Raw genomic sequence first — 72,089 nt, 5'->3', positions numbered from 1 at the left:
TGCTGGGCATTCCCCAGGCCCTGTCTTCCCCCGTACCTTACTCAAGACAACCACCACCAACCGGGCTACAGCAAGGCCCAGTCTCCTTGAATGAGGAGAGAATCAACAACAACAACAACAACAACAAAATATTATTAATATTGGCTGACACCAAAAACTTTACATGAATCACAAAAACCTTACCAGGCCTGCGAATTAACGCCTTATGCTATACAGTACAAGAAAAAATGTAATAACACTTATACTCAAATTATACAGCAGCTAGACGGTTGGAGACTTCCTGAGCACTCACAAAGATAATACACTACACAGGGGAGGACAGAGATGTGAACCAAATGAGGAGTAGATCTAAGTGGCAACTAATGCAGAGACTGAGCTCATTATATAGGGGCCGGCAGAGCTTGATTCAACTTGCAAGAAGGACGCGCAAATGAGGGCACAGAGGACGAAGAGTTGACACTCCTGCTCTGAACAACAGAAAGAACGACTTACTCTACTATAAGGGGGAGAAGGGGGAAGTGAGGTAGAACACGCAAGCCTGGTCACCATGGAAGCCACGAGGCGAATCGTGATCAAACATGCAGCATACTGTACGTTAGAATTATACAAAGGATGATGAAATCATAGGCTATGTAACACCTCCCCACAAAGAAAAGAAATTTACAAAGGAAATTTCTTATTACTCTAAAACAATCTGTCTAAAGTCTAGATAAGCAATCTGCAATAACATTTTCTTTCCCCTTGACATGTTGTATGTCTAATGAATACTCCTGAAGAAGTAGACTCCATCTTGTCAATCTCTGATTTTTATCTTTAAACTTACTAAGGAATTTCAGTGGGTTATGATCGGTATAAATGACTATGGGGTCAAAACCAGAACACAAATAAAATGAAAAATGCTGTAAACCAAAAAACAAGGCCAAAAGCTCTTTCTCAATAGTGGAGTAGTTCTTTTGAGGTGGAGTGAATTTCTTACTGTAATAAGATACAGGGTGTTCAATACCCTGATCATCCTCTTGCAGCAAAACAGCCCCAGCCCCTGTATCACTTGCGTCAACAGCCATCTTAAAAAGGCTTAGCAAAATTTGGAGTAGCGAGCACTGGCTGACTTAATAGGATAGCTATAAGTTTACTAAAAGAGGATTCACAGTTATCGGTCCAGACAAATTTAACTCCGTTTTTCAGTAGGTCTGTAAGTGGTGATACAAGAATTGAGAAGTTAAGAACAAATCTCCTGTAATAATCTACCATTCCCAAAAATCTTTGTAGCTCTTTCCTACTTTTAGGTCTGGGAAGATCACTTATAACCTGAACCTTAGCTCCTGGTGGTGCAACGTGTCCATCACCAATTACGTACCTAAGGTACTGAACTTTAGCTTGACCAAACTCACACTTTGATAAATTAGCTACAAGATTAGTCTGAACCAAACGCTCAAAAAATTTACAGACATGGCATAGGTGATCTTTCCAGTTGTCACTGAAGATTAATACATCATCAGTATAAACAACACACCCTGCCAAACCCTCTGTTACAACATTCATGAGCTTCTGAAAAGTGGCTGGTGCATTCTTCATACCATATGGCATTACAGAACATGCGAAAGTCTTTCCTAGTGTTACAAAACATGAGATCTCGCTAGCACATTCAGTCATAGGTACTTGCCAGTATCACTTTAACAAATCAAACTTACTTATGTACCTAGCCTTTCCAATCTTGTCTATGCAATCTTCCACACGAGGGAGAGGGTAAGTGTCTGTTTTGGTTATCTGATTAACACGTCTGTAGTCGATGCAAAGCCGCTGTGACCCACCTGGCTTAGGGACTAGAGTGACAGGAGAACTCCACTCGCTCTGACAGGGCTCAATCATCTTGTGGTCCAACAGGTAGCCAAGCTCCTTCTGGATGAGAGGAACTTTCACTGGGTTCACACGGTAAGGAGGCAGTTTAATTGGCATTGTGTCTCCAACATCGACATCATGCATCAACACAGTGGTTTTTCCTGGAGTGGCACGGAACACTTGCGGGTACTCCTGCAGTAATGCCGAAAACTCCTGCCTTTCCTCAGGAGCTAGATGAGAAAGCTTAGTCTGGAGATCATTCATGATATCAGGATTCTTCTCCAAACTATCACTCAGGCTCATGCTGCGTGGGAGAACTTCACTTGCTGACTCGGGTGGAACAGCTAAAGTGCAGACTGGGTTATTTTCGTCCCGCCTGTGATATAACTTTAGCATGTTGATGTGACACAGTTGCTTGTTCGTTCTACGATCTGGTGTGGCGATGACATAGTTGATATCACTGAGTTTCTTCTCCACGAAATAAGGACCACTAAACTTGGCTTGAAGAGGTTGCCCATGCACCGGTAGCAGAATCAGAACCTGATCTCCTGGCTGAAAGTGGCGTAACCTGGACTTCTTATCATACCAAGTCTTCATCTTCTCCTGAGCAGCTCCTAAATTCTCTCTCGCCAGCTATAAAGCAGTGGACAGCCGTTCTTTGAACTTCATCACATACTCCAGCAGGTTGACGTCATCTTCCTCCGACAGCCAGCATTCCTTGAGTAGCTTAAGGGGTCCTCTTACTTCATGGCCAAACAGTGGTTCAAAGGGTGAGAAACCCAGTGATTCATTTGGAGATTCTCTTGCGGCAAATACAACGAATGGAAGACCTTTATCCCAGTCTTTCTGATGTTCCAAACAGTATTTCCTGAGAATCGATTTGAGTGTTTGATGATATCTCTCCAACGCTCCTTGGGTCTGGGGATGGTAAGCTGAAGACGTGATCTGGGTGATGCCCAACTCTTTCAGAGACTGCTTGAAAACATTGGACATGAAATTACTTCCCCGGTCAGACTGTACCTCCTTGGGCAGACCAAACTTGGTGAAGAACTCCAGCATTTCCTTAACCACGTTCTTTGCTGAGATATTTCTAAGTGGAATGGCTTCAGGATAACGAGTAGCCATATCAATCAGGGTCAACACATAAGAAAACCTGAAGAAGTCTTAGGAAGAGGGTCCACAATATCCACCAACACACGGGTGAATGGCGCCTCAAAAGGAGGAATGGGAACTAGAGGTGCAACCTTTTCGGTCTGATCACACTTCCCCACAACTTGACAGGTGTGACAAGACTTACAATACCAGGAAACATCTCTGAAGATACCTGGCCAGTAGAAGTGTTTCAAAATGCGTGCCACAGTCTTCCTCACTCCAAGGTGTCCTGCCAAACTGGAATCATGAGCCACTCTAATGATATCCTGCCTACAAACACGAGGGATGACAACTTGATGTACAACCTCCCATTCACAGTCGGCTGATGCTGTTGGGGGTCTCCACTTTCTCATAAGTACTGCTGACTTTATATAATAACAAGTAGAAGCACCAGCTGACTCTTCCTCACTGCAAGCAGAGTTAGCTAGACCTTTCAACTCTGGGTCAGCAATCTGCAACTCAACCAACTCTTGATGAGACAAATTATCAACACTACGGGGCACTGCCTCATCTGGTGAGTGGTCCAAATGAGCAAGAAAAGTGTCAGCTAGGATAACATCATCATCATCATTATCCTCTAAATCACCAGTAACTTTAGACTTAGCCCTAGTGACAGCACATGCAGAGAACACATCAGGGACATCACAATCCTGGGACGCAGTCACTGGTTCACTAGACAACTGATGAGCTGGACACACTTGACTTCCACCAATATCATTTCCAAGTAAGAAAGTTACACCTGACATTGGGAGTGTCTCAACCAACCCAACCATAACGGAACCATTATCAAAACCAGACTCTAAATTCACTCTGCACAGAGGGACAGAGAAGTAATTATTCCCTACACCTTGTAAGATTACAGTTTCATCAGAGGAATTAACATTAGAGCCTAGAACACTGGTCAGCATAAGGGATTGGCAAGCACCTGTATCACGATATATTTAACTGATTTCCTTTCATTATTGTCCAGAGGACTGACAAAACCATCAGACAGGAAATTAGCACGTGAACTCTTGAGAGTGTCACCCACGTTACTGCTCAAAAGAGGAGCTTCATCATGAGAATTTAATTTACCCCTCAAAGCAGGTTCAGTTAACTCGGTTAAAGAATTCTGGGAACTCTCAAGAGTGGACACTAGACCAATTGACTGAATATTTAAAGACTCCTTTTTGTTCACATCACGCTGTCTCCTGAAACATTTCTCCGTAGTATGACCAAGCTTACTACAATAAGTACATTTACTTTTCTGAAATCTAGAGGTGGAGCTGGTATTTACTTCCTGAGAAACATCATCTTTATTCTTTTTCCTGTTACCTGTACTCTGAGTAGAGGCAACGTACTTACTCTCAGCTTTCCCTTTTTCTTTAGAATATCTCTTGTGAGTGAGAACATATTCATCAGCTAAAACTGCAGCATCAGACAAATTATCTATTCTTTTCTTATCAAGATATAGGCTTACATCACTATTAATACACCTTTTGAAGTCCTCCAGCAAAATCATCTGCTTAAATTTATCAAAATCAGAATTTACATTCTTAGAATTTAACCACTGCTCTAACAGATCTTTGATTTTTGCATACTCAACATGGGATTGCTTATCTTGCTTATAAGTTGTCCTAAATTTTACTCTATAGGCTTCAGGAACAAGCTCATAGACCTTAAGAATCAAGCTCTTAACTACATCATAATTATCAGATTGATTCTGAGGCAAAGATGCATAAGTTACTTGGGCTTCACCGGTGAGAACACTCTGTAGGAGTACTGGCCAATACTTTTTGGGCCAATTAAAACCTGTAGCTACCCTCTCAAACAACTGAAAATACTTTGTTAAATCAGATTCATTAAAAGGAGGGACAAGTTTAACATTTTTAGCCACATCAAAATCATCAGAGCTAGATGATCCAGTTCCACTTTGTTTCATGCGATACTCATGGTCTGCCTGAATCCTAGCAATTTCAATTTGTGCCTGTGCCTCCTGAATACGAGCCTGAGACTCAGCCTCCTTAGCACGAGCCTCCTGCAGGGCTAGCTGTAACTTAGCTATTTTAATCTGCGTTTGCTCATCTGAAGGAGTTACATTAAACAAGCTTTTATTAATCATGTCAACAATTAGATCTTTAGAATGATGAGAGCGAACAGCAATTCCCAATTGTTGAGCAACACGCTTAAGTTCATTCTTTGTTCTGTTTTCTACATCACACACTCTTTGCACATTTGACAAAAAATCTTTGGCTTCATCAAGCGTAGTAATAGTAGACATCATGAAGAAATCACAGTCACAAAATATCAAGCAATATCCTTATGATAATATCCTGAATATCCTGATAAGAGGTCGCCAAATTTATGTTATGGAACAGAGAGAGATAATGAACACTTCAAGTGAGAATACTAAAATCACTACTGTCCCGCAACGTTCCAGGTTCAAAACAAAAGACTTAGGTAAAATTACAAGTTAAAGTTTAATACACAAACTAACAACTAAACATTCAGGACTCATAAGGATAATGTAATGGCAAAAACAGATTAAATATATGGTTAACTGCAATAGCCTCTATTAACACGAATTTAGCAAGAACAAATTTATCTAAGTCAGCCCTGATAAATGAGAGAACCGAATAATGCTCAGTTAAAGTGAGATATAATATTATTACAGATACAAAATATTATTAATATTGGCTGACACCAAAAACTTTACATGAATCACAAAAACCTTACCAGGCCTGCGAATTAACGCCTTATGCTATACAGTACAAGAAAAAATGTAATAACACTTATACTCAAATTATACAGCAGCTAGACGGTTGGAGACTTCCTGAGCACTCACAAAGATAATACACTACACAGGGGAGGACAGAGATGTGAACCAAATGAGGAGTAGATCTAAGTGGCAACTAATGCAGAGATTGAGCTCATTATATAGGGGCCGGCAGAGCTTGATTCAACTTGCAAGAAGGACGCGCAAATGAGGGCACAGAGGATGAAGAGTTGACAATCCTGCTCTGAACAACAGAAAGAACGACTTACTCTACTATAAGGGGAGAAGGGGGGAGTGAGGTAGAACACACAAGCCTGGTCACTATGGAAGCCACGAGGCGAATCGTGATCAAACATGCAGCATACTGTACGTTAGAATTATACAAACGATGATGAAATCATAGGCTATGTAACAATATATATGACAATTCCTTATGGCAGTGGTGTACAATAGTACCTGAGCCCGTATTTTCGTCCCTGAAGGAGGCTCCTAAGCACCTCTTCCTTAGTGGAGTATTTTTGGATATGCAAGGTCAATATCCTTCTGTACGTTTTTTTATATAGAATTTGACAATATCAGAAAGATTTATGTAACACAGAGGAGAACAGCAAGGTGTAATATGCAGAATAAATTACTTAGGAAAAGGTGTTAGGGAGCTTCCTTGACCAACAGAAATATGGGTCCTGGTCATATCCCCTCCATTCTGCCTCATACCCACACCCAGTCATGCCTGCCATAGCAACAATCATCATCATCATCACCCTAACTCACTGATTAAAAATATGATTCCACACACCCCCCATTCATATCATTTTGTACACACAACCGGGACTACATTTTCCCTATTGGTAATTTTATCTCGGCATCAATTCTTATATCACTGTTGTGGTGCAGTGTTTAACAGGTTTCCCTAATGATCTACCTATACTCTACTTATGACATCCAAAACCAAAAGCGTGGCAGATGTCTAACCCGCCGCGTTCCATCGGCGTATATATACATCCGAATGTTTTGTCACTGTGAGTCCTGTTTACATATATAAACGCACGGCAATTGCAAGGTCCGTCATTCACACATTTTTAAAATTTTGCACGTGATTTTTGGTACGTATACACGGGACACCTTCCTTTACCAGATGCCAGGCAGGGACAATGCATTACCCCGCGTGACTTCTCCCCTCCCCGGCACGCCATTGTCTTGGCAACTCACCTGTTACCAGTGACCTAGTCAGTAAAGACATGTCACGCCACGGTACATAATTCAAGGCCAGAGTGATTCCCCAATCGATGACAATGTGGAGGACAAAGTTTACGTAGCATCAAGGGAAAAAACAGTCAGAAATGATAATCAGGTAGTGTCGCCAAAAAAAGGTGTGGTATGTTGACGTGTTGGTGAGTGAAACAACACTTATATCACCTATATTACTGTGTGAAAACCAATATTCTCTTGTACTACATCTAAATTCACATCAAATAAATAAATAAATACCTTTTATGAGTGGTTTGGAATAGTTACCCCTCCCTTAGAACACGTTTTCTCTGGAGCCAAACCCATAGAAAACACAGCCAGGTTAGGGTATTGTCATCTGTATCAGACTGAGAATTTTCAACAGAATAAGAAAATGTTTTGAAAGGTGAAAAGGATGCAAGAGGGAGAGTCTTGGAAGGAAGAGTGAGTAAAAGCAGAGGATGGAAGGATGTTAACTGAGATGGATGTAGTAAGGAAGAGATGGGCACAGTATTCTGAGAGATTGTTAAATGTAAAGGAGGAAAGGGTGGCTGAGATTGTGGCCGATGGAAGGGTGCAAGGAATAAATGTGTTGGGAGAGTTGAATGATTCTTTGATCATGAAGAAGTGGAGGAGACAGTAAAGGAGATGAAAAAAGGGAAAGTAGGAGGTATGGATGGGTGTGCTGTGGAATGCCTGAAGGGTGGTGGAGCAACTATTGTTGACTGGTTAGCAAGATTGTTGAATGTGTGCTTTGTGAAAGGTATAGTGCCAACTGACTGGCCAAGTCTGTTGAGTATTGTAGGTAAGGTGTATGGTAGAGTGTTAATTATGAAAGTTAGAGACGGTACAGAGGGAGTGATTGGTAATGAGCAGTGTGGCTTTAGGAGAGGGAGGGGATGCGTTGATCAGGTGTTTGCTGTGAGACAAGTGTGTGAAAAGTTTTTAGTGAAAGGCAAGGATGTTTTGGGCATTCATGGATATAGAGAAAGTGTATGATAGAGCTGACAGGGAAGCGTTGTGGACTGTTTTAAGATTGTATGGACTTGATGGTAGGTTACTAAAAGGGGTGAAAAGTTTTTTATGTAAATAGCAGAGCGTGTGTAAAAGTGAGAAATACAGTGAGTGATTGGTTTCTCTTGAGAGTGGGGCTGCAGCAGAGATGCGTGCAGTCGCCTTGCTTGTTTAACCCGCCGCGTGCCAGCTATTTTTAGCCCTAGTGCCGCCCATGTTTCGACCTTTTTTTTTTGGCTAAAATTATAGATTTTGATGTGGAAACAATGAACTTTGCCATTATAATGCTCATCGAGGCTTGGATATTAGTTTTATTGAGTCCTGCATACTCGTGTACAGGTATAGCCACTCTCTCACGGTCACTACGTATGTGAAAGAAAGCCGTTTTCTGTGTAAGGTATACTCAGGTATTTATGCTGGGAAGGTATAGCAATGTTCAGTACACTTTTTTGATTACTTATTACTTCAGCATCTATCACAATTTGCGTGTCTTTCTCATTGTGAATGCATTATCTTACACTTACTTGAAGGTAGGTTCAACCAGACTTCATTATGTACAGTCCTGGCACTTACAAGAAGGTATTTACAACTTGACTTCACTATTATAGACCTTACACTTACAAGAAAATATTTACAACTTACACTTACATGAAAATATTTACAAAATACTTTCACTATGTACAGCACTGGGTGAGGTACACAGGCAGAGTGAGGCTGAGCGAGCGTGAGGGGGGGGGGAGTGAGTGTATGGCCTTGACAGCCTGGGGGAAGGTAGAGGAACAGTTATCTTACATGCCTGCCAATTTTTACCCGTAAATGTTGAAAATTGCGGTCACAGTGAAGTTTTTTATTTTAAACCATATTAAAACGGCACTGACACTGGCTGCGGAATTATGTCAGACCATTTTAACACGACACTGGCACGCGGCGGGTTAATATTTATATGGATGGTGTTGTAAGGGAGGTGCATGCAAGAGTTTTAGGTGGTCTGAGTCTGGTGAATGTTGATGGTAGAGAGTGGAATCTGAAGCAGCAGCTGTTTGCAGATGATACTACTGGTGGCTGATTCAGAGGAGAGATTGAGACAGTTGGTAAAGGAATTTGGAAGGGTGTGTGAAAGGAAGAAATTGAAAGGAAATGAGAATAAGAGTAAAGTGATGAAGTGTACGAGGTCGGAAGATAGGAGGATGAATATAGTTCTGTATGGTGAGTTGCTATAGTAGGTAGAGTGTTTTGAGTATTTAGGATCACATGTTGCTGTGGATGGAAGAATAGATGCAGGAGTGAAGTTTAGAATGAATGAAGTAGGAAAGGTGCTGGAAGGAATGAAAAAAGTGTTTAGATGTCGTTTGCTTAGAATGGATGTAAAGAGAAGGCTGTATGAGGGTGTTGTGGTACCGACTGCATTACATGGGGCTGAGACATGGAATATGGGTGTAGCAGAGAGGAAAAATTTAAATGTAATGGAGATGAGGTGTCTGAGGAGTATGTGTGGAGTGACACACATGGATCAAGTAAGAAATGATGAAGTGCGAAGGAGAACTGGAGTGTTTCGGAAGATGGCTGATCGAGTTGAGCAGAGGGTGTTGCGATGGTTTGGGCATATGGAGAGATGGATAATGAGTGATTAGTGAAAAAGATAACTAGGTCTGATGTGAGAGGTGTAAGGCTGAGTGGGAGACCACGAATAGGATGGATGGACAGGGTGAAGAGAGCGTTGGATGCGAGAGGGATGTCTGTTGAGCAAGGAAGATTGGCTGTGTGTGACAGAAATAAATGAGAAATTGTGAATGAATAAATGATGACGCAGCCCTGAGGGGATATTCTCCCGCATTTGGTCTGATGAGCTAATCAGGTTGGGTGCGGGTAAGGGGATGGGTCTATTATGATGTGGCAGGGGTAAACCAGCTCTGCTGTTGGGCCCTGCTGCGGATGTCACTGATTGCACTGTGCAGTTGACCCTCATGCGGTGTGGTGCAGTGAAGATCTGTCCCTTCTCCCCTTTGGGGCAAAGATGCGAATGAATGTGTTTGAGTGGATGAGTAAATTGGGAGTGTGTCGTCCTGTCTCGGCTACCTCCCTTTCCTTGGGGGAAGCAGCCTAGGTATGTAGATAGATCAACATTTTAAACTTCAGGTGGGCGATTTCTCTATGAATTTTCGATGTTTCTTATAAAAAGCGAAGGTTTTAGCCCTCCCCCCCAAAAAAAAGAAAAGAAAAATCGAAAATCTGCCGGGATTGGGGAAGGTCATTGGTTAAAAATCTGCCAGGATGGGACGAGTTAAGATATTTGCTGATAGTACATCCTTCACTGTGTGTGTGTGTGTGTGTGTGTGTGTGTGTGTGTGTGTGTGTGTGTGTGTGTGTGTGTTCTAATATTAACTTTAAACAAGTTACTTGCAGGTTTAAACTATTTCCATGACTAGATGGTTTAAATTTTTGCCTAATTAGTGGAAGTATTGAATTATAAGAAATCTTAGGTTATATTCGATCTCACACAGAAAAAACGGATCAGACTGATGGTTCATTGAAGACTCTACTTGTGTCTGCTAATGTTGTGTAACATCCATTTCACGCCAGTAGATTATAACTAGAGCCAAAAGACAGTTATAACCAGGTCTTTGTCAACAGCCAAGAGTTTTCGTATGTAGGTGCTATGTCATCTGGAAAGTGACTTGTCAAGGCTGCTCCACACAGGATGCGGTATCAGAGGTGTAACTGATAAATACTTTTAATCTTGATAATGAAGGGTCGAATGCCTTTGAATTACAGGTAGGTATTATTTGAGTTTCACATGTTTTGTTGTTGCATGTACAGTAGTGCTGTTTCAGAAATTCACTGGCATGCCATAGAAGCACATTTGATGTTTCAAATACACTGTGATGTTTGAAAGTCCCACTTGCAAAAAGTGTAGTGGACTATACAGGTAGCGTTAGCCAGTCTCTTGAGCCCCGCCCCCTACTAATGCCCCGACCTCTTCCAGCTCTACTCATTGCTGATTGGCTGAGATAATTATTTTTCTTATTGATAGAATACTGAGCCTTACCACGAAATAGTATCGTATTATTTACTTTTACTTTGAATTCAACGTTGGGTCTGGTTAGTACTTGGATGGGTGACCGCCTGGGAACATCAGATGCTGTTGGCATCCCTACATGTCAAGTGGGGTTGGTGGAGGATTAGTGTCCCTCCCTGTAAAACAATTAACTCTAAGCCATTGGCCACCCCGTCTGGGATACATGGCGTCTGGCAATGAATGAATGAAAACTTTGAATTCATTTTTGTATGACAAAGGAAGCACTAAAATTTGCTAACCGAATCAAAATCAATTTGAAAAGAGCCAACCCGCCTCCTCCCGCAACTGCAGCTGAGTTTTGGCGCCAAGGAAGTTCGGAGTTTGGCAATAATACATCTCAGATGTGCCGCTGTTACTATTACACATATTAAGTCATCTATCTGTCATGTCTAGTGAGTTACCACAGTATCATAACCATTTTGTAATTTTCCTTATTTCCTTCATTAATTTCTATAAAATTAGAGGGACTGAATACAGAAGTAGGAAAACGAAATGTCACTGGCTTTGCTTACTCAGTACAGTAGCTTACATAAATTGTATTCCACCTGTCGCATCATAATACTGTCCTCAGGCTATAGCAAAACGATTACAGTATATATATTTGTATTTTCCTATAATGGTCACATGGGCATCATCCAAGGGGGGGGAAGGAGGGAAATGTCCTCCCCACTGTTCAATCAGGGAAGGACAGTAGTAATAAGAGATAAATCAGGATAATATCAGAAATTTAATGTTGCTAACTTGATTTACAGCCAAGTTTGCTTTTCCTCAGTATTTATATTGAGAGAGAGAGAACATGGGTGTTGTCTCCCTAACAAAAGTTTTTAAGTCATGTAGGGTAATAATTATTTATTCCAACAATACTGTGTAAGAAATTTGATTCTATACATGTGAGGTCATTGAAATCTTATACAGGGAAAAGGGTTGTGTGTGTGTGTGTGTGTGTGTGTGTGTGTGTGTGTGTGTGTGTGTATGTGTGTACCAAATATAAGGAAAATAGTCAAAACATTAAGTTCTTGATAGAATGTATACCTTTTTATTTTCATAGAGGGAACTTTCGTTACTTTACAAACCTTTCAGGCTGATGACGTTCCTTGGTACTTTTTCCCAACATCCTTTACTACAAAACATATTTCCTAGTGAAATAGAAAAGATATAATTGCAGTTAAGGGGTTAAGTAAAAGTTTTGTTGCTTCAATTAGCGACAGCGCCTGACATCTTTACCAAAAGCAGGCACGGCAAGACTTGCTTCCATCACCTCCCAGAACTCCTACTCGGGCCAATGGTGAGTGTACGGGGCCAAGGGGGCGGGGCACAAGAGACTGGTTAACGCTACCCGTATAGCAATACCTAAGTGGTGGCATGAGCGTGAGTGAGGCAACATGCAGTAATGTAATCTTTCGGCTATAGAGCTCATACTAAACAATCCGATGCCAGCGAGCAGAAAAGCCTTTGGACAACAAATATTATATATATATATATATATATATATATATATATATATATATATATATATATATATATATATATATATTGTTACATAGCCTATGATTTCATCATCCTTTGTGTAATTCTAACGTACAGTGTGCTGCCTGTTTGATCACGAGCGTGTTCTACCTCACTCCCCCCCTTCTACCGTTATAGTAGAGTAAGTCGTTCTTTCTGTTGTTCAGAGCAGGATTGTCAACTCTTTGTCCCCTATAGCTTCATTTGCGCGTCCTTCTTACAAGTTGTATCAAGCTCTGCCAGCCTCTATATAATGAGCTCAGTCTCTACATTAATTGCCACTTAGATCTACTCCTCATTTTGTTCACATCTCTGTCCTCCCCTGTACAGTTATTATTGTGAGTGCTCAGGAAGTCTCCAACCATCTAGCAGCTGTGTAATTTGAGTATAAGTGTTATTGCATTTTGTTCTTGTACTGTATAGCATAAGTTGTTAATTTGTAGGCCTAGTGAGGTTTTTGTAATTCATGTAAAGTTCTTATTGTTAGCCATTGTTCATAATAGTTTGTATCTGTAATAATTTATCTTGCATTAACTGAGCATTACCCAGTGTATTTTCATTTTATCAGGGCTGACTTAGGTAAATTTACTCTTGCTAATTTCGTGTTAATAGAGGCTATTGCAGTTAACCATATATTTAACCCGTTTTTTGCCATTACATTATCCTTATGAGTCCTGAATGTTTTGTTGTTAGTTTGAGCATTAAACTTTAACTTGTAATTTTACCTAACTCTTTTGTTTTGAACCTGGAACTTTACGGGACAGTAGTGATTTTTAGCATTCTCACTTAAAGTGTACATTATCTTTCTCTGTTCCGTAACATAAATTTGGCGACCTCTTATCAGGATATTCAGGATATTATCATTATTATCATAAGGATATTGCTTGATATTTTGTGACTGTGATTTACTCATGATGTCTACTATTACTACGCTTGATGAAGCCAAAGATTTTTTGTTAAATGTGCAAACAGTGTGTGATGTAGAAAACAGAACAAAGAATGAACTTAAGTTTGTTGCTCAACAATTGGGAATTGCTGTTCGCTCTCATTATTCTAAAGATCAAATTGTTGACATGATTAATGAAAGCTTGTTTAATGTAACTCCTCCAAATGAGCAAACGCAGATTGAATTAGCTAAGTTACAGCTAGCCCTGCAGGAGGCTCGTGTGAAGGAAGCTGAATTTCAAGCACGTGCTAAGGAGGCTGAGTATCAGGCTAAGTAGGCGGATTCTCATGCTAAGGAGGCTGAGTTTCAGGCTCGTGCTAAGGAGGCTGAGGCACAAGTTGAAATTGCTAGGATTCAGGCAGACCATGAGTATCGCATGAAACAATGTGGAACTGGATCATCTAGCTCTGATGATTTTGATGTGGCTAATAATGTTAAACTTGTCCCTCCTTTTAATGAATCTGATTTAACAAAGTATTTTCAGTTGTTTGAGAGGGTAGCTACAGGTTTTAATTGGCCCAAAAAGTATTGGCCAGTACTCCTTCAAACTGTTCTCACGGGTAAAGCTCAAGTAACTTATGCATCTTTGCCTCAGGATCAATCTGATAATTATGATGTAGTTAAGAGCTTGATTCTTAAGGCCTATGAGCTTGTTCCTGAAGCCTATAGAGTAAAATTTAGGACAACTTACAAGCAAGATAAGCAATCCCATGTTGAGTATGCAAAAATCAAAGAAGATCTGTTAGAGCAGTGGTTAAATTCTAAGAATGTGGATTCTGATTTCGGTAAATTTAAGCAGATGATTTTGCTGGAGGACTTCAAGAGGTGTATTTATAAAGATGTAAGCCTATATCTTGATGAGAGAAGAATAGATAATTTGTCTGATGCTGCAGTTTTAGCTGATGAATATGTTCTCACTCACAAGAGATATTCTAAAGAAAAAGGGAAAGCTGAGAGTAAGTACGTTGCCTCTACTCAGAGTACAGGTAACAGGAAAGAGAATAAAGATGATGTTTCTCAGGAAGTAAATACCAGCTCCACCTCTAGATTTCAGAAAAGTAAATGTACTTATTGTAGTAAGCTTGGTCATACTACGGAGAAATGTTTCAGGAGACAGCGTGATGTGAACAAAAAGGAGTCTTTAAATATTCAGTCAATTGGTATAGTGTCCACCCTTGAGAGTTCCCAGATTTCTTTAACTGAGTTAACTGAACCTGCTTTGAGGGGTAACTTAAATTCTCATGATGGAGCTCCTCTTTTGAGCAGTAACGTGGGTGACACTCTCAAGAGTTCATGTGCTAATTTCCTGTCTGATGGTTTTGTCAGTCCTCTGGACAGTAATGACAGGAAATCAGTTAAAATATATCGTGATACAGGTGCTTGCCAATCCCTTATGCTGACCAGTGTTCTAGGCTCTAATGTTAATTCCTCTGATGAAACTGTAATCTTACAAGGTGTAGGGAATAATTACTTCTCTGTCCCTCTGTGCAGAGTGAATTTAGAGTCTGGTTTTGTTAATGGTTCCGTTATGGTTGGGTTGGTTGAGACACTCCCAATGTCAGGTGTAACTTTCTTACTTGGAAATGATATTGGTGGAAGTCAAGTGTGTCCAGCTCCTCAGTTGTCTAGTGAGCCAGTGGCTGCGACCCGGGATTGTGATGTCCCTGATGTGTTCCCTGCATGTGCTGTCACTAGGGCTAAGTCTAAAGTTACTGGTGATTTAGAGGATAATGATGATGATGATGTTATCCTAGCTGACACTTTTCTTGCTAATTTGGACCACTCACCAGATGAGGCAGTACCCCGTAGTGTTGATAATTTGTCTCGTCAAGAGTTGGTTGAGTTGCAGGTTGCTGACCCTGAGTTGAAAGGTCTAGCTAACTCTGCTTGCAGTGAGGAAGAGTCAGCTGGTGCTTCTACTTGTTATTATATAAAGTCAGGAGTACTTATGAGGAAGTGGAGACCCCCAACAGCATCAGCCGACTGTGAATGGGAGGTTGTACATCAAGTTGTCATCCCTCGTGTTTGTAGGCAGGATATCATTAGAGTGGCTCATGATTCCAGTTTGGCAGGACACCTTGGAGTGAGGAAGACTGGGGCACGCATTTTGAAACACTTCTACTGGCCAGGTATCTTCAGGGATGTTTCCTGGTATTGTAAGTCTTGTCACACCTGTCAAGTTGTGGGGAAGTGTAATCAGACCGAAAAGGTTGCACCTCTAGTTCCCATTCCTCCTTTTGAGGCGCCATTCACCCGTGTGTTGGTGGATATTGTGGGCCCTCTTCCTAAGACTTCTTCAGGATTTTCTTATGTGTTGACCCTGATTGATATGGCTACTCGTTATCCTGAAGCCATTCCTCTTAGAAATATCTCAGCAAAGAACGTGGTTAAGGAAATGCTAGGGTTCTTCACCAAGTTTGGTCTGCCCAAGGAGGTACAGTCAGACCGGGGAAGTAATATCATGTCAAATGTTTTCAAGCAGTCTCTGAAAGAGTTGGGCATCACCCAGATCACGTCTTCAGCTTACCATCCCCAGACCCAAGGAGCGTTGGAGAGATATCATCAAACACTCAAATCAATGCTCAAGAAATACCGTTTGGAACATCAGAAAGACTGGGATAAAGGTCTTCCATTCATTGTGTTTGACGCAAGAGAATCTCCAAATGAATCACTGGGCTTCTCACCCTTTGAACTACTGTTTGGCCATGAAGTAAGAGGACCCCTTAAGTTACTCAAGGAATGCTGGCTGTCGGAGGAAGATGACGTCAACCTGCTGGAGTATGTAATGAAGTTCAAAGAACAGCTGTCCACTGCTTTACAGCTGGCGAGAGAGAATTTAAGAGCTGCTCAGGAGATGAAGACTTGGTATGATAAGAAGTCTAGGTTACACCACTTTCAGCCAGGAGATCAGGTTTTGATTCTGCTACCGGTCCATGGGCAACCTCTTCAAGCCAAGTTTAGTGGTCCTTATTTCGTGGAGAAGAAACTCAGTGATGTCAACTATGTCATCGCCACACCAGATCGTAGAAAGAACAAACAACTTTGTCACATCAACATGCTAAAGTTATATCACAGGCGGGACGAAAATAATCCAGTCTGCACTGTAGCTGTTCCACCCGAGTCTGCAAGTGAAGTTCTCCCATGCAGCATGAGCCTGAGTGATAGTTTGGGGAAGAATCCTGATATGATGAATGATCTCCAGACTAAGCTTTCTCATCTACCTCCCGAGGAAAGGCAGGAGTTTTCGGCATTGCTGCAGGAGTACCCGCAAGTGTTCCGTGCCACTCCAGGAAGAACCACTGTGTTGATGCATGATGTCGATGTTGGAGATGCAAAGCCAATTAAACTGCTTCCTTACTGTGTGAACCCAGTGAAAGTTCCTCTCATCCAGAAGGAGCTTGGCTACCTGTTGGACCACAAGATGATTGAGCCCTGTCAGAGCGAGTGGAGTTCTCCTGTCACTCAGGTCCCTAAGCCAGGTGGGTCACAGCAGCTTTGCATCGACTACAAACGTGTTAATCAGATAACCAAAACAGACACTTACCATCTCCCTCGCGTGGAAGATTGCATAGACAAGATCGGAAAGGCTAGGTACATAAGTAAGTTTGATTTGTTAAAGGGATACTGGCAAGTACCTATGACTGAACGTGCTAGGGAGATCTCATGTTTTGTAACACTAGGAAAGACATTTGCATGTTCTGTAATGCCATATGGTATGAAGAATGCACCAGCCACATTTCAGAAGCTCATGAATGTTGTAACAGAGGGTTTGGCAGGGTGTGTTGTTTATATTGATGATGTATTAATCTTCAGTGACAACTGGAAAGATCACCTATGCCATGTCAGTAAATTTCTTGAGCGTTTGGTTCAGGCTAATCTTGTAGCTAATTTATCAAAGTGTGAGTTTGGTCAAGCTAAAGTTCAGTACCTTGGGTACGTAATTGGTGATGGACATGTTGCACCACCAGGAGCTAAAGTTCAGGTTATAAGTGATCTTCCCAGACCTAAAAGTAGGAAAGAGCTACAAAGATTTTTGGGAATGGTAGGTTATTACAGGAGATTTGTTCTTAACTTTTCAATTCTTGTATCACCACTTACAGACCTACTGAAAAAGGGAGTTAAATTTGTCTGGACCGATAACTGTGAATCCTCTTTCAACAAACTTAAAGCTATCCTATTAAGTCAGCCAGTGCTCGCTACTCCAAATTTTGCTAAGCCTTTTAAGATGGCTGTTGACCCAAGTGAAACAGGAGCTGGGGCTGTTTTGCTGGAAGAGGATGATCAGGGTATTGAACACCCTGTATCTTATTACAGTAAGAAGTTCACTCCACCTCAAAAGAACTACTCAGCTATTGAGAAAGAGCTTTTGGCCTTGATTTTGGGTTTACAGCATTTTTCATTTTATTTGTGTTCTGGTTTTGACCCCATAGTCATTTATACCGATCATAACCCACTGAAATTCCTTAGTAAATTTAAAGATAAAAATCAGAGATTGACAAGATGGAGTCTACTTCTTCAGGAGCATTCATTAGACATACAACATGTCAAGGGGAAAGAAAATGTTATTGCAGATTGCTTATCTAGGCTTTAGACAGATTGTTTTAGAGTAATAAGAAATTTCCTTTGTAAATTTCTTTTTTCTTTGTGGGGAGGTGTTACGTAGCCTATGATTTCATCATCCTTTGTGTAATTTTAACGTACAGTGTGCTGCCTGTTTGATCACGAGCGTATTCTACCTCACTCCCCCCCTTCTACCGTTATAGTAGAGTAAGCCGTTCTTTCTGTTGTTCAGAGCAGGATTGTCAACTCTTTGTCCCCTATAGCTTCATTTGCGCGTCCTTCTTACAAGTTGTATCAAGCTCTGCCAGCCTCTATATAATGAGCTCAGTCTCTACATTAATTGCCACTTAGATCTACTCATTTTGTTCACATCTCTGTCCTCCCCTGTACAGTTATTATTGTGAGTGCTCAGGAAGTCTCCAACGATCTAGCAGCTGTGTAATTTGAGTATAAGTGTTATTGCATTTTGTTCTTGTACTGCATAGCATAAGTTGTTAATTTGTAGGCCTAGTGAGGTTTTTGTAATTCATGTAAGGTTCTTATTGTTAGCCATTGTTCATAATAGTTTGTATCTGTAATAATTTATCTTGCATTAACTGAGCTTTACCCAGTGTATTTCATTTTATCAGGGCTGACTTAGGTAAATTTACTCTTGCTAATTTCGTGTTAATAGAGGCTATTGCAGTTAACCATATATTTAACCCGTTTTTTGCCATTACATTATCCTTATGAGTCCTGAATGTTTAGTTGTTAGTTTGTGCATTAAACTTTAACTTGTAATTTTACCTAACTCTTTTGTTTTGAACCTGGAACTTTACGGGACAGTAGTGATTTTTAGTATTCTCACTTAAAGTGTACATGATCTTTCTCTGTTCCGTAACAATATATATATATATATATATATATATATATATATATATATATATATATATATATATATATATATATATATCAGCAGCAGCAGCCATTGAGGTCCACTGCAGAACCGGCCGGCCTATCCCTACCGAAGCAGGGACGAAAGCTAATGTATCTCTACCCAGTGGCTTAGGCTGTCTGGTAGAGACTGTATGTAGGGTGAGAAGTGCTTGTGAGTGTAATTCTACTGTTGCAGTGGCTTTGGATGTGTATGCAGTCTGTGAACCAAGTGTAATCGGCCCGCCTTAAGCCGACTGGGTGCAAGCATACTATTATTCAACACTGATTTCAACCACAGCACCCCTTGTGTCCGCCAAAGCAGTCAGCTCAGTGAACGCTTCCCAAAGTTCTTATAGCTCTGGCGGAAGGCGAACCCGCGTCCACCAGCGTGCAAGACGCACACTCTACCACTGTTCCACAGAGGCTATATATATATATATATATATATATATATATATATATATATATATATATATATATATATATATATATGTATATATATATTTATACAGTATATATATTTGAATGGAATTTGGATTTATGCCAGGTATCCCCGAAGGGCTAAGGCGTTTCCCCTGGGTAGAGGACTTTGGATTGGAGCGTGTAGCATTTTATGACTGGATGCCCTTCCTGATGTCTACCAATGACACTTGGGTGGATTCGATCCTCCGCCCCTTCAGTCAGAGCAGAGCGCTCTAACCCACTGGATATATATATATATATATATATATATATATATATATATATATATATATATATATATATATATATATATATATATATATATTAGGGCTGGTTGATTTTCCAATTTTTTTGAAATCGCAATGTAAGTACCCAGTAGTTATATTTGGTTTAAAAGTATGAAAAAAAAAAAAAAATACGGTATTTGGATGAGGGCCTGCTTGCGGATTTCCAATTAAAGTTTATCACCATTTTATCCAATTTTCTTCATATGCTGTAGGTAAACTATTAATTTCTGTAGATGTATTAGACATTTATAATAATTATAGATGTATCAACTCAAGAGTAAAGCGTGGTTAATGTAGTGTTTTAAGTGTAAAATAATAAAAAGTTGTTGAGAAATGAGTTTATCTGCTTTTTTCAGATATTGTAACTACAAAACTTTCTACTTTTAAAACGTTATACATCCAGAAAGAACGATTACATTTTCTCACACAATAAACCATGGATATAAACTACCATAGGACTGAGAATAATGTCCTTTTGACAAACGCAGGACGCATCTTCCTGCTCAGTACTTTCTCAAGGATAGATCTCTGACGGGTTTCAAACCCATACACGATATGGGAAGCCTCTGTCACTAATTTTACACTCCTTTCAACACTCTGAGAATGAGACGGCAGGTCTGGAATATCTGGCTTGGTGTTAGTGTCCATGAACGACTTGATTTCCTCACCAGAAAGGTGTTATGCTGTAGGTGGTTCCATAACAGCAGGGTCAGTGAGGTCAATGAGCCAATGCCAGTGTTCTGCATCCCAGTTCACCAGAGGAATTTTCTTTTCCACTTCATGGTTGCTCTCCATCCTGCAAATAAAAACTGTAATCAAATACTGTTGTTTTAGTGATCAACATGCAGTGTTACGCAGTCATTAACATTCATATTTTTCATTTTTTGAGAAATTACCTAGATAAAAATTATGCAAACGTTACCTGTGTCTGATAGTGAGTATCGTCTGAAGCCCGAGACTCCTGATCCAGTCATCATCTTTCACCATGGCACAGAGGAAGTTTTCAGGTAGGAGGCAGAAAACATTACCCTGAATGTTTTGCTTTACAATGCGTTTCACATCATCAAATTGAATAAGCTTCAGTCGGTTGATGGCAGAGAAGAGGATGCGAGGTGAATCATGCAGCTTAGAGGATGTCTTTATCTCAAACCACGCGGAAGCATAAACGTGAACGATGTGATGGACCAACTTTTTCAAATTCATGTTTGGGCTGTTGTCTCTTGTGTAAAGACAAAGAAGTCGTATGGCAAGAATTAACCATCTTGAATGGTTGAGTGGACCAATCTTCCAGGCCGCCCATCTGTCATCCTACTCTTCCTAATCCGATGCCTTTGCAATACTCATATAGAAGCCTCTGACCATGACTGGGATCTTTTAGTACTTTGTCTGGAATGTGTCCTTCAATAATTGGAGTTTCTACAGCCTCAAACTGTACTTGAGGTTCATCATGAATATCTTCTGAGCACCTTTGCCCAAGGGGCCCACTAAAGTTTCTTGGGCCTGTTGTAACTTCATCCAATTTTTTGAAAAGAGCTGTTAGTGGAAGTTCAGTCTGATGAAGGGTGCAACCAACAGTGTGCAGATTCCTCTCAAAAATTTCTTCCAGTTTTACCACTAACTCACTCTTCCAGCCAGTGTTAGTTGCAGTATTATCAAGAAGAATGGCACGAATACTTTCAAGGCTATCATATTCTTGCAGAACACTGATATGTCTCCTGAGCAAGAACGTTACCAGTAGCACCAATAACTGGTATTGTTCTGTGGGTCAAGTAGCCATCTTCATAGGTGAAGGTGGGGTGATGTTCTACAGCAACACACTTTCGGAGGACAGTTTCCCCTTCAGGTGCGTCTGTTTCTTTGTAAGTCAAGGTGTTTTCATCTACTTTTCCATCCACACCAATACAAACGAGCTGTGCCTTTGCCTCTGACTCCACAGCATCACTAATTACTCTTACTTTCGCTTTAACCCTGTCTAATTTACACTTATCAGTTAGGATGTGATTGATGTCAACTTCATGTCTCAGTAGGTGTTTGATATCATGGAGCAAGGCTTTCCCGAGGGCTGCACCCAGATTTGATGAACATTCAGCTCTGACAATCTCGATAGCATATCCGGGAAACTTCAGAAGGTTGTAGTCTCCTGAAAGCCTCTTGCTGGGCTGCCATTCATCTTCTCTTTCCTGAAAATAGGAGGATAATAATTACAAGAGTTTGTTTAACGTATTGTTTTTATGTAGGTGTTTAATACACATTTACTTATATAATTTGATAACTGTAAATAAAAGAAAACTAACCTCAGAACTAGATGAATTACTTGTAAGTCCAGGCAACTCTGTGGGCTATATGGAAGATCCAGCTACCTCAATATCCTCCTGAGGTGAAATATGTTGCTGTCTCTGTTTGGCCTTCCTCTCTTTTTTGGTAGCAGCTGTGTCCACTGAAGACAACTGGAATGCACCCGTAGGACCTGATTTTGATCGCTGATCTCGAAGATACGCTCTTTCTTCAAGTGGCACCTTTGCAGCTGGAGGACAGACACAGATGATGTGTTCTTGTGCACATTTATCCTTCTTGCAGTATACTCCTGAATCACTGCAAGACACAATATCCGGAGAACAGGAACAGGCAGATATATCAAAGAGTTTGTCCAATTTGCCACCCAAGTTTCTCTTGACGGCCGCTTTAGCATGCTTGCGATTAATGTCTTTCACACTCATGAGTAGGTCTTTAACTTTTCTTTCAATGGATTTGTCATTAATTAAAGGCAACCTCGGATTCACTGAAGACCAAATGGATTTTAAGTCTTTGCTAACTCGTTGCACCATGGCCCAAAAACCTGCATCAGGGTTAGCATAATGAAGGTAATAATAGTACTGAATCAGTTGCCTGTAAAATGCTCGGATCAGTCAATAATAAATCACAAGGACCACCTCCATACTTTTCTTCGCTTTTCTTTCGTGTCAGGGGCCTTGTTTTCACTTTCGGCATTTTTCAAAACAGAAAACTTGAAACTGAATAAAAAATGTTCTGTTGGAACATGAGATATGAATAAAAGACATGAATACCATGACAAAACATGAACAACTGACATGAAATGATTACATTTTCAGCAGAGAAATTAAAATACTTAAATCTAAATCCGCATACACTTATTTCATCAAAATGCATTGCTTTGTGATTTTCACATATCATACATGAAACAACAACTACTGGATGTTTATTCACTTTCTGGTGCCAACTTCGATGAACCCTAATATATATATATATATATATATATATATATATATATATATATACAAGGCTTTCTGCTGGTTGTGACTGATGATGCAAAGAGCTGATGAAAGTCTAATTAATATTCTCTTTCCGTGTTTCTTAATAAAAAAAAAAAAAAAAAGACAGTCTCTTCCAGTCCCCAGCTTGCAGACCAAGTATTAATTACCCCCATGTGAGAATTATCTTGGCTCCATCCAACTTGCTGGGGCAGCTATCACTCATTTCTTAGAGACGAGATGCTGAGGCGCCTAGATTACTGAGCAAAGACATCATTATAGTTACTTACGATAAATGTTCTGCATGGGGAGGCGGAAATGACTGAAGGTGAAGGAATGAAGAACAGTATACGCCTACCTCATGCCAGTATACGCCTACCTCATGCCAGTATACGCCTACCTCATGCCAGTATACGCCTACCTCATGCCAGTATACGCCTACCTCATGCCAGTATACGCCTACCTCATGCCAGTATACGCCTACCTCATGCCAGTATACGCCTACCTCATGCCAGTATACGCCTACCTCATGCCAGTATACGCCTACCTCATGCCAGTATACGCCTACCTCATGCCAGTATACGCCTACCTCATGCCAGTATACGCCTACCTCATGCCAGTATACGCCTACCTCATGCCAGTATACGCCTACCTCATGCCAGTATACGCCTACCTCATGCCAGTATACGCCTACCTCATGCCAGTATACGCCTACCTCATGCCAGTATACGCCTACCTCATGCCAGTATACGCCTACCTCATGCCAGTATACGCCTACCTCATGCCAGTATACGCCTACCTCATGCCAGTATACGCCTACCTCATGCCAGTATACGCCTACCTCATGCCAGTATACGCCTACCTCATGCCAGTATACGCCTACCTCATGCCAGTATACGCCTACCTCATGCCAGTATACGCCTACCTCATGCCAGTATACGCCTACCTCATGCCAGTATACGCCTACCTCATGCCAGTATACGCCTACCTCATGCCAGTATACGCCTACCTCATGCCAGTATACGCCTACCTCATGCCAGTATACGCCTACCTCATGCCAGTATACGCCTACCTCATGCCAGTATACGCCTACCTCATGCCAGTATACGCCTACCTCATGCCAGTATACGCCTACCTCATGCCAGTATACGCCTACCTCATGCCAGGGAAAGAAAAGGATTCGCCTAGCAAGTACAGTATTTCTGCTGTCTGAATTATTGACTGTCAGAAAATATACAGCAAGTCTATATATGATACGAAAATGAATGTAGGCCTTTAACTTCACTCAAATCAAACATGTTCTTTGTACTAACGTTGAGAGGGAAGGGTACATTCCTCAAAGAGACTGATTTGAGCATGTGTTATTCTATTAACATTTACACATGCGCAAATCGGGAGAACAACAAGTAATGAGTATTCATTATAGCATTTAATATGGTTTATAATGTCGACTTAACGGATATTTTGACACACCGTTTAGTAGGATCTTAGTAATTCACCAAAAATACCGGACAGGCGGCTGGCAAGGGAGTTACAGTCGCTTTCATGCTTCACCACTACTCCACCCACTACACACGCACGCACGCAGCCCAGGTAATAAGCACCTAAAAACATGAAGTAAAGTCTGATCGCGTATCCTCAATGTCTCTTGGTATTACTGCAGCAGCCTCGTCTGAGCACTTGTTTAGTTTTTTATTTGCCTCTATAATTTAATAATGAGTCGATGTCCTGTATCGTTGATGTAGCTGGGCTGCGAGAGGCATAATAACTGTCATGCCTTAATTACACACATTATGGTTCAGATAGCCTAATGAAGCAGTGTTTTATGTGTCACTATATCAGCATAAACAGTTGTTATTAAGCGACATGATTTAAACTGTCATAAGCGGAAGACAATTATTGCCGCCGAAGGTGACCAGCATCAGATGGGTGGCGGATGGCATGAATAAGTGGCAATGGAACAGTATAATCATTGTGCCGACCTTGGTTCCTGCAACACACACACACACACACACACACACACACACACACACATGGCACGACACGACACGACACGCAGAAGAAAATGTGGAGGAAAATGAGGTGAGAGAAGGCGAGGAAGAAGATTAGCTCCTCCAGGAAACTTAATTCAGGGAATAGTTTCTTATTTTCGAAAAATTACTTTCATCCTAATGATGTAGCTTGTCTATTATGGTAAATATTCCTCGTTTATAAATTATCTCATGGTATGTTGTTTGAGTACCACACACTTTCCCTTGCCTTCTTATAGCTATCATTATCTTTCCTTTTATTATTGCATTATTATACTCTTACTATCAGTGCTGAAAGTTACAGGTAGCTGTGATACTAGTACTGGTAATGTCGTTATCTGATAATGGACATAAAATTTCATTTTCAGCCACTTTCTAACTAAAATGTCATGTGCTTTCATCTGTAATCGCAAAGTGGGATGCAAACCTCAAATTTTTCATAATGATTTTAGAAGTAGATGAGGAGGATATACGTATAGCTTCCTATATAGTTGTTGGCTGCGTTCAGTAATGTGAGATACAGGCTGACCATACATAAGAACAACAGGTGTTCCGTAAACTACCTTCAGTAATTAAGAGCTGGCGTTCCACTATGTGATTTAAAGTTTAAACATACGAACATAATTATGAAATACGAATGGAAACAATGAATTCCCCATGCTGGTTGTTATTACTCTCTCTCTCTCTCTCTCTCTCTCTCTCTCTCTCTCTCTCTCATATCAATCATTCATATCAATATACTTTACCAAAGCAATGGTCTCAATTTTGCTTCATTTGCACTCCTGAGAGAAATTTCGTTGCGTCTCTGATAGGATCTACCACTAATAATAATAATAATAATAATAACAACAACAATAATACCATAACCCTTTGACTTCATGGAGTTTCCCTCACCTGGCGGTATTGAATGGAAAGATGGAGGGATTGTGAACACTTGGGTTGGTATTCTCGTGCGGTTAGGAAGCTTACTAACACCTCTTCCTTACCAGTTTATTACTTATTCTGCTCCGTTACTATAATCGTGTGTGTTGTGCAATCTGTGTCCACATTAAAAAGATATATGATGCAAAAGAAATAAAAAAAAGAGGATATTAATAGGTAGTCTGAAACATAAAACGCCAAGGAAGCGGTGCCAGGGATCCTACCGACGAGAATACAGGCCTTGGTTTCGAATATGCGGGTAAAATTTCATACAGAAGAGCGATCATAAGCACAGATGAAGAACAGTTAGATAAGTAAATAGAATGTTACTTTCCACCACGTAACATAAACCAAAAATTTCATTGTAATCTATTCCCTCTCAAGACACTTTATGAACCGGAAAAGATCGTTCCACTGCAGTTTCACTGAAGGTAAGTTTGTGTTTACGTCCCAATGAATAGGCAGGAAAGATCACCATCAGGCAAGAGTTACGCTGGTGTATGGAGGCGGGAGGAGAGTGTGTGTTGGGAGCAATGAGGTGGTTGGGTTTGAAATGCATATAAAGACAAGAGGGAGGGAGAGAGGGAACAGGGAATAGTGGAGGTCTTTTCTAAGCTCATTACCACGAATGTTAAGCTGAATTCAGTCATCTGGCAGTATCAATAGTAAGATGAAAGAGTAACAACGGTAAAACGAAAGTCATTAGACAAGGAAATATTGGAAGGATCTGCAACTGCTTGAAAGTGCTGTGTGATCTTAGGATGTAATAATGAATAACCACTTCACAACAAGGGATTTATCCTAACAAGAATAAAATCTTAAGCGGCAAGAACAATGAAGTGAAAGTAGCGCCAACATCTTGCTTGTGAAAACTGACATGTGAGCGAAGAAAAAAAAATCACAGTCCGTGTTTGTCATCACCTCCATGACCCGGTAGCATTAAGGAAGTTACGTAATGTATATGTCTTACTGTATAGCTAGTTATATGATGTAGTTGTTGGAATGCACTGTATAACCATAAGGAAATTTGTTGTGGCTAGGTTAGGGTTGTTGGAAGCTCACTAGATTCTCTTTCTCTCTCTCTCTCTCTCTGCTGTGATGTGGTGGTAGTGTCATATGATATGGTGTTACTGTCGTATGATGTGGTGTCAGTCTTATCATGTAGTGTCAGTCTTATGAGCTGATGTCAATGCCAGGAAGTGGTGATAGTGTCATAGGAAGTGGTGTTACTGTCAGATGCAGGTGGTTACGTAAACAATTTTCACCGTGTTGTGTGTGTAATTTCCTGAACGTCCAATAACCTCCTTCATAACAACATAATGGCATCGTCTTAGGGCTAATATATCCTCTTCACTACGAGACGCCTTTCCAGTGGTGAACAGGATTGCCTGACCTTAGCAAGAACAGAATTAATATACCCTTTCATCTGTGCACATAATGGGGATAAGTAGATAAAATTCAGTTTGTGTGTGTGTGTGTGTGTGTGTGTGTGTGTGTGTGTGTGTGTGTGTGTGTGTGTGTGTGTGTGTGTGTGTGTGTGTGTGTGTGTGTGTGTGGCGATAGATGGGAGTGTGCGTGGAGATAAATGGGAGTGTGTGTGGAGGAACTGGAAGTATGTACAGAGGACAGGTAGTGTGTGGAAGAATTGGGAGAGTGTGGAGTGAGGGAGGGTGTGTAATGTATAGAGGAAGAGTGTATATGTAAGGAGGAAGATAGCAAAGGCGTGTACAGTAGGAGACAGAGAGTGTGTGTGTGTGTAAAGAGGGAGAGAAGAATGTACGTGTGGAGGAAGGGAGGATGGAACGCGTAGGCGCACTAAAGGAGCCCAGATTTGAAGGAACAGTGTGTGAAAAGTTGAAAAAAGGAGTGGTTTTGAAGAGGTAGTGTGTGGAGGAGCACTGAGAGTATATGATGGAGCAAAGAGCGTGGATGAAGAGGCAGGAGAAATTTGTCTGGAGGAAGGCTGGAAATGACTAACAGAGTAGAGAGCAACAAAATGTTTGCAGCATATCTGCGTATATACTTGGCCCGTCTGCTGCTGATGGGTCCTTACTACACTGCCTGTGCGAAAAGTGAAGGCTGCTGAAGTATGTTTACCAACCGCGATAGTGAAGCTGGTATTGTTTTCAATTTGTGTGTGTGTGTGTGTGTATGTGTGTGTGTGTGTGTGTGTGTGTATGTGTGTGTGTGTGTTGTGTGTGTGTGTGTGTGTGTGTGTTAGCACGATAACTTCGCAGTAGCTCTAGATATCATCACAAAATTTTACAGGTATGAAATAGGCATGACAGTTCCTATGAGTTCGAAATTGTTTAATGTAGGTCAAGGTCAAGGTCATATTCGAAGTCGCGATAGATATGTATCGACTCGGGGCTGGTGTGATATCCCCCTTGGGGGGACCTCAATTTTTTTTTTTTTTTAATATTTTGTAATTTTGAATGACGGACACAAGGTGTTCATAATATACCATTTGCCGAAACTGCTGAGAGCAAATACATGGGGCGGGTTAAATGAAGATTAATCACTGATTATTTGAAGTGGCCGTAAATAAATGAAGAATACTTATGATATTTGACAGCATATGCATGCTTGAGGGACATTTTAATTAATTCATATCAACAGATAAAATTGGTATAAATATAATCTGCTTCATTACGTTTGATATGAAAAATAACTGCTGAGTATACAAATTTTATTTGTTCTGGTATATATTTTACACAAACATTTATATATTATATACTGGGATAAGCAAAATATTATAATTCTTTGAAATGTCAGTTTTTGTTTTATCTTGCCACTTTTGGTTTTAACTTCAGTCAAAGAAATGGTACCCATCTTACGTGTAACGAAGGACGTTCTTGTGTGGATGGTTTTTCTGTCAGGTGAAGCCAAGAATTGTGAATGCATGAATGTTGAATGAATAGATGCATGAACTATTTCAGTGGGTAATCTGTTGATACTACTCTTACTTTTAGGCTTCTCAATTCGTATTTGTTAATACTACTCCTCTCTAGTTACAAGAAGCGGCGAAGACGACGACGACGATGACGATGATGACAGTGATGATGACATTAACATTAAATTTTACTCCCTTGTTTATCCTATATAAACAGGTATTTCCTTCATTGGTCACATGTTTTTTTCCCACATAAACCTAATTCATCATTACCACTAAACGCTACCAAAATAAAAATAAGTCTTTTAAAAGTATCATACATAAAACTCAATTTCCATTTCATAATATCCAGACCATTATTCAACTAGATATGACAGGCAAACTTATAGCAGAAATAATCAGGCTACCTTTGAAGTTTATTTTCTGTAGGTTAGCAAGGTAACACAAGCAGTAAAATCAGTATCATCAGATATATCAAAGCAGTTTTAAAATAACCTGCAGTTTTCATGTAGTAGGAGGTGAAACACCTGACATTAGGGACTCTCACCCCTTGCCGCTGTACGTAATCAAAGTCGAATAAGATATTCAATAATATACGCTCATCATTATATCATATATATGTATCAGTTCTAAACAGATCAAGTGCAAAGAAATATAGTGCAAAAAAACATTGACAACACACTTTAGCCAACTTTTACAAATACTGAAATTGGGCATTTCATGGTATTTTCTCGCTTAGTCTTAGATTGGTCAGAAGTAGAACTGGACTTCGTATTCTCGTCGGTTAAGAAAGTTCCCTAGCACCTTTTCGTAAGAGATTTACTTTGTTTTATACACCTTACTGTCCATTTCGCTGTGCTTTGTTGTGCTGTGTTGTGTAGGTATGGTGTGGTGTGTTGGTGTGGTGTATTGGTGTGTTGTGTTGTGCTGTGTTATGCTGTGTTGGTAGTACGCGTCACATTACTTTATTAATATCGCTGCTGTGTGTTTCTGTACTGCGTTCCCGATGCTGGGATATGTTACTTTATTGCGTTATGTTGCCGTACTGTGTTGTGCGGCTAGTGTTGTGATGCTGATGCTGTGATATGTCGTTTTGCTAGCAGGCTACTGTGTTGTGCTATGTTACTGGTGCCGTGTTGTGTTGAACTGTGCTGTATTACGTTGCTGGTGCTGGTTGCCGTTGGTGCTGTGCTCTGTTACTGGCACTGTGTTGTGTTGGTGGTGCTAGGTAACGCTACTGGTGTTGCTGGTGTTGTGCTGTATTATTGGTGCCGTTTTGTGCTGGTGGTGCTATGATATCTTACTGGTGGTGGGTGCTGGTGGTGCCGTGTTATGTTATTGGTGTTGTGTTGCTGGCATTTTGTTGTACTTTGTGTTGTTGTTGAGTTCCATTAATACCCTTTCTAGTGTCCAAAATAGCCTAGTGCCAACGATGCATGCGTTGGTCGCAGCAATGCCATTCCCATTCTGGCACCAACAGTGCATACCACACACAGACGGTATTACGTGTTCTGCTGCTGTCAGTGTGTGTTTTAGAGGTGGATATACACTACATCGATACGTGTTCTCATGCCAACGGTGGCTGTCGTAATACTGCCAACAGTGCTTGTTCAAATGCTAACTATGTGTGCTGCAGTTCATGAGTGCAGTATGTATTTTTGCCATTGATATACACACCAGTGTCGTTTGTGCATCTTCTAAAACCTTAGTCCACAAACAATGGACAGACGCATGTTCTAAATTCTGGTGTAATATAACCACAGCCACCCCCACCATACTATGTGACGACCACTGCATCATTGTTCACACACTTTTAATTAGCCACACTTTCCTCCGTTGATCCGGGATAAGGTTGAAGGTCAGCTGAGTGGAGGTGGTGGTGGAAGAAATGCTGGGTGGTGATGTTGAGTGGAGGTTCAAGAGTGACAGATTGAAGGTTCAGGTGAGGCAGAGTGGAGTGTGGAGAACTGGGAGTTTATATTAATACATTTATTTAATTATTTTAGTCCAACTCTGGGCATAAGCATAACAAACAACTCGTTCCCTAAGGCCCAGCAGTCCTCCTACGTACCACACACCTTCACATGTCATCACTTCGACGCTAACACCAGCTGTCTGTATTGAATACATGCTCGGGTTGTCTCATACAAGAATGGTGCACTGGTATTGGCTGGGATATTTTTAAATGTCGGTGGGTATTATGGCAAAGTTACAGGTATTCTAAAGGTAATTCAAATCCTTAAACTGTTCCCTGCCCCAGCCTGGAATCGAACGCAACATTCATCAAGAAAGCAAACCACCTCTCTTACAACTCACTGGAGGAAAGACAAGGTAAAGAAGGATAGGTAGGGTAGAACTGAAAGAGGGGGACCAGGGAGCTAGGGAGACAGTTTGGTGAAGGAGAGGCATGATGAGTGAGAAAAGGGAAGTGGAAGAGGAAGAGGGATGTGAAGCAAAACGAGAGGGGGGGTGGAGGGGGGGGAGGTTGCTGAAAGGCAGGATGGTGAAGGAGAAAAAGTGGAGAGGCAGGAGTATAATGTAGAAGCTTGAGGCGAGGTGGTGGATGGAAGGCAGGATGGTGAAGGAGAGAAGGTGGGGAGGCTGGGGTGTGGTGGAGATGCCGAAGATGAGGAAGAGGAAGGGTGGAGGTGGTGGAGAGAGAACTGAAATAGGACAGAGGAAACTGAGCAACGCAGATCAAACAACTGTTAATGAAAAGTGACATATACTTCCACTATTTAAGTATTGGTAAGCTAATTGCGGTAATGCAAACAGTGTTCTTATTATACTCAGCTAAAGTTTCAGACTATATACAGAATGCAGGAAAATAAGACCTTTCCTCTACAAGTATATTATTGTTATACTCTTGTCTCTTCTAAGATCACGAGTGGAGAAGGTCAAACACCTAAAAATGTGACTTGAAAGGTGCATGTGTAGGTGAGAGAGACGATATTAGTACAAATGATAGAATATTCGTGGATAGCTTATAACAGGAAGCACAAGTGATTCAGGTGTCACAGGTGTAGGTGTGACAGCGTCCAGTGATGTGGAAATATTGCAACGCCTTGATCTGTATTATATGAAGTGAGGCAGGCGGTGAACAGGAGCACGTCTGGCTCATTATTCAAATCAGTAATTCCCAAACCATACTGCGAAATTGGCGACCTGTGTGTGTGTGTGTGTGTGTGTGTGTGTGTGTGTGTGTGTTTTCAAAAAATCTCGAACTCTAAGTGCGAAGCCATTCTGTGTATTGTATACTGGTTGTTGCCAGAATATATTTTGTCGCCCCCCCCCCCAAAAAAAAAGGGAGTAAAGGTGCATGAATATTTTTGAGACTTTGCAACCGTGTTCTTTCTTACACATGACGATATTACTCAAAGATTAATATCCTGTAATGACATTTTCAGTTGGATGTGATTGAAAATGTTATTTTTTTTTTAAATAACAGAACAGAGGAAGGAAAAACAAATGGATAAAGAAATGAATAATCCATGCACCAGATTACTGGCATTCTTCATTCATGAAATATATATATCAGTTGGGCTTGAACAGCTGTAGGCTAAAGTTTGGGGTGAAACAACTCCGGGGAAGCGAGTTCCAGAGAGATGCAGTTCGGAGAATAAAAGAATTCTGATAGGCGGTTCCACAAAGTGCCTGTGTGACATTCCAGTCATGAGCGCTACCAAATGCCTGTGTAGCACGAGTGAAGGCATGGAGAGGTGGAACAATGGACGCAACTTCGTCTGAGCATTTCCCATAAAAGTATCTGTAAAATAATGCAAGAGAGGCAACATTCCTTCTTACTTGTAGGGGAGGTAGTTTATTTATAATAGCAGGGTAACTCATGATTCCAACAGCTATGTTCTGAATTTTGTCTATTTGTTTTAGTGCAACATCTCCATATCCATTCCATAAGGGTGAGCAATGTTATAGCTGAGTGCACACATGACTCTTATAGCTAACTGCTCGTCAATGAAGAATTTACGGACTCTACAATAATCCAAGTTTCTTTGAGGTGGTTTTAGCAAGTGATCTGACATGACAGGGCCTGCTGAGGGCATTGTTAAGTGAAACACCGAGCATTTCAATACTTTTGGAGATGGGATTATTAGTAGCAATGAAGGTAATACACCAATCTGGCAATATCTGTCTATTAGTAAATTGTATATATTTGGTTTTACTAGCATTAAATGAGACAAGGTTATTTTGTTCCCATTCATTGATCTTAGAAAAGTCTTGATACATAGAGATGGCTGTACTGAGTTGGGAGTTAGAGATATTAGACTTTGTAAATGGATGTTTGAGTGTGAATGAACTGTGAAGCGTTGAGTCATCTGCTTATGAATGGATGGGATTGTGGGTGATGGACAAGAGATCATTAACATGAACTAGGAATAGGGTTGGCACCAGAACTGATCCTTGTGGCACGCTGGCGTTGATTGGTTGGAAACTGGAATATACATCATCTACTTTTACTCGTATTTCTCTGTTGCTGAGATATGAGGAAAGCAGAGGAAGAAAAGATGTCAGTCCATAGCAAGGGAGTTTTGACAGTAAGGTATGGTGCCACACTCTGCCAAAAACATTAGAATTATCAAAGGCTACTGCATGAGTTTCTCCATGTTGGTCAGTTGATTGATGGAAGGTATGAGTCAGCAGATTGAGTATGTCAATGGTGGACCTCTCATGGCAAAAACAATATTGTCTATCATTAATTAAGTTTTTGGATTCAAGGTGCTTATGAACCCAAGGCATCCCAACAACGTATGGATATGTTCCCATGTTTTGTCATGGTGACACCCGACGATGTATCCATACATTTTGCAAATGCGAGGTCCATCATTTGCACATTTTTAAAGTTTTGTGGGTGATTTTTGGTAGGCATATGTGGGAGACCTTCCTCTACCCCTCATCAGGCAGGGATACTGCCTGGCCCTGCCTGGCCCCTCTCCCCCCCACACGCCATTTTCTCTTCAACTCACTTGTTTGCAGTAACCTGGCTAGTAAAGACATGTCATGCCACGGTCTCTCCAAATGACGAAATTCAAGGTGAAAGTTATTTCCGAGGTGGAGGACAAAGGAAGAAACAAGCCAGACGAAGAAACAAGCAGAAGTGATGAAGCAGTAACATCGTAAAGGACTGTGAGGTATGTTGATGTGTTTGGTATGTGAAACAACGCTTATACTGCCTATATTATTGTCTGAAAACCAATATACTCTTGTACTGCATATAAATTCGTACCAAACAAATAAATATCTAACGTTTTATATGTAGTTTGGAATAGTTACTCCTCTCATAGAAAATGTTTTCGCTGGAGCACGGCCTACAGCAGGTACTAGGTATTCAGAGGGACACCTGTATAATGCAATTATAAGTTCAGCTGAGCACTTTAATAGGCATTAAATTTTCCAATATTTCTAACAAAAAGCGGAGGTTTTACCCCCCCCTCCAAAAAAAAAGATACTTTCTGAAAATCTGCCAGGACTATGAGGGGTCAGTGGTGAAAAATCGGTCAGGATGCGGCGGGTTAATTACAATATTCAATAGTTTACCAAGGGAAGATGTGACAGCTGTTGGTCTGTAATCATATGGGTCAGAGGACCTTCTTTCTTTGGAACTGGGTGGATATTGGCTTCTCTCCATGAATTGGGGAATGACGAAACGCGTATGCATGGTCTGAAAACTTTAGCTAGAAAAAAGGCAAGTTCTAGGGAACACTTTTTCAAAACAATTGGAGGAATTCCATCTGGGCCTGGAGATTGTCGATTGGTAAATTGTCTAGGATGAATTTTACGTATCTAGTCTGTATTTTAAATGGAACAATCTCGGATTAGTCAACTTCTAGTACTGGGACGTTCTGGCTGACTTCCTCTATGGTAGAATTTCTTAAAAATGTACTGGCGAGGCTATTCGCTTTACCACGTGGGTCATTTGTAATGTTGCCATCTGAAGATTTTAGTGCTGGAATGGGTGATGACTTGTTAAAGTTACTGTCATTGGGGTTGTTAAGTGAACAAACATCTCACTTCCCAACATCATAGGTCAAATATTTACTAATCAATCTCTACATGTTATACAATCATTAGAAGGAGAATTTTATTAGCTTTCGAAAGCTAAAAGTCCCACTTTGATACGAGGTATGGTGTTCGGGTAAGAAGCGAAAAAGTAAAACCCATTTTCGGCAGTTTTTTTTGGGGGGGGGGCGGGGGGAACTTTTGTGAAGAACTTTTCTCGTCACTGTTATGTTTTAATTTCATCATCCTATGCAGAATTGCATTGGATTTCATTTGAGCAAACACCGGTGATCCTAGGCCTCATAGTTTTCAAGAAAAATGAAAGAAACTACAGTGTATTTTGCCGAAAGATGAACTGCCGTCAGCGGCACTCACTTACGGTATTTTCCTGTAGCATGCAACCATTTTTTATGCTTGCTAGCTACGCTTTCTTCGATTTTATACCAACAACTATTTGATATAAATACTTCTGTTTAGTTTTTAGTCCTCTCAGAAACCACACATGAAAACTAAACCTGTCGCTACCAATTGAAACTGAAGTTGTACTTATTTCCCTGTCATTTGTGTTGAGGTAAATAACAATATATATGTATGTGTAAATATACTGACATAAAGATAGGAAGATAGATAAATTAAAAAAAAGAATATCACATACTTCTCCAGCGGCGATGATCTTCCTGCAGGACCAGACGGGTTGGGAGGTGAGGAGTTTTGTACTGGTGTGTGTGTGTGTGTGTGTGTGACTCTATGTGTCTGTGCTCCATTAGTGAAGGTATCACTCGGTATGGTACCGGTCGAAACATTCACCCATGCAAAGTGGCACATCACATACAGGACACATGTTCTTTGTGTTCTTCCTCATCCCTAATTTCAAGCACAAGGCACACCTGAGCCTCTTCTTGTTGGGGATCCTCGCCCGGTGGTGGCCCAGAGTGCGATCCAGCCTCACGTCGTCGTCGATTACCCAGCAAACTTGCTTGGATGCTCTTGTGCTCTGTGGTCCTGTCATGCAGGAGCTACAGGCCCAGGCACGGGTTCTCCCGACGGACCAGCAACTAGAGATGGTGGCAGTGCTGGCACCCCTGATGAGCCTCCTGCAGGCAGTGCTGGTGATGACAAGGGCACCTGTGATCGCCCTGCTGCAGGTGGTGCTGGTGTTGGTGATGGGGCCTGTGGTGCTTGTCTTGCAGGCAGTGCTGGTGCTGGTGGTGGGTGGGCCCATCCAGGCACTGGTGCCTGTACCTACTAGGTGCCAGGTGTTGCTGGTGCTGGCCGCCAGGTAGGTAGGTCTGGGGCGTGGTGGAGTATATGCCCAGGAGTGGGCCAGTCCTATTCATGGAAATGCAGAAGATCGTAGATGATCTGCTCTACAAATTCAAAGAGTTACTGTCCTGCGTTTGTACTTTTTGCACAAGGCAAACGTGTTGAAGAGTGCCATGTGGATGAAGTAGAAGGTGATCTTCTTCATCCGCTTGACAGTTCACTGTTGGGTGGGGTAGTACTGGACCATCTGATCAAAATGATCCACCTCACCCATGTACCTGTTGTACTCATCCACAACGACGGGCTTGTTAACGACCTTCTTCACATAGGTTGTCCGCCTGTCATTACCCAGCACCTTCCCTTGAACCCTCTTCGGAATGGTGTCAGCGGTGTGGAAGGTGGACACCATGTTCACAATGCTCTTGTCCTTCTACAGCAGGAGTAGCACAATGTCCTTGTGCCTGTATGCCATGCCCCCCTCAGGCAGGCTCGTAGCCTTGGCGATGGCCTGCAGCTGGCGTGGTGCTCCTCTAGGCAGCAGTGGGGTCCCACACACGTAAAGGCCAGCAGTGAAGAGTCGTTCGCACAGGGCTACCGAACTGTAGTACTTGTTCATGAACAACTTGTAGCCCTCGTCCTTCAGAAGTTCCATGAGGCCCCACACGGTGTTCTCGAGGGTCTGCTGCACCCCCCTGTAGACCTCAAGGTTCCAGATGTAGCCTGAGGAGGACCCAGCCAACATGTATAACTTGATGGAGTACTTGGTGGGCTTCAGGGGATTGTAGATGTGGAAGGACAGCCGGTCCTTCCACCCCAGAGAGCTCTCATACAGGCTGAGCAGCTCTTCAGGTTGGTACACTGACTGGAACAGCTGAAAGAGGTACTCCATGACCGTGCAAACGTGGATGAGCCGATCTTGGTTGTCCCAGGGTGTGTAAGTGCTTGAGGATGGCATTGAAGTGCCTTCCACTCATCGCCCACTGGACCCTAGGGTAGTCGTTCAGCTTGGAGCTCCTCCAGTAGTGCCTGATGGTCGGCATGTGCACGACCCCCATGAAAAGGTATAACCCCAGGAACTTGTCTATCTCCTCTTCATTGCAGGAGAACCAGGCATCCAACTGAGTCCTCAGGCATGTGGCATACTGGTTTGTTTCCATGGTGAGATATGACAACAACTCCCGCATGAAGAAGAGCTGGAAGAACTGCAAGGGAGATGTTGGTATATCCACCTTGATCCCTGGGGAGCCAGTAAACGGCCAATGGTTCGGTGTGAATGGGCCACTGCACCACCCAGAATCTTCTTCAGCGTTGGTGGCGGCGGTGGCAGCGGGTCGGCCTGTCGATACGCTTCAGCCTGCCGTCTGACCCCTTGGACGTCCCTTGAGTCCAGGCAGTGGACCACAATGCCCTCGTCTAGGAGGGGACACCTCGGACGAGGACAAGGACAAGACAGAGGGCTCCGGGGACACCAGTCTCCTCGGCCTGGCTGGCGAGGATGTCACCGTTGCATCCTACACGGCAGATGTGGGTGGAGGGACCATCACAACAAATGATGGCCCAGCTTCCGGTGACACTGGCTCACCAAAGGGGGCAGAGGGGCCTGGAGATTGGGAGACGACGAAGAGAATGGTGGGACCAGCAGGTCCTGGAGGTGAGGAGTGTTCTCCGATGGGGGCAGCCAATGATGGTGTGGTGTCCCGCAATGGAAGGCGGAGTGGCAGCTCCCCTTGCTGACCGGATGCCGTTACGTCCACCTCCTCCACCCCAGAATAGTCGCTCCTGGTGTCGCTATCCGACTCAATTTCATTGAGGAGCTTCTTCCACGTGTGTGGTGCCAACTCATACTTCATGACTGCAAGACTTGTGTGATTGGCAGCTAACTGGAGAAAGAACTGCAGTCAGAGGGAGTGCGTACCTCAGGCTAGGCACAAATAGCTGCTGTGTAGGGGTGTGAGCTGAAATAAAGAAGTTATGATATTTTATTCACAGCCAGCCAAGAATTTTGCTCAACACTGGCAAAACGCAAGGATTCATGATATATGTGTATGTCCATGAAAAACATTGTCTCCTACATCTGACTTAATGCACAGGTAGGGGCCATGAGCTCGTGTTTCACTCTTTCATTTCCTTTTCACATTACACATAACCAAATGTATCATTTTTATGAGATACGCAGTACATTTCACCACTAAAATGTAAATGCACGTGTTCCGTAGGCCCTTACCTGTGCGGTAAGGTGTAGCAGACGGTGTTTCCCTTACGAGAACATGCTGCAGTCTTTACGCTTTTATTTCACATGACACATAACCAAGTCCATCATTGTATGACAGTTACAGTTTATTTCACCAATAAAATGTAAATGCCCGTGTTCCGTACCTCGCGTTGCATTTCACTATCTTTGTGCTAACTCAGGTGAATGAGACATGCTCTTCCTTAAGAGCACGTGGGTCACTCTTTCACTGTCTTTTCATATAAAACATAACCAAATCTATCAATATATGAGATATACAGTATATTTCACCACAACAAGTACATGCGCATCTTCCATAGGTCAATTACGTGGCCGCTACCTGGGCGGTAAGATGTACCAGACGATGATATTCAGACGATCACGTGGTTCACTTGCACTTTCTATTCACATTACACAGAACCAAATACATCATTTTATGAGATACACAGTATATTAGACCATATAAAATTACGTAGCTCACGTTGCATTTCGTTACCTTTGTGCTAACTCAGGTGTAAGAGACGTTCTCTTCCTTACGAGGATGTGGGTCAGTCTTTCATGTTATTTTCACATAAAACATAACCAAATCTATCAATATATGAGATACACAGTATATTTCACCGATAAAATGTAAATTCATGTGTTCCTAACTTGGCGTTCCATTCCCTACCTTTGTGCTAACTTGGTGAACGAGACGTGCTCTTCCTTACGAGCACGTGGATCACTCTTTCACTGTTTTTTCACATAAAACAAAACCAAATCTATCAACGTATGAGATACACTGTATATTTCACCACAACAAGTACATGCTCGTCTGCTGTAGGTCAATTACATGGCCCTTACCAGTGCACTAAGGTGAAGCAGATGATGTTTCCCCTACCAAAAGGTAATACATTTCACATTACACATAACCAATTCCATCATTTTATGAGAAATACAGTATATTTCACCACAACAATACATGAATGTGCTCTGTATGTCACAGTTGTGATACCTAAGGTATCGCAGACGATATTTTCTGACAAGCACGTGGTGCAGTGTTTATGTTCATCCACAAAATCATACGATAAACATATCACTATAACATTCATGCTTTATTTCACACAAAAAGCATACGGAAGATAGAACAATTGATAAAATGAAACATCCCTATAAAAACCTCCTCTATTTATCCCCTCCTGACAATGCTGTGCCATGGTTGTAAGGCATACATGACTCATGCCCTAGCCAATATTTTATGACGTTCACTCGATGCACTATACTCCTATCTATTGCACAATAACACTATCCACCATGCATCAGCATAAAGCAAGGATTTTCATCAACACATTGGCAAATATTCCATTCAAGACAACACTGTGTCGTAGGGCAGTTTCCCGCCTCCCCCTGCTAAACGTTTCACCATGTCCTTGCTCACTAGCTATTGCACACTATATTGACCTGATTCACTGTCACTATTGTTCAGTGGCTGAATACTCACATTGAGTGCAGGGTGGAGGAAGTGTAGTTATTGGGACACGGCGAAAAACAGGGTAGGCCTAGCACAATCTTTGTTGCGCGAACGGCTGATATTGGCCAGGAATGATTCACAAAAACCTAAATCCCTATTGCAAACACCAAATCTTATCACAATAGTGCCCAGAAAGTACACACAAGCACTATTGGTATAGCCGAATATGACGTGTGCCCGGGATGGAGGTAAATAGAGTACGATTTAAAGGTCCTGCCATGCGCTACCTTCTCCCTCTGCTGCCGGAATGGTACTAATCAACCTGTCCAGCCTGCCGTGCATCTGGGGCCCCACAGTTGCCAACTCATTACTTTTGACGACCGGCATGGAAACTCTGATGCCCCCCAAAATGATGCCAATTGGCTGAAAACTTTTTCTCTGAGGAAGTTTTTTATGCTTTACGGACGACAAATGCGTCAAGTTGGGGCCACCCCTATAGCCAAAAGATGACAAATGCGTTAACGCGGGCCAAGAGGTTAATGTGGGACTGGGTAGAATTGACATAGTGAAAAAAAGACTGCGATGGAATGTCAGCAAGATAATTTCGAAATCCATCCCAGTTTGCCCTATCAAAGTTCAATTGGGTCACCCTGACGGGTTCAGAACGGAAAGGCTTGGGGGAGTTGAATAATGAGGCTTTGATGAGATTGTGGTCAGAGGATCCAAGTGGTGACTACTTCTATTCTGTATTGATCTAGATTATTTGCCAGGAATAGATCCAAGAGATGGGCATTATCGTCAGGATTATCTGGTATTCCGGTTGGTTGCTTTACCAACTGCATGAGATTAAACGATTCTGCAAACAGCTCACACTCTAGACCAGTATTGTCAGTCCTGGCAGTATGCAATAACCTTTCAACACTGTGTATGTTAAAATCACCCAAAACGGTAATTTTGGTCCTAAGGGTAAGGTTAAGGTTACTCAACTGTGTGGATATGGAGTCATAAACACTGGGTTCTGAAGAAGCACTGGGGGAGCGACAGACTACACAGATATATTTGGTAACATTTAGATAATTTAGTTTATACAGTGAATAATCAAAATTAGCTGAAGTTTAAAATAGTGTCAACTACATATTCAGATTTGATATAACAACAGGTGCCACCTTTGTTATGGAAGTCTGTGAGGGGATGGTAACCAGGGAAACAAAATGGGGATATTTCGGTAAAGGGAGAGATTTGGGTTTCTGTGAGTAACAGGGTTAGAGGGGATATGGATTGTAGGAAAAAATAAACTGAATTCAAACTGGTACTGAGACCATGGATATTGGTGAAGAATAAGGCCGCTCCTGCACTTCCACGCTGATGAGCACGAATGGAATTTGCAAAAGCACAATCGTTTGATGGCGACCGGGAGAACCCTGTGCTGCCAGCCCTATCCTGCCAGTGGTGGCAATCTGAGATACCACCTCGTTTGCTAATATTAATGCAGTGGCCATTGGTAAAGGGAATAGAAATAGAAGGTGTGATATCTTATGGGCATGTAGCGTGCTGTAGACAGTTGAAGGTACAGGTATTAAGAGAGTATGCTCTCCTACTTTTTGTGTACATGAAAGCATTAAAAATGTTCAGCAAAGGGAGATGGTCAGGATCAAGTCCTGAGATGCATTGGTCATGTGGAAAGGATGGAGAATGGGAGACTAACTAGAAGAATGTATGTGGGTGAGATAGAGAGCGAAAGGAAGGTGAGCCCAAAGATGAGATAGAGGAATGGAATGGAGAGATATATGAGAGGGGAGGTGTGAGTTGGAGGGAGGGCAGCAAAACAACGGAGGACAGTTGGATTTAAGTAGGCAGGCTTATCATTACAGTCAATTCCACATGACCCAGTGAGAGGTGTTGGGCTCTAAACTAGACTACCTTGGACAAGATCCTTTAATGGTTGTTCTCTATTGGTAGTATATATTAAGAGATTCTAACCGATAAGCACAACACTTGAACATCACTCCGACTGGAGTGTGAAGTAACTAGAGTTCTTTCACCTTAACTTGGCCTAGGTTTATATCCTTCTGTTGTTTATTTCACGTAGCACAATGGTAGGGGAAAAAAAAAAAAACAATGATAGGGCGCTACATCTTTTCCATAGCACTTAACCTGCCCTGTCCCGTCGACGTATGGGTACGTTGCAACGATTTGCATTTGCCAGTCCCGGCGACGTACCAGTACGTCGTGCAATTGCAAAGTGCATAATTTCGACAATTTTCAAATTTCGTGCTTGATTTGTGGTACGTATCCTCGCATGACCTTCCCCTACCTGCCACCAGGCAGGGACACTCGGCGACCCCGCGCGACTCGCGCTAACCCGCCACTCGTCCACTCACCTGGTAGCAACAGTCCTGCTCAGACATGGCTAAGAGAGGTCTCTCAGAGGGCGAAATTCAAGCTGCCCTGGACGCCTTTACAGGCGACAGTGATTCCACACTGGACGACGAGGTTGTGGATAAAGATTATGTGCAGCCACAGGAGGAAGAAACCACCAGCAGTGACGAGGAAGTTCCGTCTCCCAGGAAGCGGCAGTACGTGACTTACCGTGCTGCTAGAGAGGGGCAGCAGGCCAAGAAGCCACGTACAACATCCTATGCCTATCCCCAACGTGATTTGGAACCAGATTTCGATGACAAGGACAAGGACGAGGATGGAGTCGTGGGACGTGCTGCAACATGGTATGGACGTGAGGTAATCACTCATCGTGGCCCAGAGCGCACACCACGTTGGACGAGCAGGTATGGGCCTAGCATTTTGTTTGGGGAGTTAGGAAGTGCCATGGAGGAAGTGGGGAGTGAAAAGGAAAGTACAGGGAGGATTAGGGAAAGTGAGAGTGACGTGAGTGAGTCATTGCTCTCCCTAGGTAGTGTGAGGCGGCATAGTGTATCACGTGGGTGAGTGCGGGTGCGTTCAGTATCACGTGGGGTTGTGAGGGAGGGGTAAGGTGGGGAGGAACCACTCCCAAGCACGTCTTATGCTCCCCAATATCCCCTAACACGTGGTAGAGCTAGGGTGCGTGAGAAAGCACGTGGTGTTGTCATGGAGGGGGAAGGTGGGGAGGAACCAATCCCCAGCACTTCTTCTGCTCCCCAATATTCCACTACTTCATCCCCACAGCCCCCTAATGTTCCTCAAGGCCGTAAGGGTAAGGGAAAGGGAAAGGGTAAAGGCAGAGGGAAGAGGAGTGACCATGGGGAAGCCCTCCGCACTCCTCCCCCACCAGGATCTCCTCCCCACCCAGATGAAGGCGGTGATGGGGATGATGGGGACGAGGGATTTGTGGGATGGAATTGGGAGGATGGTAGTGATTTTTCTCCCCTCATTCACCCCTTCACTGAGCAGGGGCGCTCTGGCTGCATTGCTCCCGGAATTCACCGTAATTCCACCAGGTTGGATTTTTTCCACCTGTTTTTTAGTGAGGCATTTGTGGAGCATATTGTATACCAAACCAACCTTTTTGCAAGCACCCAGTGCCTTGAGAGTGAAAGACTGGGAACAAGGAGTAGGCATTCTATCATATATGATTATCCTGTCTCCCTTTCAGAAATGTTCCTATTTTTTGCCCTGGTCCTTTTGATGGGTATTATACGAAAGAGCAGAATTCCTGCTTACTGGACTAGGGACCCTGTTATGTTTACCCCAATATTTGGGCAAGTGATGAGCCGTAATCGGTTTCAACAAATTCTAAGTCGCATCCATTTCTATGATGCTCATGATCCTGCAAATGCAAACGACACTGATAAAATGAGGCGAATTAGGTTGGTCTTTGATCACCTGAGGCAAACCTTTCGTTCCTCATTCTATCCCTATAGAGATCTCGTCATAGACGAGAGTCTCGTGTTGTGGAGAGGCAATATTTCATTTAGGCAGTATATACCCAGCAAAAGGCGCCGTTTTGGGTTCAAGATCTTTGTTATATGCGACTGTAGGACTGGATACGTGCAAGACATAGTCTTGTACACCGGTGCACAGACAGACGTAACAGAAGATCGAAGTATTGGACTGTCGGGAGCAGTGGTAAAGATGATGATAGAAGATTATCTTCATCGTGGTCACGTCCTCTACCTGGACAATTGGTACACTAGCCCTCTTCTCGCTCGTTATCTTCACGCACATGAAACTGGAGTCTGTGGAACCGTGAAGGTGAACCGGCGTCACATGGCCAAGGTAGGGCAGAAACTTGCAAGGAATGAGGTTGTCTTCTTCAAAGCCAACAACATCCTTGCAACTGTGTGAAACCACAATAGAGAAGTAAGCCTATTGTCAATGGTTCACCGCCCCTTGATGCACCGTACTGATTCCGTTGATTACCGTAGCGAGAACAGGCGTCATATTTGGAAACCTCAGTGTCTCATGGACTATAACATAAACATGCGCCTCGTGAACCAGTCAGACTCCATGATATCGACGGTAGAGTGTGCCAGGACCACGATGAAGTGGTATAAGAAACTGTTCTTTCACTTGCTAGACATCATTGCTCTGAATTGCCACCACCTTCACGCCATGACAACAGGAGTTCAGGAAACCTTTGAAGGGTTTGTGAGGGAGCTCACAAGAGAGATGTTTGCACGGTATGCTGTAGAAAGGCCCCAACATCGCACCCGCACTGCCCCTATTGCACAAACTCCCCTGAGAATATCCGGCCGCAATTTCCCCACTCCTATCCCTCCCCAGCCAAACAGACCTAGGCCCCAACGCAGGTGTCACGTGTGTAGCAATTCCCGGGTGAGACTCACGACACAGAGGAAGGACACCCGCTATGAGTGCGTGGAGTGTGACGTGGGTCTTTGTATTCACCCATGTTTCAGCGAATATCACACGTTGATGCAATTCTGATGTGGTGTGACTGTGACAGGACGCTGAAACTATGAAGTATATGCGACAGACAGACGCTCAGTGAAATTATCAGTCATGTTGATCTCCAAATATTGGTATAAAGTGCATACGGGTATAACATAAGTGCAAAAATTGTATGTAAGTGTATAAATATGCTGTAAGTGGAAACATACATAGCGAGGGTTTTATGATGCAATATTCTGTCGCTCAGTGCAATAAATACGGCCCGTAATTATGTAATTATTATTATTGGAAATGCTAACGAGTATAATAGAAGTTCAAATTATTGTAAGTGATGAAATATATTCTAAGTCAAAATATTCATAGCGTGTGTATAGAGATGCGATATCCTGACGCTCAGTGGAATGAATAAGGCACGTAATAGTGAAAATAGAAGTCAACAAGTGGTAAAGTGTGTAATATATGTGAAGAATTTGTATATAAGTGTTTGAGTATTATGTTGGTCAAAACATTCATTGCGAGGGTATTTTCATGCGATATTCTCACGCACAATGAATAAATAATGCCAGTAAGTATGTACAGTGCAGTATAGGGGTGTAAATGTGTGTAATGTAAGTGGGAAATTATAATTGGAGTGAATAAATAAAGTAGAAGATGAAACACGAGTGTTTGAGATCGTGGTTGCTACGTGAATATGCGCTAGCATATCGCTAAATGCCCTCGTAATGAATGAAAATAATTGAAAACATTTACAGTGGTGGAGGAAAGGTTCTATGTAAAGGGAAAAATAATAGGAAAGTGATAAAACAATTGGGTATGTTGAAATACGAGTCATAGCGAGTGCGCTTACTAAGCTGATGTGCACTAAACTTATGCTGCATGTCATCATAATGAATGAAAACGTCTGAAAACATTTACAAACAGTAGAAATTGGTAAAATGTCATTCAAACAGAAGTATACAAGTAGAAAAAATGATATGTTGACTGATACAAGAAACTTAGCATATAGCATGTTACGACTCGGACCTAACTCGCTATGCTCGCGCGATGGTACAATGCTTATTTTTCATATATATTTGTCTGAAATCCATTATATTGTTACTGTTATTGTTTATTAGTTCATATTCAATAAATATAGAGGTGTTGTATGTTGTTTCTCCCAGTATTCCTTACCATAGAAAACGTGAGCGCCTGGCACGTCCATAATAGAATACGATACATGGCGCGGGGGGCCTCACCTGTTCTGACCACTTATAGACCACGGTAAGCCTTTTCTTGGTGATTTTCCTTCGTTTCTCAACCAAAGCGGAAGTTTTAGCCAAAAAAAAAAAATTCCAAAAAGGCTCGGAACTGGGGGATGTCGGAGGTGCGGAAAACCTCGGGACGTGACGGGTTAATCGTAACCAGCATCATAAACTAGCGTAAATCTCTTTTTACAAATCAGCAGTCACATTGGAGAGCTTGCAGTTATAGTCTAAGTTAGAGTAAAAAGATTACAGACCGCCAGACACAAGAACAATCTCCATGATGAAGGGGTCTAGATGAGCGTGAGAGGAGAGTTTACCATGACCGGAAAAACTCACGCAGCACCGGCAGTTTATATGACCTGAGGGAGACATTTTCCGAAATTAAAATAAACGAAGTGGAGAATGCTAGAGATGGTGGCTGGAGGGAACTGGAGAACAAACGACAAACTGGGGGACAAGCACAAAACTTAGAGACACATGCGAAAATGGGAGACAAACGGAAAACTGGGGGAAAATGCAGAAATGGAGAACAAACGCGGAACTGAGGGGCAAACGAAAAACTATGAGACAAACGAGAAACTGGGGGACAAACGCCAAACTAGGGATGAAACGAGGAACTGGGAGACAAACGATATCCTGGGGAACTAACGTGGAACTTGGAGACATTGAACCGCCATTTGCCATCTGTATAGTTTTACTCTTCCTTTTGGTGCAGAAGGAGGCAGGGAGAAAGGATGTGAAAATGAATGCAGGGTTTGTCATAAAGTCAGACAGAAAATGGAGTTACTAAATACCATGAAGGAAAAATGTGAAGTAAATGACAAAAGAAAGGAGAAGGAAAGAATTAAAGTGATCAAATATATAAGGAAAAGAGAACGAAGTAATGGAATACAGAGAGATAGAGAAGACAAGTGAAAATTGACACAGTACAAGAGAGAAGACAAGAGAAGCCAGAGAGTCTGGAGACAGAAGAAAGATGAGAAATTGCTGAATGTGGAGAAAGAAGAAGAAACAGAACTGGTCTAACTGTAAATGAAGGGAGGAGAAAGAGAAGTAAGTGAATATAGATAATCGATATAGGCCTAAGCAATATCAAGAGACCACCACACACACAATAAAAAGCACTGCCTTCCATATATATACTTATATATATATATACGAAGTGCTACCCAAAAGTTCAGTGATTGGAATATTGTAGGAAAATAAGTTACCTTACCTCCTAGTTCTCACTGTCGCCTTCTAATTAGTTTTCTTGGACTTGTATTCAGTGGTCACAACGTTTTCTCCACGAGTCCAAGCATTCTTGGAAAGCTTCAGGTGTGATGGTCTGGAGCACCTCCTGCGATTCTGTCTGGATCTCCTCAATCGAGTCAAATCAACGCCCTTTCAGTCGTAATTTTAGCTTGGGAAACAGGAAAAAGTTGCATGGGACAAGGGCAGGTGAACAGGGTGGATGGGGAATGACTACCGTGTTAGTGGAAGCCAGGAACTGCCAGACAACAATTGGTGTGTGGGTGGGGGCATTTTCATGATGCATGACCCAGTCCATGTTCTTTCACTGTTCTGCACGTTTGTGGCGGATGTTCTCCCACAGATGCTGCAAAACTTAGCAGTAAAACTTTCCACTGACAGATTGACTGGGTGGGACAAATTCTTTGTGAACAATCCCTTTGGTAACGAAGAAATCGATCAATATGAACTTGGTATTGCTACACCACTGCAAAACCGCCAAACCACCTACACACCACGATTCAATAGTAAGCGTAGTTCAACAACACGCCCGCTCACAGACATATATATATATATATTGCCAGACGCCATAATCCGGTAATGGGTGGCCATTTGACTCTGAGTTAGTTGTTTTACGGGGAGGGGCACTATCCCTCCACCAACCCACTTGTTGACACGTAGGCAGCACGTATGGTTGGGTTATATGGTTACCATCCAGCGTTGTAAATGGTTTCTTGGCTTACAGGAAACCATTTGGCTTGTCACTCAATGTAAAGCCACCTGTAAAGGAAAGAAAAGCAATAGTAGACATTATATAGGCATTAGCATATAGCTCATAAACACAATGTACAGCATATAGTGTCTGCTAGGGACATACACAGTTTCTCACTAGGATTGTCAGTTCACGTAATGTATATCCACAGTCTTGTTGTCCCAGACCATCAAGAATCCTTAACCATATGATCTACCTCAAACATCCTCATAGTCCAGACGACCAAGAATTTCATGACGTGGAGTAACCAGCCCCAGTTGGTTGGCCCATGTGATAGGAAATCTACCAGACATAAACATCCTCTTCAAGCTATATATAATGTTGGAGAGCTTCCCTTCAGATGTGAAGGAATTGGAGACTAGGCCCGAGAACACAATCAAGGCGGAGGCAGGAGATAGGAGATAGAAGAGTGAGAGTAAAGTAGAAGGACAGGAAATGGCACAAACTGCTACTAACTATAGGCTATACTGGTCATGCTAAGCTCTTAACTTTTTTTCAAGTAACAGTCTCACAATAAACTCCACCGACCCAAATCTGCCTATTTCATCATCCCACTTAAAATACGAAGAGAATAACAGAACAGAGAAGGCCTACACTAATTATCTCTACATACCTCATCATTACTCTCTCCTGGTGTCTCTCCATAGACAATATAAGCTTCTCTCTAGAAATACACCCCTCGGCTACGTCTACTTACACACACACACACACACACACACACACACACACACACACACACACACACACACACACACACACACAGGGAGACACCAAGGAGAGCAGACGCGGGCCGACAGTGCTCCATACCGAGCGAGCACGGCCAGTGGCATTACCTAAATTAGTATCTTTTTGAGTCAAGCTCTGTACCAGGTTAGACTAAATGGTTTTTTATTATTTAAAAAAAAATAAGAAGTTTAAACAAGACTTGTTCAAACAGAAAAGAGAACCGAGTAGCGAAAGAATGCACTCAATCAGCTGATTGTTTGTTTAGACTACAACTGCCCCAGGGAATGTAAGTACTCTGTGCTTTTAGTATTGCAAAATGGCCACATACTTTAGTAAAGCAAATTTGGAGAAGAAAAGGGATAAAGGTAGAAAGCAGGATGATGATTTCTACCAAGAACTGGTTGATGTGGAGACTCACAATAAACTGGTTGAACGTGTACACAGACTGGAGATGGCTTTCCAGAATGAGATTGATGAAATAAAGAAGCAGATACACTTGCAAAAGGAAGAAATAATAAAACTAGGAAGGGAGGTCAACAAGAAAGACACAACCATATGTGAACTAACAGTGGAAGTGAGTACACTTAGGAGGAAAATGAGCGAAATGGGAAGTACAGTAGTCAACCATGAGAGTATTAAGGAAGAGTTCAAAAATGATACAGAGACAATTAGGCAAATAAGCAGTCTGATAGACCAGAGCAGTGATATTGAGGAGAAGATAAAACAGGTGAATGAAGCCATGCAAAGCTAAAAAAATGATGTGGAAACCACGTATGCTGAAATGGTGAAAGTAAAGAAAGACTTAGAAACAAGGGTGGAAGAAAAAAGCATTAAAAAGAAAGTGAAAAGAATAATCTAAAACAATCCAAAGTTAGTCAGAGATTCAGTAGATATCAACAAATCTATAGTAAGCACTGGTATACAAGAGGAAGAAGTAAAAACCAAGATCTCAAGAGACAAAAAGGAGATGGCAAATGTAAATGAGCTTATTGAAAGAAGTATCAGAGAAAATCTGTAGTAAAGACATAGAGGAACACAAAAGGTTAGGGAAATACGAGAAAAGCAAATCAAGACCTCTAAAGGCAACTTTCCAGAGTGTAAACACCGTGGAGGAGATACTAAAAAATGCAAAGACTCTTATCGAAAAAGAGAAGTTCAAAAATGTATGGATCAAAAGATGCCTAACACAAGAGGAACTGGAATTACTGAAAGAGAAGAGGGAGGAAGCAAAACCAAAAAATGATGGAAGATCAGAAGAGGAGAAGAACACATTTTTTTTTACAAAGTAATAGGATTCCAGGTACGAAAGTGGTACATAAACAGGAGGGAATAAAAAGGAGGAAGGTAGAAGAACCACGTCAAGACAAGTATATAAACAAGATGATTAAGTTGATGTACTCAAATGTGGATGGAATGGTATCTAAATTATTAGAGATGAATGATTATGTCAGAGAAAATGAACCACATATAATATGCCTAACTGAAACAAAATTAACACCAAGGATATAAAAATGACATACTAAACTTAGAGGAATATAATAGATGGAGATGAGATAGAAACTTAAAAAAAGGAGAAGGAATTATAATATTAACTAAGACAAATCTAAAAGTCAATGAAATAAAACTAGATATACCCTCACAAGTAGAACTGATTGCAGTAGAGATCAACACATCTGAAGGGAATGTAACTGTAGCCAAACTGTACATGCCACCCAGATCAAACAAACACATAGGAAAGAGACGAATATGAGGACCTGGCAGAGAGTACAATTCAGAGTTTAACAGCATTACTACATAAAATGGAAGAGAAATTGGAAAGAATTATACTAACTGGAGATTTTGATACAAATATAAATTGGAATACTCTAGATATAATCCAAGAAAGCTGTTGGGACCAAAAGCTCCTGGATCTCGTGCAAGAGTTTTTCCTAACGCAACATGTGAGGGAAACCACCAGAAAAAGAGAACTCGATGGTGCGAAGGCTGCAGTGCGTGTGGATGGTAAACTAAGTGAATTTTTCTCTTTGAAAGTTGGTTTGAAACAGGGATGTGTCATGTCTCCATGGTTGTTCAATCTGTACATGGATGGGGTAATAAAAGAGGTACAAGGTAGGGTAGTGGATGTTGGAGTGGCCCTGGTGAGAGAGGATAGTGTTTGGAAACTCCCTGTACTGTTGTTTGCAGATGATACTGTGTTGTTGAGTGAAGACGAAGGGGAGCTGCAAGGCTTGGTGGATGAGTTTGAGAGAGTGTGTAAGAAACGGAATCTAAAGGTGAATGTAGGGAAGAGTAAAGTGATGGTCTTTGAGAGAGGTGAAGTCAGTGAATGTACAGCGAGGTTGGATGGTGAGGAATTGGAAAATGTGAGTACGTTTAAGTACTTGGGTAGTGTGATGAGTAAGGATGGAGGTTTGGAGGGTGAAGTGCTTGAAAGGGTACAGCAGGGAAGAAAGGTTGCTGGTTCTTTGAAAGCAGTGATAAGAAACAGGGAAGTGAGCATGGAAGTGAAAAAGTTACTATATGACAGTATTGTGATACCAACTCTAACGTACGGAAGTGAAGCTTGGACGTTGTTGGAAGGACACAAGTCAAGAGTGAGAGCAGTGGAAATGAGTTATTTAAGAGGAGCCTGTGGAGTCACATGGAGAGACAGGCTGACGAATGAGGATATAAAGGAGCATTGTGGTGTTGATGTGGATGTGATAGGAAGCGTTATGAGGAACACACTGAGGTGGTTTGGCCATGTGGAGAGGATGGAGGGTGAAAGACTGACGAAGAGAGTGTATGTGAGTGAGGTGGAGGGGGAAAGAGGGAGGGGGAGGCCGAGGATGAGATGGAGGGATGGGGTGGAAAGGTATATGAGAGAGGGGGGTGTGAGTTGGGAGCAGGGGAGTGAAATGGCGGGGGACAGGGCGACTTGGAGGTGATTTGTTTGTGGCCATCCCAAACGGGATTGAGGCGTCTGGCAATAGATAGATAGATAGATAGATGTACCTTCAATGCTAGATCTCATATTTACTTGGCAAGAAAATGATATTGACAGTTTAATATATCACCCTCCACTCGGCAAAAGCGACCATGCAGTACTAAATTGCAACTTCAGGATAGCATATGACATAGTTAACAGCAATGAAAGTTACAAAAAGAGCCTAAACTATAAAAAGGGAAATTATCATGACCTAAACAAGTATTTCTTAGAAACTAATTGGGAAAATGAGCTTAGAGGACAAGATTTAAATGTTGAATATAAAAAATTCTGTGAATTTTATGAAATAGGAGTCCAGAAGTACATCCCACAGCACAAAGAAGCAGATAAGAAAATACAGAAATGGTTCAATACAGAATGTAAAAAATCAAAAGAAAGAAGAGATTTGTTGTGGAATAGATACAGAAGACACAATAGTGAAAAGGCATCTAATAATTACAAACAGGCAAGAATGATTATACAAGAATAAGGAGGGAAGCCCAAAAACAGTCTGAGGAGGATATCATAAAATTTAAAAGTAGTGATCAATCGAAGCTATTTTACAGCTACATCAGAAGCAAAACCAAAGGAAAAGATATAATACAATCCATTACGGACGAGGGAATCACCTATGCACAAGAGAAAAATATTTGTGAAGCACTAAATAGGAATTTCCAATCAGTTTTTACAGAAGAAAAAATTTTTGAGAGGGACTATGTGGAGCATGCATGCCCACACATACTATCAGATATACAAATATCAGAAAAAGTAATACAGGAGGAGTTAAGTAAATTAGACAGAGGAAAAGCAAATGGTCCTGATGAAATTTCATGTTGGGTGCTACGAGAATGTGCAAAGGAGTTAAGTAAACCACTATTTTTAATTTTCAAGAAATCCTTGAGTCAAGGTAAACTACCTGATATTTGGAAGAGCGCAAATATTGTCCCCTTATTCAAGAAAGGGAATAGACAAAATCCACTCAACTACCGACCAGTATCACTGACCAGTGTTGTAAGCAAGGTATTAGAAAAGCTTATAAGAAAAGCTTGGGTAAATCATCTAGAAGAACACAATATGATAACAGAAGGACAGTTTGGTTTCAGAAAAGGAAAATCATGTGTTACTAATCTGTTGAGCTACTATGACAGAGTAACAGACACAATACAGGAAAGAGAAGGATAGGTGGACAGTATCTATTTAGATTTCAAGAAAGCATTTGACACAGTACCACACCAAAGACTTATATGGAAACTGTACCATCAGGGAGGAATTCGATGCAAACTGTTTTGTTGGATGCAAGATTTTCTCATATAAAGAGCAATGAGAACAGTACTAAGGGGAAACTACTCATCATGGAAAGAAGTGACCAGTGGAGTACCACAGGGCTCAGTGCTGGCCCCAATCATGTTTTTAGTGTATATAAATGATATAGACAGTAACACTGGAAATGAAAGCTATTTAAATATGTTTGCAGATGATGCAAAAATACAAAGGAGAATTACTAACACAGACTCTTGTAAAGAGCTACACGAAGAATTAAATAAACTTCATGAATGGAGTAATACATGGCAAATAGAATTCAATGTGGACAAGTGTCATGTAATCAAGTTTGGTAAAAGTGGAAAAAGACCGGATTGGGATTATACGTTAGGAAATAAAACCCTACACACATCAGAAAGAGAGAAGGACCTAGGTATGATTATCAATAACAGACTATCTCCGGCTGACCACATCAGTAAGAAGGTACGGAACATGTATACACTGCTTGCAAATATGAGAATAGCATTCATATACATAAATGAAGACATGCTAAGAAGGATAATAACATCATTCATCAGACCAACCCTGGAGTATGCATCAGTGGTCTGGAGTCCTCATCTCAAAAAACACATAGACAAGATTGAAGAAGTTCAAAGGGCCGCTACAAGATGGATACCAAGCTTAAGGGATCTAAGCTACGAAGAAAGACTAATTAATTGAATCTACCAACACTACAGGAGAGAAGGAAAAGAGGTGACATGATCATGCTATATAAATGCATATCAGGGAAGGAGAAAATAGACATAAATGATTACTTAACATATGGGGAAGTATCAGCAAGAGGACACTGCAAAAACTGCATAAGAAGAGAGGTGATAAAGACGTGAGGAAATTCAGTTTCCCAAACAGAGCAATTGATCAGTGGAATGCACTACCGAATGAAATAATGTGTGCCAAAACAATTCACAAATTTAAGGATATGTACGATAAATATGGTTTAAGACACGGGACAGTACGAGCTTGACTCATTCCTGTAAAGATACCATTAGGTAAGAACAATTAGGTAAGAACACACACACACACACACACACACACACACACACACACACACACACACACACACTTCCTTGGGGGAAGCAGCCTAGGTTATATATATATATATATATATATATATATATATATATATATATATATATATATATATATATATATATATATATACACACAAGATGGGAGTAGGCAACACAAGATAATCTGTGTAAGAACCGAAAAAAAAAAAAGTGAAAAGGGGAACTGAACTAGTGGTTAAATGATGAAAAACAAATTTTAAAAAACTAACTCCAATCTCGCAACGCAGGTCCGAAAGTAAATAAAATCAGCTGACGTTAGCAAAGGGCAAAATAAACACAATGAAAAAATACCATATATAATACAAGCTAGTAATATTTACAATATTTACAATGGGATAATGAAAACACAAATGAGAAAAAAAAAAAACAATCAACCTGATAATACCCTGAATAATCACGCTCAAGTCTGGAAACAAACTTGCCAAACGAAAGAAATAAAATTATTTGTGGCACTCAATTGCCACTAATAATAATAATAATAATAATAATAATAATAATAATAATAATAATACAGCAATACTTGCAATAGGATGCTAATACAAAGTGAAAAAGGTGTTCGGAAACATGTACAGTACACAAAACACTGCTTCTCTCCCCTCACTTCTCCAGTCAAACATACCTTCTCTTGATGCCAACCCACAAAAAACTGTCTCCATCCAAAATCCTCCACCTTATATACCCCCCCCCCCGGGTTGTGCAAGCTCCAACATGCATCTATGCCAGATGAGGAAATACACAAAAGAGTTAAGCGATTTAGTCTCTCCCCTGCACTGTGAACGTTATCAATATCGCTGCTGAATACAAATCTTTTTGTCACCAGATTATGCTCCACAGCAAGTCACTGATATTAAAAAACAATTTTAGTCACACGCACGTCGAGAAAGAAAACAGAATTAACTAAGACTTTATAAATGTGCAAGCAATGAACAGGCAAGAACACGAGCGTGTGTATGTGTGTAGATGCTGGCGTACATGGCATCAATACACATACACACACGCCCAGCAACACGCACGCACTATACACAATATACACAAAAAAATATATATATTCCTAAATACGTATCACGCCCACACCTAAGAAAGCATTTTCCCTTAGGAAAATTCGTTCTTAAGAACGTGACAAACAATCAGCGATGACATTGTCAGCACCCTAAATATGTCTAACATCCAAATGAAACTGCTGAAGGAACAAATTCCAATGCGTCAATTGCTGATTCTTCATCTTCAAATTATTCAGAAATTTGAGTGGGTGATGATCAGTATATGCAATGACAATAGGTCCAAATGCAGGGACATACACAGGAAAGTGCTGCAGGGCGAGGATCAGGGCTAATAGCTCCTTTTTGATAACAGAATAATTACGTTGAGAAACAGAAAACTTCTTACTGAAATAACAAACAGGATGCTCTATGCCATGATCGTCGTCCCGCATTAACACAGCTCCTGCACCCACATTACTAGCATCTACAGCAAGTTTAAATGTTTAATTAAAGTTTGGTGCAGCCATAACTGGATAATTACATAAGACCTCCTTGGCTGCATTAAAACTATTCTGACACTCATCAGTGTAGACGTATTTTCTTTCTTTCTTAAGCAATTCAGTGAGAGGGGCAAAGTTCTTCAAAAAACAACGGTAGTAACCAATACTGCCGAGGAATCTCCGAAGCTCACACCAGTGTTATAATACTGAAAATTCTTTATTGTCTCCATCTTAGAGTCAGGGGGGCATACACAACCATGACAACCACATAACCAAGGTATTGAACTTGCGCACACACAAACTCACGCTTCATTAACCCGCGGTGTCCCGTCGACGTTCTTTAACGTCCACACGTTTTGTCACTGCCAATCCCGTTGACGTAAATAAACGCAAAAAAATTGCAAGGTCCCTAATTTGCACAATTTTCAATTTTCGCGAGTGATTATTGGTACGTATACACGTGACACCTTCCTCTACAAGAAGCCAGGCAGGGACAATGCTTTACCCAGCATGACCTCCTCCTCCCCCCTGCATGCCATTGTCTCAGCAATTCACCTGTTATCAGTGACCTGGCCAGTATAGCCATGTCATGCCATGGTACGAAATTCATGGCCAGAGTGATTCCCCAATCAATGACAATGTGGAGGACAAACTTTACATAGCATTAGAGGAAGAAACAGTTAGAAATGATGATCAGGTAATGTGGCAAAAAAAAGGTCAGGTATTAGTGAGTGAAACAATGCTTATAATGCCTATATTACTGCCTGAAAACCAATGTACTCTTGTACTACATATAAATTCGTACCAAATATATAAATAAATACTGTTTATGAGTGGTGTGAAATAGTTATCCTCCCATAGAACTCGTTTGCTTTGGTGCCAGCCTGATAGAAAACCCAGAAAGGTAAGGAGGTACTCCTACCTGTATCGAGTACTTTAAACCTCAGGTGAGTGATTTCTCTATGAATTTTCAATGTTTCTCACCAAAAGCGAAGGTTTGAGCCAAAAAAAAAAAATTCCTAAAATGGTCGGGATTGGGGGGAGTCAGTGGTGGAAAAGTGGTCGGGATGGGGCGGGTTAAATTCACTACAAGGCGAGCCTCAGAAAGCCTGGACAACAAAACTCCTAGTTCTCTTAAGTGGCTTTCCCAGTCATCAGTAAATACTACTACATCATGCAATTATACCACACAATGCTTCATACCACTGACAACCATGTTCATTAATCGTTGGAACGTTGCCGGGGCATTTTTCATACCATACGGCATCACATTACACTGATATATTTGTCCATCTGCCACAAAACATGAGACTTCCTTAGCCTGTTCGGTCAGTGGGACTTGCCAGAAGCTTTTCTGGAGATCTAACTTGGTGATATAACTAGATGAGCTGATGCGATCAATGCAGTCCTCAAGCCGGGGCAATGGGTATGTATCAGTCTTGGTTAGCGCGTTCATCCGTCTGTAATCTATGCAAAATCTTGTGGTCCCGTCTGCTTTAGGCTCCAAAGTCACGGAGGAACTCCAGGAACTAACACAGGGGGATATAACCCCATGGTAATACACATAACTGATCTCCTGACGCAGCATGCCAACACTTTTGAGGACTGACTCGATAAGGGGGCAACCTCACAGGAACGGTGTCACCTACATCCATGTCATGCTGAATCCAATCGGTCTTCCCAAGGGTACTGCTGAATACTTCCTTGTAAGTTGACAAAAGAACAACCAACTGAGATGCTTGGTCCCAAGGCAGATGTGCTAACTTGGAGTTGAGAGTGGACTCTGCCTCATCATTCTTCACCCAGCTACAATTGGGAAACTCGCAACCTCAAACAAGCCACTATCAACACCTCCTCAGCAGCAGAAACAGTGGCGGAGACAAGGTGTAGAGGAACTGGAGAATCTGTTGCACGTGGAACGGCTTCAACAGGTTCACATGGCACAGTTGGTGCTTCATCCTTCTGTCAGGGGTCTCATCCAGGTAGTCAGTGTCTCCAATATGCCACATGACCACTAAACTTAGCGGCCAGCAGCTGACCCTGCAGTGGCAGCAACACCAAAACCTCATCACCTGACCTTAAACTCCCTCAGCCTGGCCTTTCGATGGTACTACACCTTCATGTTATCTTGGGCATGCCTGAGATTTTCCCTGGCCAGCTCCAGAGTCTCACTCATTCGGGTCTTGAAGTCCTGCTCATAACAGAGTAAGCTCTTGCTCTTGGCAAGGTTACTGCTTCAAGTCTCCTTAACAGAGGTTTAGACTGTAGCACCAGTCGAGCAGGGCAGTACTCCCGAGGTGGATGGAAAGCTGATGACAGGGAGTGCTGGAGCTCCCGTTTCATCAGCCCTCAGGACTAGTTCCTGACCATCCCCCTTTGCTGAACTTTTTCAGTGTCTCAGTTACACAGAGAGTAGGCCAGTATGCTCTCCAGTACAAATTTCTCTAACTATCTACACCAAACTACATGCACAGTACACACTACACTTCCTATTCAAAATTAAAAAAAAAAATGGCGTCTCTTCACCAAGCCTCGGAGTCCCCTGGGAGGGGGACCATAAATGCCCCCACCATCCGCCCCTCTCCCGGTGATGACTCGAGATGCCTGGAACCACTGTCTGGCTCTCTTCTTCTTCATTTCTACAACATTCACGGCCTTTTCTCTAACTTTCGCTCTGTTGAGCACCACCTCTTCTCCTCTAAACCTCACCTTCTTTTTCTAATGGAGACTCAGCTGTCTGAGGCAACTGACAGCAAACCCTTTTCTGTATCGTCCTACTTTCTCTATAGTCATTTCAAAGCCAAAGGTGGCTGTTGTGTATATATACGCAACGACTTATCTTGCTCTCGTGTTCCTGAACTCGATTCTTCTGAATTCTCCACACTCTGCCTTCGGCTTTCCTGTCATTCTCTGACTAAATATATCTGTGCTGTTTACTTATCCCCTAATTCTACTGACTATCAAAAATTCTTCGACTATCTTACTTCTATGATGGAACACATTCTATCCATTTCTCCTTTCTCTGAAATCTCCATTCTAGGAGATTTCAATGTTCACCACCACCTTTGGCTCTCCTCTCCTTTCACGGATCCACCTGGTGAACAAGCCTACATCTTTTCTATCCATAATGACCTAGAGCAGCTTGTACAGCACCCTACCCGTATCCCTGACCGCCTTGGAGAGAGCTCCAACATACTTGACCTCTTCCTCACAACTAATCCTTCTGCTTACTCTGTTAATCTTTTCTCTCCGTTGGGCTCCTCCGATCACAACCTTATTACCTTAACCTGTCCTATCACTCCGGTATGGCCTGTGGACCCTCCAGGGAAGTGTCGTCTGTGGTATTTTGGAGCCGCGGACTGGGAGGCCCTCAGGCAGTACTTCTTTGATTTTCCCTGGAATGATTGTTGCTTCCATGGCCGGAAGCCATCTGAGTGTGCCTTGCGCATTACTGAGGTTATTCTCTCGGGCATGGAAGCATACATTCCTTTCTCAAATCCTTTGACTAATGCAAAAAAGCCTTGGTTAAATCACGCTTGTTCTAATGCTGTCCGCAACAAGGAGAGGGCCTACAAAAGGTACCGGAGCCAACCCACCCCTGAATCACATCATCTTTACATTTCTGCCCGGAATCATGCTAAGTCTGTTCTTCGCTCTACTAAAAATAATTTCATCCATACTAAATGCTCTCAACTCTCCAACTCGAATTCTTCCCGCTCCTTCTGGCACCTTGCCAAAAATCTTTCTAACAACTTTACCTCATTATCCTTACCTCCTCTTTTCTACTGTGATGGTTCTGTAGCTATTTCTTCTACTGATAAAGCAGATCTCTTTGCACAGACTTTCTCCTCCAATTCCACCTTAGATGATTCCGGTGCTGTTCCTCCATCACTTCCCCCCTCTGATTTCCTTATGGCTGACATTAAAATTTCTTCAGTTGATGTATTTTCTGCCATCACTGGCCTCAGTACTAACAAGGCATATGGGCCTGATGGGGTCCCCCCTGTTGTTCTCAAGAACTGTGCTTCTGTGCTTACACCCTGCCTAGGCAAACTCTTTCGCCTTTGTCTGTCAACTTGTACCTTTCCTTCTTGCTGAAAGTTTGCTCTCATTCAGCCAGTCCCAAAGAAGGGTGACCACTCCCAACCCTCCAACTATCGTCCAATTGCTTTAACGTCCTGTATTTCAAAAGTTTTTGAGTCAATTCTCAATAAAAAATTTTAAGGAATCTTTCCTATCACAACCTTCTTTCCGATCGTCAGTACGGGTTCCGTCAGGGACGCTCCACTGGCGATCTTCTCACCTACCTTTCAGACTCCTGGTCATCCTCCTTTCGGGACTTTGGCGAAAGCTTTGCCATCGCACTTGACATCTCAAAGGCTTTCGATCGAGTCTGGCATAAATCTTTAATTTCCAAACTGCCCTCCTACGGTTTCTATCCTTCTATCTGTGCCTTCATCGCTAGCTTCCTTTCTGGTCGTTCTATAGCCGCTGTTGTAGACGGCCATCGTTCTTCTCCTAGATCTATCAACAGTGGTGTTCCTCAGGGCTCTGTCCTATCACCAACTCTCTTCCTTTTATTCATCAATGATCTTCTAAGCTGTACATCTAACCCTATCCACTCATACCCTGATGACTCCACCCTTCACCTTTCCATTCGGTTCCCGCAACGCCCATCTCAACAGTTACTTCAGCATACAAGGGATGAGGCTATGCCACACCTATTGTCTGACTTGGCTCGTATCTCTGACTGAGGTAAAAATAATATGGTTGTTTTTAATGCATCTAAGACTCAGTTCTTACACCTATCAACCCGACAAAATCTTCCACAGGTATACCCACTAATGTTTAATAATATTCAGCTTAATCCTGCATCATCCTTGAACATGCTTGGGGTTTCATTTACTCGGGACTTATCTTGGAAAGATCATATTACATCTCCTGTAAAATCTGCTTCCAAGAGATTGAGTGTGCTAAGCCGACTCCGATCTTTCTTTACCCCTGCACAATTGTTGACTCTATACAGGGGTTTTATCCACCCCTGTGTGGAGTACAACTCTCATGTGTGGGGAGGCTCCCCACATACAGCTCTTCTCAATAGGGTGGAGTCAAAGGCTTTTCGTCTCATTAACTCTCCTCCTCTTACTGACTCCCTTCAGCCTCTGTCTGTTCGCCGCACTGTTGCATCTTTATCTCTTCTATCGCTACTTTAATGGTCACTGCTCCTCTGAACTGTCTGCTTGCATTCCTCCACCTCTACGACGGGCACGTAGCACCCGTCTGGCAGCAAACTCTCATCCCTTTTCTGTCCAACTCTCTAATGCGAGAGTTAACCGTTACTCCCAGTCTTTCATTTGTGCAACTGGTCAGCTCTGGAACTGTCTCCCTCTGTCTGTATTTCCTGCTGCCTATGATCTCCAGTCTTTCAAACGCAGTGTGTCCAGGCATCTCAAAATGATCGGATCTTGAATTTGGCTGTCTATTGTATTTTGTTTTTTTTCTTGGTGGGAACTGTTACTGCAGGCTTATGGCCTTTGGTTCCTTCTTCCTCGCATTAAAAAAAAAAAAAAAAAAAGGTCAGAGGATCCCAAACTCTCTGGGGAAACATGAGCTCGTTAGGAGAGAAACCCAAACTCTCCTTGGGTACTTCCCTCGTAGCAAACAGGAGGAATGGCACACCACAGTCCCAGTCTTTAGAGTGCTCTAGACAGTACTTGTGGAACATATTCTTGAGAGTCTGGTGGTAACGCTCCAAGGCACCTTGTGTCTCCGGATGGTAGGCACTGCTCTTGATGTGTGTCATGTGAAGTTGAGCTAATGACTGCTGGAAGATGTTGGAAAGGAAATTAGACCGTCTATCTGACTGGACTTCACAGAGCAAACCAAACTTTGTAAAGAAATCTAGCAAAACTCTAACCACTGCCTTAGCCTTGGTGGAACATAAAGGTATTGCCTCAGGGTACCTCGTGGAGGGGTCAATGATAGTGAGCAAATATGAGTTACCACTAGAAGTTGGGGGCAAGGGTCCCACCACATCAATAGGTAACCTGGAAAAAGAGGGATCAATGGCGGGAATGGGAACAAGAGGGGCCTTAGGGACGGACAGATTCGGCCTACCCAGTACTTGACATGTATGACAATGTTTGACAAACTTGGCGACATCAGCTGCCATACGGGAGCAGTAGAATTCCACACGCAGCCTCGCCATGGTCTTCCTTACACCCATGTGACCTGCAAATGGAGTAAAATGGGCCAGTTGAATTAACTCCTGTTTGCACTCATTAGGTACTACAATCTGATGGTAGTCCCACATCCCATCATCTACATTCACATGTGGAGGTCTCCACCATCTCCACAAAATCTCATGTTTCACATAAAAACATGCACCCTTCTCCTTCTGAAAATGATCCACTGCACACAACTTCAACCCTGAATCTCCTGGTTTCCAGACTGCAACTCCTTTAACTTCTCAATGTTCACCTCCTTCAATGGAACAGGTGGAATATCTTCCAAAGATCCCATAAATGTATCCGCCGAAGATATCTCATTGTCCAGTTGTTTCGTGTCCTCAGACGTAGAATATATATATATATATATATATATATATATATATATATATATATATATATATATATATATCTTCTCCTTTCGGCTCTCCTCTTAGGGGTCGCCACAGCGGATCACCCGTCTCCATCTTACTCTGTCTTCTGCATCTTCTTCTCTTACACCTACCACCCTCATGTCCTCCTTCACTACATCCATAAACCTTCTCTTTGGCCTTCCTCTCTTTCTCCTGCCTGGTAACTCCATTTCCAGCATCATCCTCCCGACATACTCCTCATCCCTCCTCCGCACATGTCCAAACCATCTCAGTCTCGCCTCTCTAGCTTTGTCTCCAAACTGACTTAAGCGTGCTGTCCCTCTAATATGTTCATTTCTAATTTTGTCCAACCTCGTCACTCCTAGTGAAAAACGCAACATCTTCAATTCTGCTACCTCCACCTGTGCCTCCTGTCTTTTTGTCAGTGGTACTCTCTCAATTCCGTCCAACATGGCTGGCCTTACGACAGTCTTATAAACTTTCCCTTTCATTTCTGCAGAGACCCTTCTGTCACAGATCACTCCTGTCCCCTTTCTCCACCCACTCCATCCCGCCTGCACTCTCTTTTTTACCTCTCTACCACACTTTCCGTTACTTTGTACAGTTGACCCTAAGTATTTGAATTCATCTACCTTTGACACCTCTATTGTACACCTTGCATCCTCACGGTTCCCCTGTCATCTCTCTCATTTACACACATGTACTGAGTCTTGCTTCTGCTTACATTCATTCCCCTACTGTCCAGTGCATATCTCCATCTCTCAAGCTCTGCCTCAGCTTCCTCCCGGCTCTCACTACATATCACAATGTCGTCTGCAAACATCATTGTCCATGGAGGCTCCTTTCGAATCTCATCTGTCAATCTGTCCATCACCATTGCAAACAAGAAGGGACTCAAAGTCGATCCTTGATGCAATCCCACCTCCACCTTGAAACCCTCAGTCATTCCTACTGCACATCTCACTGCTGTTACACTATCGTTGTACATGTCCTTCACCACCCTCACGTACTTTTCTGCCACTCCTGACTTTCTCATACAGTACCACAGTTCCTCTCTCGTTACCCTATCATAAGCCTTCTCCAAGTCTATAAACACACAATGCAACTCCTTCTGAACTTCTCTGTACTTCTCCATCACCATTCTCATAGCAAATATGGCGTCTATAGTACTTCTCCCTGGCATGAAACCAAATTGCTCCTCGCAGATCCTCACTTCTCTTCCCAGCCTAGCTTCCACCACTCTTTCCCATATCTTCATTGCATGGTTGATCAGCTTTATACCTCTGTAGTTGCTGCAGCATTGCACATCAACCTTGTTCTTGAAAATCGGAACTAGAATACTTTTTGTCCACTCCTCCGGCATCCTCTCACCCTCCAGGATTTTGTTAAACAATCTGGTAAACCACATCACAGCCATCTCTCCTAAACTTCTCCATGTTTCCACTGGTATACCATCTGGGCCCACTGCCTTGTCATCCTTCATCCTCTTCATGGCATTCCTCACTTCCTCTCTGCTGATCTCTTGCACTTCCTGACTCACTACCTCCAACTCTTCCAACCTTCCCTCTCTCATATTTTGTATATTCATCAACTCTACGAAATACTCCTTCCACCCTCTTAGTACACTCTCCTCACTTTGTCAGTACATTGCCATCTGCATCCTTTATCATTCTAACATGCTGCACATCCCGCCCAGTTCTGTCTCTCTGTCTGGCTAATCGGTACAGGTCTTTTTCCCCTTCTCTACTATTCAACTTCTCGTACTGCTTCTGGTATGCATTTTCTTTTGCCTTAGCAACCTCTTTCTTGGCTATGTTCCTCGTCTCCTTATATTCCCGAATGCTTTCTTCGTCTCTGTGTCTATCCATATTCTTCTTTCCCTGTGTCTATCCATATTCTTCTTTCCCTGCTTCTTCCTATTTATGCCATCCTGTACTTCCTCATTCCATCACCAAATCTCCTTGTCTTCTCTCCTCTGTCCCGATGTCATCCCAAGTACCTTCTTGGCTTTCTCCCTCACCACTTCCGAGATAACTGCCCATCCGTCCTCGTTTTCCCTGCCTCCGAAAGCCTGGCTCACCTTATCGCTAAATTTACTACTGAAGTCGCTCCTTTGGCTTCCACCACCTAATCCTTGGTTCAGCTCTCACTTTCCACCTTGTCTTCACTTTCAGACTTATCTTTCCAACCAACACCCTATGCTGTCTTACTGCACTCTCCCCTGGCACTACCTTACAGTCACTGAATTCTTTCAAATTGCATCTCCTGCATAGGATATAATCTATCTGCGACCTCCTTCCCCCACTCTTATAGGTAATCCTGTGCTTCTCCTTCTTCTTGAAATAAGTGTTTACTACAGCCATCTCCATCCGTTTTGAAAAATCAACAACCATGGACCCTCAACGTTCCTCTCCCCGACACCGTACCTGCCTATCACCTCCTCATCACCACTATTTCCTTCTCCAACATGCCCGTTCAAATCCACTCCCATAACCACTCTTTCCTCCCTGGGTATGCTCTGAATCACTTCCTCTACTTCACTCCAAAACTCTTCCTTTTCCTCCAAGTCACACCCTACTTGCGAGGCGTATGCACTGATGACATTAATCAGGACCCCGCTCAGTTTCCATCCTCAAACTCGTTACTCTATCCGACACTCTCTTCACCTCCAATACACTATCTATATACTTTTCCTTCACTACCACCCCTACACCATTTCTCCTCCCATCCACGCCATGGTAAAACAACTTGAACCCTCTTCCAATCATCCTCGCTTTACTTCCCTGCCATTTTGTCTCCTGCACACACAGTATATCCAACTTTCTCCTCTCCACCATATCGGCCAGCTCTCTCCCTTTACCCGTCATCGTGCCCACATTCAAAGATCCCACTCTTATCTCCACTCTTCTACTCTCCCTTCTCTCCCGCTTCCTCTGGGACTGTCTTCCTCCTCTTCTCCTACTCTCCTTCCTTTGTCCAACAGTCGCATACTTTCCACCGGCCCCCTGTTGGACAACAGCACTAGTGGCGGTCGTTGTTGACCAGGGCCACAACCGATCCGGTATAAAGTTTCCTTTTGTGCTCCGCATATTGAGTTGGCTAGGGTTTTTACGCCGGATGCCCTTCCATGACGCAACCCTCCCCATTTATCCGGGCTTGGGACCGGCACTGAGTTGCACTGGCTTGTGCCCCCAGTGGGTGGTTTCTCTCTCTCTCTCTCTCTCTCTCTCTCTGTATATATATATATATATATATATATATATATATATATATATATATATATATATAGGCTATGGTGGATGGGGACACCCATCATCCACTCACTTAATGTAGAGGTGCCATATGATCTCTACACTGAATGACAAGCCAAATGGTTTCCTGTACCAAGGAAACCATTTACTAAGCTGGGTGGTAACCATGTAACTGGGGATTCTGGCAGGGTTAAGTGTCCCCCAGATTCCCCTATCCAAAATCACTTTATCATGGCAGTCGTTTCAGAGGGCCTCGGAGGGCCCAATACCTGCCCAGGGCCCCAAACAAATGGGCAGATTCACATGGCCATGTGGAATGTGAGAGGTGTGAATGAGGAGAGCAAGAGGACGGAAGTGGTGAATGTGTTCAAGAGTGCGAGATATGCCGTGATGGCACTGTGTGAAACGAAGATGAAAGGGTGTGAAGCGGAGGAGTGGCAGGATGTGAAATGTGTAAGATTGGGAAAGAATGGGCGAGGAAGATACAAGGAAGGAGTTGCTTTGTTGATGAATGAGATGTGGCAGAGTGGAATGAGAGACTATTAATACCTCAGGTCGAGGCATATGTATGTCAAGTTTAAGTTTGAGAAGGTAAAAGTGGCAGTGATTGTAGCATATGCACCGTGTGAGGACAGGAGTGAGAGAGAGAAAGACAGGTTTGGGGATGAGCTGGATGAAGTAGTGGGAGAAATGCCCAGGAGCTATAAATTGATCGTAATTGGGGATGTGAATGGAAGAGTAGGCACTGGTCTTGAGGATGAAATAATGGGTTGTTATGGAGTACCACGAGAAAATGATAATGGGAAGCAACTAAAGGATATGTGTCAGGAGAGGAGGTTGTACATTTGTAACTTGTATTCCAAACACAAAGATTCACCTAAATATACGTGGCATAGAGGGAACGGGGATTGTGTTGAAGGAAGCCTGATTGATTACGTGCTCGTAGATAGGTCGATGATAAGAATGGCTGCTGATACGAGGGCCGTGAGAGGTCTGTCGGAGCATATGATTGTGGTATGAAAGATCAAGCTGAGAGGACAGAGGTGGATCAGGAGAGAGAGAGGAGCAGTCAGGAAGAAAGACTGAAGGTTGAGAAGCTGAGGATCAAAGAAATGGCAGATGATTACAGGACCAAAGCAGAGGAGGAGTTAGAATCAGTGAATTGGAATGAAATGGATCTGGACAGCCTGTGGAATGTATATAGGGATAGCTTAGTTAGGAATGCTAAAGAGGTGTGTGGTGTGGCAAGAGTAACAACAAAGACGAAAAGGTAGGACATGGTGGGATGGGTTAACAGAGCGGTGGAAGAAAAGAGGAAGCAGTGACTAAAATGGTTACAGGACAGGGGTTCAGTTGAAACAAGAACTGAAGATATTGAGAGCAAGAAACATATAAAGAGAATAGTGAAGAGGAAAAAGAAGGAGGTAAACGATGATCTAGGAAGAAAAGTGAATGCAAACTACTCTGAAATAAGGAAGTTTTTCCGAAAAGAGGTGCGGAAATGTTGAAGTGAAAGCGGAAAGAAATGTGATGGTGTGAAGGATGCAGGGGATACATTATTAACCCATAGGGATGAAGTAAGGATCGGATGGAAAGAGTATTTTGAAAGCCTGATGAATGGGAATAGAGAGAGCAGAGAGACTGTAAAAATGATTTGTTTTGGGGGTGTGCAGAGAAGGAATGCAGTGCCAGGAAAGATGACACTCGTACAGGTGAAGAGTGCTGTGAAGTGGCTGAAAAATGAGAATGCAGCTGGGGTTGATGAGGTGAATGCAGAGATGATCAAGTGTAGTGGAGAAAGTGGAACGAAATGCTTGTTGGAGATATGTAAGAAGGCATGGATGAGTGAAACTGTGTCTGCAAAGTGGAGAAAGGCTATGATTGTACCCCTGTACAAAAATAACGGTGAGCAAAGTGAGTGCAAGAATTATCGTGGCATAAATTTATTGAGTGTGGTAGGGAAGGTATATGGAACAATATTTATAAAGTAAGAGAAATATCAGAAGTCCCAGTGAGTGATGAAAACGGTGGCTTTAGGAGTGGCAGAGGATGTGTGGATCAAATATTTGCCGTGAGACAGATAGCAGAGATGACTTGTGAGAAAGGCCATGAGGTGTTTATGGCATTCATGGGTCTGGAAACAGCATATGACAAATTGGACAGAGGAAGATTGTGGAAAGTTCTGCGCACGTACTGTGTGGATGGTAAGCCCCTAGGTGCCGTCAAGAGATTTTATGATGGTAGTGAGGCATGTGTAAGGGTTAATGGGCATCTAACTGAATGGTTCACGATCGGTGTGGGCGTGCGACAAGGTTGTGTGATGTCCCCATGGTTATTCAATACATATATGGATCAAGTGATGAGAGAAGTAAAAACACGAGTAATGGAGAGAGGGATGGCGTTGGAAATGAATGGTGATGGATGGAATATCTCAAATTTGTTGTATGCTGATGATGCAGTACTGCTTGCAAGTACCGGACAAGAGCTTGGTAGGCTAGTGCAGAGTTCTGCTGAGGTCTGTAAGCATCGAGCCTTGAGAGTACAATAAATGTAAAAAAGAGTAAAGTGATGGTTATTGAGAGAGAAGGTGACTCCCAGTGCAATGTTACAGTGAATGGAGAGAGACTGGAATTGGTGAGAGTTCAAATACCTGGGTACAGTGATAAAACAGAGTGCTAAAGAAGTGGAAAGTAGAGTGACACAAGGAAGAAAAGTACGTGGTACAATGAAGGCCTTGATAAGAAAGAGGCTTGAGTGTGCTGTACGAGGCTTACATGAAGGAGTGTTAGTGCCAACTTTAACGTATGGATGTGAGACTCTGGTGTGGCATGAAAATTAAAAGTCAAGAGTAAGAGCAGTGGAGATGGGACTGCTGAGGTATATATGTGGAGTATGGAGGGTGAATAAGGATACAAAATAATGTGATTCGTGAAAGACGTGGAGTGAGGAAGTCGGTTGACACCTGAATCCAAGAGAGTGTACTGAGATGGTATGGTCATGTGGAGAGAACAGATAACAATAGAGTGGTCAAAAAAGTATATCTGAGCGAATCTGAAGAACGGAGGCAAGGTAAGCCAAGGAGAAGGTGGAGAGACATGGTGGATGAGAGTGAGAGGAAGAGAGGTTTGTAAGTCTGGTGAGGCTAGGGAACTGACAAGAATCAAGCTGGCTGGATGGATGCTGTGAGGAGAAGCGCATCATCAGGGATTTGGCACCACTTTTTAACGTGGCAGCATCCGGAATGACTCAGTCGGATAGGTTTATGTGACGCTACAGAACGTGGTGAATGTTTTAGGCGTATCCGATAGAGCCAAGATTCCGGGGGCTTGAATGATGTGTGAGTGGAAACGTGGGTCATTGGATTGGGCAAAGTTGGGCTGTCTGGACACTGCTACTCCATAACCTGCCCTAGGGTGGGAAAGGAGGTCCGAATGATGATGATGATGATCGTGATGATGACGATTACAGTATTATTATCATTATTATTATTGTTATTATTACTATTATTATTATAATTTTTATTATTATAATTATTATTATTATTATTATTATTAATACTATTATGGTTATTATTTTTATATTATTATTATTATTATTATTATTATTATTATTATTATTATTATTATCATCATCATTAAATATCGGATACGTCTACGTGAAGCTACAGTAGGAAGTGAATATTTTTGGCGTATCAGACGGAACCAGGATTCCGGTGCTTGAAGGTGCGTGAATGGAAGCGTGGTCCATTGGACTAGCCAAATTTAAGCTGCCTGAACATTGTTACTCCACACCCGGCCCTTGGGTAGGAAAGGAGGTCCGGATGATGATGATGATGACGATGATATATATATATATATATATATATATATATATATCTATATATACTGTGTATATATTTATATATCTATATATATATAAATATATATATATATATATATATATATATATATATATATATATATATATATATATATATATATATATATATATATATATATATATATATATATATATATATATATATATATATATATATATATATATATATATATAAATATATATATATATATATATATATATATATATATATATATATATATATATATATATATATATATATATATATATATATATATATATATATATATATATATATATATATATATATATATATATATATATATATATATATATATATATATATATATATATATATATATATATATTTATTTATACCCCCGCTGGGGGTAAGCCCCCCTGGGGGTAGGGTTTTTTTTTCAAGAATACTCCCCCAGTATCCCTGCTTGTCGTAAAAGGCGACTAAAAGGGTTGGAGGAGGGTTAGTGCCCCTCCCCGGAAAACAACTAACTAAAAAAACAAACAATAAGCCACTGACAAGGACTGACCAAATGATGACGACCAAGGACCGGACAAAGGACATGGTTATTGGAACCCGGAATGTAAGGGGAGCGAATGATGAGGTGAAAGAGAGAGAGATTGTCCAGGTGCTTGAGGGTGCAAAAGTGGATGTATGTGGAATAACTGAAACAAAATGGAGAGGAGAAAGTGTGAGAGAATGGGAGTATGGATGGGGTATATGTGCAGGAGTAGATGAGAATGAGAGGGCAAAGGAAAGAGTATGTATAGTTGTGAGTAAAAGATGGAAGAAGAGCATGAGACAGTATGGATCAGTTGGGTCAAGGATTGTGTGGGTAAAGTTGAAAGTTGTAATACAAATGTAGGCGATTGTGTGTGTGTATGCACCAACGCAAGATCGTGCTAGAAGAGTGAGATAAATGTTTTGGACAAATGTAGAAGTGTGCATGGATAAGTTTGGAAGGAATGAGAGAGTGTTTTTGATTGGTGATATGAATGGTAAAGTTGGGAATGTGAAGGTGGATGGAATAGTTGGTGAGTGGGGTGTGCCTGCTGAGTTAGATGAGAATGGGAGTGCGTTAGTGGACATTTGTGCTGGGAGGGGGTTGGTGATAGCCAATACCCTCTTCAGGCATAAAATGATCCACAGGTATACATGGGGAGTGATGAGAAGGGTGGGTGGTGAACTGAATGAAAGGAAGGCAATGATTGATTATGTGTGTGTGGATGAAAGGATGCGAAGATGTGTAATGGATGCAATAGTGTATAGAGGTTGGGGGAGTGGACTTTCTGACCACTACTTGGTGGTGACCAGAATTAGAATTCAAGTAAGATGGAGGAATAGAAGAAGGGAAAGATGAGAGGAAGGAGTAGTTGCAAGGAGAGTGGAAAGGTTACAAGAGGATGAGAAAATGGCAGAGTATAAGAGAGAAGTGGAGGAACGATTGGGCAAATATGAATTGGAGCAGATGGGAGACATGGAAGGTGTGTGTAGGATATTTACAGAAGAAATATGTGCAGCATGTGATGTGGTGTGTGGAAGGAAGAGAAGACGGAGGGGGGTGCAAGGAACAGCGTGGTGGAATGACGAGGTGAAACAGGCTGTGGCACAAAAGAAGAAAGCATACAATGAATGGATGAGAAATAGGGGCGTGGAAGAAGCTGAGAGGTGGAAGAGAGAGTTATATGTAGAAAGAAAGAGAGAGATGAAAAGATTAGTAAGAGAGAGTAAGAAGAGAGTGGATGAGGAATTTGGAAGGAATTTGAGTGTAAAGTGGAGGGACTGTAAGAAAATGTTCTGGAAAGAGGTGAAAAGAGTAAGACAGGGTGGAAATGAAGTTAGCAGGGAAGTGAAAGATAAAAATGGTAGATTACTAGTGGAGAAGGGAGAAAAAGTGAGCAGATGGAGAGAACACTTTAAGGATTTGTTGAACGTAGAGGATGGAAGTAATGCGAGTATAAGTGGCTGGGGAATGGCTGGGAGGAGAAGGGAGGTGAGAGGACAGGAAGAAATCAGTAGGATAGAAGTTGTGGAAGCAATGAAGAAAGTTAAATCGGGGAAAGCCCCAGGAATTGATGGAGTGTGTGGTGAAATGATGAAGCATGGGGGAGAGATAGTAGTAGAATGGATGTGGAAGATGTGCAGATTGGCCTGGGAGGAAGGTAGAGTCCCGGAGGATTGGAAGTCAGGTATAATTATTCTGTTGTAAAAAGGAAAACGGGAAAAAGAAGTGTGTGGTAATCATAGTGGCATTTGTCTTCTTAGTATAATAGGAAAAGTGTATGGTAGGATACTTATTGACAGAGTTAGAGAAAGAACAGAGAAATTAGTTGGAGAAGAACAGGGAGGCTTTAGGAAGGGAAGAGGTTGTGTAGATCAGATATTCATTCTTAGATCTTTAGTGGAAAAGTTTCTAGAGAAGGGAAAGAAGTTGTATGCGGCTTTTATGGATTTGGAGAAAGCATATGACAGGGTGGATAGACAAGGATTGTGGAAAGTGTTAAGAATATATGGAGTAGATGGGATGTTGTTGAATGCTGTGAAGGGTATGTACGATGGTGCGAAGGCTGCAGTGCGTGTGGATGGTGAACTAAGTGAATTTTTCTCTTTGAAAGTTGGGTTGAAACAGGGATGTGTCATGGCTCCATGGTTGTTCAATCTGTACATGGATGGGGTAATAAAAGAGGTACAAGGTAGGGTAGTGGATGTTGGAGTGGCCCTGGTGAGAGAGGATAGTGTTTGGAAACTCCCTGTACTGTTGTTTGCAGATGATACTGTGTTGTTGAGTGAAGACGAAGGGGAGCTGCAAGGCTTGGTGGATGAGTTTGGGAGAGTGTGTAAGAAACGGAATCTAAAGGTGAATGTAGGGAAGAGTAAATTGATGGTCTTTGAGAGAGG

The sequence above is a fragment of the Coenobita brevimanus genome, chromosome 49, assembly GCF_032717465.1.
Source record: "Coenobita brevimanus isolate Jiangsu-jjx chromosome 49, ASM3271746v2, whole genome shotgun sequence".
NCBI lineage: Eukaryota > Metazoa > Arthropoda > Malacostraca > Decapoda > Coenobitidae > Coenobita > Coenobita brevimanus.
The sequence above is the reverse complement of the archived record's forward strand: the minus strand, read 5'-3'. Positions refer to the sequence as shown.